The sequence below is a fragment of the Catharus ustulatus genome, chromosome 10 (assembly GCF_009819885.2).
Source record: "Catharus ustulatus isolate bCatUst1 chromosome 10, bCatUst1.pri.v2, whole genome shotgun sequence".
Classification (NCBI taxonomy): domain Eukaryota; kingdom Metazoa; phylum Chordata; class Aves; order Passeriformes; family Turdidae; genus Catharus; species Catharus ustulatus.
In genome coordinates, this window is record NC_046230.1 from 21,628,838 (window position 1) to 21,685,213 (window position 56,376).

The window sequence follows — 56,376 nt, forward strand, 5'->3', positions numbered from 1 at the left end:
GTTAATGCAGGAGCTCACAGCCTTGGCTTTCTTGAGCTTCAGTGGGTATTAAGATTCTGCAATTCTCTTTCCTCTTTCAAAGTCTGCAGGGAAAAAACAAGAATTCGCACAAGATGAACTTGGTTCTCATTTCAGATCATAATCATGTAGCTCCTCTCAGATGTCACACTTGGATGATTCCAGCGTATGCGTGAATAAACCGAGAAGAATGTTTATTTTTACTCCTCTCAATATGGAGAATATTCAATTAAAGTGGTGAACCTTTTCTCTGAAGCTGGCCATTCTTGAGTAAAGGAAAATCAGAGGGAGTAGTGGCAGAGCAGCTCCATACAACAGCCTTCTTCCAAAGGTCACTCTTGCTATGCTAACTACTCAAACTGAGTCATTTCCTACTCCAAGAGAGCAAATGCTGGAATTTTTACATCCTGTGGGCTGTCAGCTGCACAAAACTTCATCTCAGAACTCACCAAGACTATGAGGACAGGCAGAGCTCACATGTTCAGGCACATGGAGAACGTGAGGCACAGTAGGTCTCAGTGAAAGCGCCTGTTGAAAGCAACTGCCCCATTTCTCTGGATATCTCCACATTTTTTAAATCTCCCAATATATTTTTTTTAAAGATAAAACCATTATGAACTACACAGAGTTATAGGTAAGCATCAGAAACTATTTATTGAAGCCTTGCAGTAAAATGTCCTAATTTCACAATTTCACATGGGTTTCTTTTGCTTGTAAAGGTTTTCTAACCAACCCTCCAGTGGTTCATTTATGATGACCTGGGATAGTTTGTTTTTCAGACACTGCCACATTCCTGTAGTTGTAGAACTGTGTTGCTCTGAGTTACTATTACCAGCAATGCTAGGAAATATTTTAGATGGAAGCAAAGAGAAAAGGACCTTTCTGACACCCTTTGGAACACCAAATTTTACATTTATTATGGATATTGACCGCAATAACGCCGAGTCCTTTTTATTACCTTCCACTAATAATATATTCTCTATTTTGCTTAAGGTGAACAATGATATTCAGACAGGAAGAATTACTAACAAGGAAAAGATAAAGCTCTAAATTATAAAAATGACTTGATAGTTTCTCTCTGTAATACATTTTAAGTCCAGAAGGGACCATTAAGATCACCTATATGCCAAGGATTTTTACACTGTGCTTTTTGATATATGGGATCTCAAGTATCATCCCATTTCTTTTGACCCTTGCTCTTGAGCACTATCTCTGATGGATTTTTACAAACTGCATATTGAAATATTCACATGCTTAGGGGCCTGCTCACAAACTGAAAGAGATTAGAGAAGCATAATTTCTTTTCAGAAGAGCAATCTTTTTTTTATTTTTAGAATAAAAGTTTTGTTCTGTTTCTGTAACAGGTGAAACCAGCATAAAGAAAAGTTTATCAGGTTGTCATATCTTTGATTTTAAAAGATTGGTGGCAATTTTAAGGAGTTCTAATTCTATATCTGGGATAAAACTGAATATTTCTGGGCATTCAGCAAGAGTTCTAGCAGTTATGCCATGTACAGGCTCTCCATTACTCCACCCAGTGCCATTCAGCAGCAGACAGACACGATCAGGAGAAGAATTGCCAAACTCAACAGCTGATCTCCACAGATCACTATCACAAATTAAGACATACCACAAATTAGGAGAGTACTGATCTTGTCAAGAATCAGATTAAATTCTGGATATGTTGAATAGAAAAGGTAAATAAAGAGAAAGGAAATCAATCCATTCCTGGATTTGTTCAACGGTCTGGGTGACCTGGGGAGTCCCTGTGGCAGTGAATGAATTGTCCCCTCCTGCAGATAAAGGATTAGAACTCTCTTTGTTCTGTGTGGTCGTTTAAGGAGGGCTGAGGTGACCCACAGGGAATGAGAGTGGCAGGAACCAAGGAGTCCTTGTGCTGCTGTCGTGGTTTAACTCAGCCCCACGCAGCCGCTCGCTCGCTCTCCCGGGTGGGAGGGAGAGAATCAGGAGAGCAAAAGTGAGAAAACTTGTGGGCTGAGATGAAGACAGTTTAATAAGGGAAGGAAAAGCCATGCACACAAGCAAAGCCAAACAAGGAATTCATTCCCCACTTCCCAGGTGTCCAGCCATCCCTGGGAAAGCTGTAACAGTGACTTTCCATCACACAACAGTGACTTGGGAAGACAAAAACCATCACTCTGAACATTCCCAGTTCCTTCTTCTTCCTCAGTTTTATGCTGGGTCTGGAATATCCCTTGGGTCATTGGGGTCAGCTGTCCTGCCTCTGTCCTTTCCCAAGTCTTTGTGCATCCCCTTCCCCTGGCTGAGGTGAGGAGCAGAAAAAGCCTTGGCTCTGTGTAAACCCTGCTCAGCCATAACCAAAACATCTCTGAGTTATCCACACTGCTCCCAGCACAAATCCAAAGCACAGCCACACATCAGCTACTCTAAAAAGAATTAACCCTACCCGACCAAAACCAGCACAGCTGCCTTGAAAAGCTTCCCCCCAAAGCCTCATTTATTAGTGTAGCAGTAACTTTACTTTTGAAATACATTTATCAACTGCTATTGTGAAATGTGCCCAAAGAGCTTTTATTTTTCAAAGGGACCATATCAGCTTTTACACATCAACAAACAAGCAGAGAAAAAGCTTTTTTTTGTTAAAACGTGGAATGTCACTTTTTGTGGGGGTAATAGCTGGAGGTGCATAAAACCAAATTCTGCCATTTAATTAGTAATCAGCAGTGATCTGTTAGTCAGTTACTGTAATTCATGAACTGTTAAGTCAAAGCAAAAATGGCAAGTAATTAGACTGTATCCATTAGACCTTCCCTAGCACACACTCATACAGCCAGGGTTTCAATTGGAGGCAGAAGTGGAAGTGTGAAACTCCTTAATATATTCCACTTTTTAATTAGCAATCAGTGCTGATTTGTCAGCCATACCAACTCTAATGCATGAACCATTGAAACACAGAAAAAAGGCACACTTTCAAAACCATTTATGCTCATATTTACATTCTTTCCAGGCTGGAACACTGGAAACAGCACTGAAAAGACATCAGAGAGCAGCAGAAAGTGTGTAGGAGCTCACAGTCCAACACAACCACTGCATCTTTGATGGTTTGAGTGAAGACACAAATTAAGTATTTACAAGAGGCAGTTGGCATGTCTAGATACTGACAAATAAACATTAATAAGCATTACCTTTGTTAACTGTACACAACTCAAAATCTCCAAGAGCTCAGGAAGTTTATATTCCACTCAACTTCATTTGAAAGAAACTATTAATAAACTGAGAGCAAACTTAGCAGGTTGCTGTGTTTTGGATGGAGAAGGAAGTGAGGGAAGTGTAAAAAGTCCTCCTTTGCCTGATCTTCAGAGCTGCCAGAGTAACCTGGCAGGAGCAGTAGAACAAAACCTGCTTCTGGGCTTTGGTAGGTGCAAGATTTTACTTCCTCCAAGCCAGGATGGGCTCTACAGCACTCCTGAAGCTGAGCAAAACTGGGCACTGCAGCATCAGGCCAAGAGCCCCTTCCTTCCTCAGCCCTTACAGAAATTGAGGAGCTGGGGGAAGAGCGGGAATGAGGTGTAGAGGTTCTCCTCTTTTTACCCATGTTAGCATAAATACCAGAACTTTAATTCCTTAAATTCACTCAAAGTACATGCACTAGGCCTCCCTACAGGGTGTAAAAATAAAAGGCTGCTTCATACATCTTTGTAAGAACCTTTTGTATATTAAAACACACAAGCACATATATTTTTATATATAATAACTTACCTCAGAACTAGAGGGTAGCTCCTACAATAGTCAGGCTCCGTGCTTGAAGTCAGTGTCAGTGTATGGATCAGCTGATAAAGGCACCAACACAGTTTAAACTAATTACAGTTTGCAGGTAGGGTGGTAATTGCACTTCTAACTGCCTAAATTAAGTATACAAAGGCCTTGTTGCATTTGTATAGAGGCTGACAGGATACTTTGTGCCAGCTGTAAATTCTGCCCTCAGTAGTGGTAATGTTCTTTACAAAAAAATTGCTGTTGTTTGCCTAACATCTGACAGAGTGACATCTATTTGACTACATGTTGAATTAGTTTGTTTTCATGGTGTTCCCGTTTCCATTGCAGCTCTCCTTAGTGGTGGGAGCAGGCGGGTTTCTGGCTCTGCCCTTGAAACCGGTCCCAAAGCAAAGAACGTGGCACCAGTTTGCCTTCCCCCTTCCGATGTCAGCTGCAGGAGCACTCAGCCAGCGTTTCCAGCTTTCAACAGCTTTTGTGTTTTTAAAGTACATCCTAGCTGCCCCTCTTTGTCTGATGGCTGCCTTTCAGGGGCTGTAAACATCCATCTCGCACAGGAGGTTGCAGCTCCTGCGTTTGAAACAGCAACTATTTCTCTGCAAAGCACAGGTCAAGCTGTCCTGTTGAATCTACCACGAATTTGCAAACAGGTGCTCTCAGCAACTGTGAGATCTCCACCTTTTCCCTTTGAACAAAAACCTATAAAAGATGAAGGATGTTAGGCATTAATGCTTTAATAGTTTGTGAGCGGACATTTAGGAGTTCTAGGCATGTGAATGGCTCCAACCTCTATTCCAGACCTTCTCCACTCTCTTCTTGAATAACTCAGTGGGGCTCTCCTAATTTTTTTAAGCAAGCAAACAAGTTTTGCTTCCTTAAACACCACCCCACCAAACTCCCACCCTAAAGAAAACCTTTTCCTCTGACAGCTCTCCTTCAACTACCGATTTAGAGCAATGGTTAAGAGGATTCTTACAGCACTGCAAGCAGCTCATTAAACTGTTTTTGTACAGCCCACAAGAAAAGGCTATGTTTTAAACAAAGACCATCTTTTGACCTCTTCAGAATTCCAGTTTTTCTGAATGAAAAAAATTCTGTATGCTGACCATGTGCTGGCTGACTCTGTAGCACAGAGATATTAGAATGTCCTTTTAAGTCAGTTTTTTTTTCCTTAAGAGTTGCAGAACAGATCTTACAGATTCAGAAATCTCAACATAAAGACTTAGGAAATTATACTGAATTCTACTAAACTATCCAAATTGAAGTTTAAAATATTATTCAGGAGATGTGAATTGTCTGAATCTGACTGAAGCTAGGTGTTGCACAAAACCAGGTTACTCAGTAAGTCACATCCCATGAGGTGAAATGGTAAAAGTAATCTTGTTTCAAATTCTCATTTGGGGAAGTAGTCTCACCTCAGATTTCAAGGAACACCAGCCAAAATACCCTCCAAAATTCTGTACTTATTCCAATGCTACAAGTACATGTAATACTGGAAATGGAAAAGGTAGGGCAAACTGCTCATTTGTAAAAATTCCTTTTTTTGGCTTGTTTCTGTAACTCTGGATCACATTTTAACTCAGAAAACTCATTTCCACCTCCCAGCCTGTTCTGCCATCTTACTCAAGCCTTTGCTGCTGTGTGTGAGCTGTAAAACACTCCCCCCCTTCCCTTTCCACTCTGTCAAGAGAAATTCTGAGCAGACCCTTCTCAATCCTAACATTTGCTAACAGTACACCTATTTTTTTTCATAAAAGTAGAAGCAGCTCTTGCTGAAATATGACATTACACAATGTAGGAGTGGATAAAGTCACAGCAGAAGCTGGGACAGCCTTCCTCCTCTTCCAAGAGTTACCAAGACTGGCAGAACTGGCTCCTCTGTTTTAATGTGCAACAACTGAAGAGCAGGAGGACTCAGCACTGTAACTGAGGCTGAGAGTGCTGTAAAAGTTTGCACAGAAGTTACCAGGTTGAAGATGCCCTTCCAATAATAATAAAAAAAACCCAAAGAACAAAATCAACAAACAAACCAAGAACTGGTGTTGGATTTTCTGTATTTATTTAATAGTTCATTTTCTAGAGTCACTTCATGATAGAAGCGTCAGTGCATAATCATCTCAGAATGGACAAGGACAAAAAAACCAAAAAGGAACAAATTGTGGACTGGACACATAGATCCAGGGGAAAGTCATTAATATATTAAGAAAAAACAAAAATATTCAGGCCTATCAAGTGGTATACTTTATTAGGAATAACTACATAGATAATCAAAGTACAGTTGTAGGCTGGAGCCCAACAATGCTTTTTTTTTTCCCATATAAAAAAGTAAACTTTCATAAAAGCTTGTTTAGTAAAAGCCAGAAGCAGTGTTATTTTAAACAGTTTATTTACATTGCTCAGATTGGCAAAAAAATAAAGATGTAAAAAACAGTCAGTCTGACACATTCAAAAGCAGCACTAGTTACGTATAGATACAAGACAAAACACAGGTGGTTACAAAGAAACCAGAAGTTGTGAACTCCTGCTAATACCAACAGTTGAACTGTTAATGAAATGCAGAAATTCACAAATTTAGATAGTTTGTGAGAGTGCATTGCAGGGTACAAACTGTTCAGAGATGACAGAAGTGAACACAGAGTTTTAGAGAAAGACATAAATACATGAGAAAGCATAAAAGCCTTAGGAGTAGTACACTGAAATTTTACACACCAAAATTGGACCCTGAAGTGACAGTGTCCTGTCTATATTGGTGCATTATTACACCAATAATCCCATGTATTAAATAATGATTTGTTAACCAAGTATGGGGAATGTGTGGGGGTTTGGTTTTTTAACAACCCTACTAAACAGGAGTGTAAATTCTTTTTCTTCAGACTTTCACTTCAAAGCAAGACAAAGAATTCAATTGATCATTTCTGGTGGTCAAAGCTCCTCATACCACTGTGTTACAGTGAGGCTGCAGATCATAATCACAAAACTCAATTCTCTTTAATTATAAACATCTACATTTATAAAATATCTGGAACAAGCAGCTGTACAACAGGTTAACTGTCATACTTGAAAAGGTCAGGTACTTCATAATGTATGTCCATTTAAGAAATCCACAATTCAAACATTAGAGTGCTCTGCCAGTAGATGAAGTTAGGCAAGCATAGGAGTCATCCAAACTAGCAGTAAATTATGTGATCATCATCTTCATTGCAAGATCTGACAAACCAGTTTAGTGCCTGGAGGGGACAATTTCCATAGAAGAAAATGTTTCAGTTATGCTGGTAAGGAAATAAAGCTGTGCAAGGGAACACTGTGTTTAAATGAAGGCCAAGTCACTTATTCCACTGATTGGCCGGTCTGCTTCAACACAACTAAACCCCCCTTGTGATTAACTAGTGTTATCTAGCATTTTGCTAATCATTGCTAAGTGCTAATGACTAAGGTACCATTAATGTCACAGGTCACTGCCCAGCCACCGGCTTTGTCAGTCACTCCCACAGAGCAGAGTCCTTCCCACCTGCCTCAGATTAAGTGGGTTGTTGATCGGCTCAAAGTGTGACTCCTCCTTTCAAAGATCGAGGGAAGGCTGACCAAGGAAGGAGAAGGAACACCCTGGTGGACAAAAAAAAAAAAAAAAAGTTACTGATCATTTCTGAGCCGATCTTGATAGCACAGCAGTCATTTCTCAACCTTGACATATTGACATATCCTACAGGGAATGTGAGAGTGCAGAAGATCTCAAAGATTGGCAGCTTTGGAAGTTAATGATTCAGCATTTCTAGAGTTTGAACAGGAAACTTAACACATTTTTAAAATCACAGAAGATTTTTTTTCCTTGTTACTAGCCTTGAGATTTGGAATGTAAGAAAATGTTTTTGAAGAGTAGCTTTTAACAAGTATTAGTATACATCTTGCATCACTTTTTGCAGTAATAATCTCCCTCCAAAATGAAGGCAAGATACACTGTGATAATCTCCTAGAGCAACAGAGCTCCCCCTCCAATCCTACAACTTTCTGTATTATCACCAGCTCTGAGCCCCAAATGAGATGCTGAACACATGTCTCCTTGGCTGCAGGAGGCAACAGACATCCCCATGATTTGTCAGAGCTTGCTTTAGCTGTGCCTGGATGGGCACACACTAGGCAAGAAGCTGACTTTTCTGATGCTTGGAGAATAAGCTGCTTCTGAGACTTAATTACAGTGAAACCAACACATCAATATGTAGCACTAAAAGTAAACCTCTTTGGATTAGCTGAGATTTTATATTCTTTTCACATCAGACCTCAAGATACTTTCACAAGCAATCCTCTGTTGCTCTTAACAGCCAGTCAAGCTTCTCAGCACATCAACAGGTCACGGTAGTTAGGCAGCGTGTGCACCTGCATACTTCAGGAATCTTCTGAATAGGGATATTTTGGGCAGGTAAGGATATACACACTTCACTATGAACAAGCCCTATGCCTGTTTATGGCATGTCCTCCATTTGCAGTCATTGGCAATATCTGAACATTTAACCCTAAATTCCTCTTTATAGAGCAGCTCTTATTAGACTCAAGTATTTTATACTAGATTTTTTTTTTTATTATTTACAGATAGATAATAAAAAACTAAAACCACAGGTAAAATGAGCTGCTCAAGACTTCCTTGCAACCAAGTTATCAAAGTCCTCAGAACTCTAGCCAGTGAGCTACATGGCCAACTGAATTGAAACAGTGAGGAATTAAACTGCATCTCAATTAAGAAAAAAAACTCAAAAAAATTACATTTAAAAGTTTGTGAAAAAATCAGTTTGCACCCAGAACCAGAAATAGAGCCCCATGTGAGTGCTACTCCAACCCTGTGCATTAGAGGATGTTAAAGAACCCAACACCATCTGAAGCCCTTTGTGCATTAGAGCTGTACCATGCTCTCTTAGCTCAGAGAACTCAGGATTTCTTGCTCACTTCAGTCAGGATCTGATGCACAGAATTTCCCAGCACCACACTGGTTATCATCTCCAGCATCAGCACAAGTGGCAGCAATGACAGGGAAAGCACATGGTCTGCCCAAGGCATGACCATTTAAGCTCTCCAAGTTGGAAGAGGCTTTTGCTTCTAGAGCATTTGAAAGATGAGTATTTGGAGAGCCAGGACACTGCACAGAACCAGGCCTGGAGTTTTGAGAGCTCCAATCAACAGAACTGGAGCGATGGACATTAACAGCACATTTGGCAGATCCACTTAGGCTGCACGCGGAAGAGGAACGAACAATCTACAATTGGGAAGGATTTAAGAGTTAGCTCCAACAAGAAAAAAAATCCCCAAGCATTCAAGCTTTATTGCTATTTTTACTCTTTTTTTTTTTTTTCTGCACCAAAAAATTCCTACATAAGCATAGGCCAGGATTTAATTTAAATAAAACATTATGTCTGAAAAACATAAAAGCTTTGACTCTTAATGGACTCAGACAGGTTCCCTGCAGTTTTAGTTTCCTATCAACAACTGCACTGATATTCCAACTTAAGGGGCTGGAATCCAAACCTCTTTTCCCCCTCAACATTATCACTGAGCCAAAAAGGCTTTATGCAAGTTTAGTGGTGTGTGACATTGGTTAAAAAACAAACCACAACAAGATCTGCTGCCAAGCTGCAGCTTATTACCACAGAGGTGCAAGAGCTCTGGGGAGAATCTGAAACAGGAACATGGTTTTGCAAGTTTCTAAGATTTTGTGGAAAACAAGTATTTTTGTCTGGAGTAGATATGCACAGAAATTACATGACTTGCAAGTTCATGAGAAATGAGATACAGTGCTGCATGAAAACAAAGACAATTAGAATGCAAAAACAATTGTTGCCATAATAATAATGGAAGGAAGAAAATCTCTCCACAGAAAACTAGGCTATAGCCTCATTGATAGATTTTTTTTTTATTATTTCCTCTAAAGCAAGGGAGTCTGCTGTGATCCTTCCTCCCTTACTGCTTCATATTTTCTCATGTGGGAGAGCAGGGCTATATCTTTATGTTGTACAATTTAATGGCCACTCAAACATACTGAATTACCTCAATATTTAAGTACTGACACATCAGTCAGCAGTACAAAGATGAACTGCATTCCCTTTTCTTGGCCTTCTGTCCCACATCCTACAGACTAGAAAGTAGGAATTTACTCATCAAATTTACTCAAACACTATAATAAAAAGCAAAGATGATGAAAAGATTCCTCCAAATCTAGCCTGCTTTACTAGACTGTATTAGGAAATTGAGTTTGGCCTAATGTAGCAGAAGAAAGCTGTAACAGGCAGCCAGGCATAGCAGGAGAGCTGCAATATGTAGAACAATATTTTATTTTATCAAGTTTTCTTAAATATTTACAAGGAGGTAATTTCCTTGTTGTTTTAAAAACTTGCAGGTTGCAGCATCTATGTTTTTCTACCCTTCCTTCCCAGTTTGTTTCACAGGATGTCTGTAATCTCACTACTTTGAAACATTCACCATACAATTCAGAGTTATACACCACATTTCTATTAGTGTTCAAAATCAAAAGCATGAACCAGTACAAGAATTGTGTTGAAATTTTCTCATTGTCTCAGAAGAGGAAACCTATTCCTGGGGTTTTTCAACTGTCATGTACAAGGCAACTAGTGCATCAAAATTTTTCTGCATTTCCAGCAAGTAAGGCTTCTCATTAAACAGCTCTTGAAAATAATACCCCTAAGAATGCAGTTAATCATTTTTCCCCACTGTGGGTGCTGGAATTGCTGAAGTGAGAGCAGCAGCAGACACGAGAGGAGTGTGCTGTGTCAGAAGGTGCCTCCCCCGGCCTGCCCTGCAGGTCACTCACCGCTAGGGACGAGGTGCTGGGCAGGCGGCTGCCGATGTAACTCTCGTTGGCAGAGCTGGGGCTCCGCCCTTCGGTGGCGCTCTGAGACATCAGAGCCCTGCGGAGAGCTCGCTTGGGTGTTTTGGAGAAAGAGAAGGCTCTTGTGACCTGAGGAGTTTGACAAGAGGTTAAACACTGACAAAAACCAGGCTGTAATAACTACTGTGATGCAGGCTACCGTTCTGAACATCTCTAGGATGTGTATCAAGGGTTGGTGGCTGGAGCACAACCAGCCAAACATCCACACCTAAAGTGATTTGACTTTTAAAGGCTCCCCATCATCCTTGCTCTTCTCATTCTGACCAAATATGAGGGCATCACAGGAGGGAGAGAGATTCAGGGAGAATTCAAAGCAAGGTATGGTCACCAAGGCTTCCCCACATCTCTCAGTCCTCCCTCCTCCTTTAGGTTGCTCTCAATTTTGCATTATATTTAAAAGACTCAAAGTATTAAACAGCATAAATTCCACAACAGACTCTAAAATGACTACATAATAGTTATGGCTGTAATACTTAAGACTATATATACAGATATTCCAAAGCCTTAAACATCCCTCACCTTCTTTCTTTAAGGAGATTATATTTAAGAGTTTTAGTTCAGATTATGTTTCTCCTGTCACTACTGTAAATACTACAAACCATCTGAAAGAGGAATCCCAGCACAATTCTCTGAACAAAAAGCACTACCTTTATACTATCTTACCTTTTTTGATGTTTTCTTTATTGCCCTGGATGCTCTGCTTAAAGTACTGTCCATATCTTTAGTATTTACTTCAACTGAATCAGGATCAGCAACATAAATGAGATTTTCCTGTAGACAGAAATAGCCTTAATAATGGTCAAATATCAGCACTTGCCAAAATATAGTTTTCTAGTCCATTAGAATATATTTAAGGGCTTAGTTGCCATATTCTTCCATATTTAACTCTTCATACAGTCCAGCAGCTATTTATTTTCAAACTATTTTATTAGATCTACAGCTGGTGCAATCAGTTTGTGAAACTACTTCATCAGTAGTTTTACATTCAGTTTGTCTGATTCAGTTTCAAGTCCAGGGCTGACCAAATTAAAGGCAGTAGTTGTGAGGCATCCATAGGGAGTTTAAGATAAACATTGCTTTATTCCACTGACACATCCAGCAGATTTCTGAAGTGAAATCTTGAGAACTCCAGCTGTCAGACATTAAGACTAAAGACTTTCAACTTAAGTGCAATACATGCTGCAGAATAGCCACGAGTTTGGGGGATCTTTTCATGCCTCATATTCTTAAATTCCATCACGTGCAAAGCAATCTCTGGCTACCTACTTACAAAACCTGGGGGGGCAGAAGGGGCACACATGGGAGTGGGAAACTGCTGGGATGATTTTTTTTTTTCTCTTTGTTGTCTGCATTTTATGAAAAGACATTTTACACTAAAAAAAAAAAATCTCAGAAGGACCCCAGTCAGGAGCTTTATGGCCATTCCCAGGGCCTAAGGAAGAGCAGCCAAAGCCTTTGCTGCCACCAGGTGGCAAAGTCAATGTTACCTCATTCACATAATGCTCTAGAAATCTAAAACCAGGCAAAAGTGCTTAAATTGAAGCTCAATTTGACATTTAAATCAGCAAGAAAGAAGTATTATATAGTTGGTACAAAGTAATAGGCACAGAAATTACAACTAATGGGATTCAGCAAAGTAGGTTACAATTTGTCAGAGTATGATTCTGAATATCTTGGGGCAAGAGGGAATGATACATTTATTACACAAAGGTTTAATTTCTATTAAAAAATCCACATTATATGTGACACAAAATACTGAAGATAGGCAACACACAGACCAAAGTAAATGAACACTTCCACATCAGCACTTTTCCTACTCAGTACCCAAAAGGGAAACCACAAAACCCAAGTCTCATTCCTAAGTCCTTAGATCACAAGATACACCAAGTGAAACTAAGGTGCTGTTTTCATTACTTAATTACCTTTCCTGTAACTAACATGCCTTTAAAAATCACAACCAAATACTGTACCGTAAGAATACACTGCAGAACATGAAGCATTCCTATTTCATACCAAGTGGCTTCAGCTATCTGTACCACACGTATTTTCAGCAAATTGAGATGACTGCTATGCACTTTTACATAATTAAAACATTAGCTGAAAGCCTCTTGCTGTAATTGGAGAGGATCTACTCCTCAAATTAGTGCTTTTCTGACTATAGAAAGCCCACATGCTGAATTTCTAGAAATGTGACAAGGCCACTGCCTCATTTCACTGTTTTTCTTCTTTCCTTGTTTTAAGGTTTAGATTTCTATCTATGGGAGGAAGATGCTTCATGGTACAGATAAGGTATAAAGCAAAGAACTCAACCTAACACAGAGTCAATCCAACACAAATGATCAACAACACTGAGATCGTAAATTCAAAGATAGCTGTGAAAGAAGCAAGCTGAAAACAATTCTTGTTAAAACTACAGTGCAGAGTTGAATCATACCCTTTCAGCATCAAAAATTACAAATAATTTTTGATTTTTAAGCACTATTTAGCTTCTGCACAGACTACCTTCCAGGCTGTTTCCTTTTCCATCTTTTAACCACTCACTTAGACATGTTAGTACAAATGTTTTCTGCTCTACTGTATCCCAAGCATGTCCACTATTAACTTCTTTAGCTTCAGGTGCTTAAAGCCAAAAAGAGGGACATGTTTCAACCAGCAGCATGGTTCCAGAGTACTTACGGCATCTGCTTTACAAATGGTGTTGGCCACGTGCCGACACAACGTCTTCAGCCACTCCTCCTTGCGGGGGTCTTCAGTTGTCATCTGGAAACTGAGCAGCTTGTTGTTGAGTTCTGTAGGTGGCCTCACAACTAAGGCAAAAGCTTTCTGGCAATCTACAGTTTATTTAAAAAAAAGCAAGGAGTTAATAAAAAGAATTTTTTTTTTCATATAATTTAGGTGGAAAACTTCAGAAGGGTCTGACAGAACCCTCTGTGTGCCAGGAGCTGGAGCTACAGACAATATGATTTGGGGCAATGATTTTGTCTTTACTGACAACAGCTGTTGTATCACTTGCAAGAGCAGAGCTCTGTCCACAGCCATCATCAAGAGGCTACAATCAGCTGTTCAGGCAATAGCTGATTATTCACCAAGTAATCTGCAGAGCAGTCAGCCTCACCTATCCTCTTTGCCATTTCTCTTAGTTGGGTTTCTATGTTCAGGTGCTTCAGAGAGCATAAAGCAGATCACATGATGTGCAAATCATCACTTACAGTGAAACACCAAATCTTGCCAGGATAGAAATCTAGAAACTGGTGTGACTAGATTCTTTGTAAGTCCCTATCAAGGCTGGAGCAGAATGGCAAAGCAGACAGAAAATTAAGTCATCTTTTAAGATGCCAAGCACATCTCCTCCTGAGCATTATCATCACCAGTTAGAAGAAAATTTGGTTTCACACCAACAGCACTTCTCTCTGGCCAGTCTGAATCTCTGGGCTGAAGTCTGAGGTTTGGTTTTTATTTTGTACATCCAGAGCTGTCAAGTGTTTAACTCTGTTTATTTCACACTGCCAATTGGTTGGCTTATGCTAATGCCATCTAGTAGTTCTGCCAAATTCAGCATCCTGCAGTATTCTTGAAAAGCCAAAAGGCATCAGTACAAGGAATTCTCAAGCTCATACAGAGTTTCAAACATAAGCTGTTACTAAGATCACACATCTAATATACCATACAATAAACACACCTTAACATTTTATCCCATAACAGCAGAGCTTCCCCTTCACACTCTGAAACAGTTTAATTAACTACCACAGCACTTCAAAACACACAGACCTTCTGTCTCCCTGATGTCCAAGACTTTCTTGATCTGGGAGAGAGGCATGAGAACAACATGCTTGAGAGATGCAGGAGGCCTGGTGTGGCCATGGGGACTCTTGAAACCTCCAATAACTTTATGCCTTTTCCTTGCAATCTGCAATTAAATAGAATAGAAAGGGTCAGTTGGAAGATCTCTTGCCATTGTTTTCTTTGCTTTCTCTATTTTTCACCTTCTACTATCCAGGAAGGCACAGAAAATCTTGCTGCTCTACCACATAAATCTTACAGGAATTAACTTATCTCACTATTCACTGCCTACAGCCCAAGTGGCTCAGCACTATTTGTTACTTGGCATCAAAACAGTCAGCTGAAAAATACAATAAATTTTTTAAAAATACCTAGAGAGGAAGTAATTTTGCATTACAGACCGCAATTCTACCCTGCATAACAAACAAGGGTCCTTTGAAATCTACCACAAGGTAGTCTAGATTTAAACAGAAAAGACAACATCTATATGCATGAACCAACTGAAGGTGTGGTGTGTTATGTCCTAGAAATATCACTTGCTGTTGCTTATGCATGCAGCCATTGAGCAGGCTTTGCATAAAAACATGTAAGGTACTTGTGTGTTAAAGTAAAGCATCTTGTTGTTTGTCTCTTGTCCTTTTTTATTACAAGTGGGTTTATCTTCCTTTCCTTCCGTTACAAGAACTGATGAAACTGAGTTGACTCCCAGAGAGAGTTCATCACTAGTCACAAGAACAGGCTTTTGTCCCTAAGTGCTGCTTAGGACAGCACTGATTTTGAATTATTTTAGAGGTAGTCTTCTAAGAAGACAATGCTCTTCACTGCTGCAGACAGCAACAAGTACTTTATGAAAATGTCCCTTATGAATTCAGTTTTCCCACATTAGTCTCCAAAACCCAGTTAGATTATTCTTCCCCTCTAGCTCTTCCTAATATATTTTTAGTTTAAGGCATTTATTATGATTTTGGTTTTTTGGTAGACTAAAACCAGACAGATCTACCAAGGCCTACTATTCATTCCCAATATACACAACTAAACTTTCAAAGGACAAACAACTTGATGAGTCAAGGACTCTAGCACTTTTTTATCCATTTAACTTGATGAGTCAAGGACTCTAGCACTTTTTTATCCATTTGTGCTACTGAAAGTGGTATCCAGATAAACATTTTTTAACATATTAAGCAGCTTTTATGTTTTTACTCTGGCTGCAAGACATTAAAGGCTACATTAACACCTCCCACCTATGCAGACATGACTTACTAATAACTGTGTTGGCTTATACAGTAGTTAATGGAAAGGAAACATCAGCATGTGTTGACCTATCAGCAATCTGTGACTTGGAATTCTGCCTCAAAAGTTCTTAAATTTTACTTATTTATATCCATGTGTAGTGTCAAGAGATGTACTGGTATAGTCATCTTACCTCTAGGCAATCATTGAACAGAAAGAGTGTGACCTGCTCTCCCCTGTCACAGAGGTCATCCCCCAGTGCTACAGTTTCCAGACGCTGAACCAAGCTGCGGTGGGAGGACAGGAGATTGGCCTAAATGACACAGGGAAAAAGCTCATTAAGCATTTAGTTCAAGGGCTGGATTACTGCTTGCTTACAGCTTAACACTGGCAATCTCTTTAAACCAGCACCATTGCATTGTATCCTCACACACTTTTGCAAAGGGAACAAAGTACTGCAGTCATTTAACAGACCTGCAGCTTTAGAGGAATTACTTACTGGACATCCATCCACTTCATAGACAACATCAAAGAACTGCCTTTGGGCCTCTGTTTTTCTTTTGTCTTCATTAATGTGTCTAAGGAAAGCATATTATATTAATCTTCAATACCCAGCAACCATAAATGCATGCACTAGAATTTAAGACATACAAAAAATAATAAAGCTAAACATTCAGGGATAGAATTTATACAGCAGCACTTGCCACATGTGCCTGAAAAAATAGCCAAATGCCACATGAAATCACATAGGAAACTTCAGCTCTAGAACACTATTCTGGTCATGTTACCAGCACTTGACACACCAGCCAGTTAAAGCAAAATTCCCCTCCCCTGCCTGGCAAGATTTTGAACCAGTGACTGACACAACTCAGTTCTTTGCAGCCTGCATTTTGTCTCCCCCAAATCAAGACTTCAGCTCACCAAGCAGCAGATGCAAGAATAATTACAATTTAAAATTTGTTAAAACCGGACAAACATTTTTCTAATTAATGCAGGAGTTCTTGTTGCTGGAGACATACGCTACACTTCAAAAGAGGTGAGACTTACAATCTAAACAACTTCAGCTTTCAGCTAATTAACTCACGGAACAGTGCCAAGAAGAGCTAATACACAACCAGAAGAAAAACCAATCTCTCACCAAAAGTCTGTCCTTTCAGTAGATATATGGATAGAAGATTTAAAGACAAAACCCATCTCTTCCATTCCAGAAGGAAGAGACAGAAATAAGAGTTGGAACAGAACAGAGGACAGGGGACAGTCCCTGCTGAGGCAGGGAGTCAGCAGAGGTTCAGCTACAAGTGCTGGGGAACATCACAGACTCCTTCAGAGCTCTGGCACAGAACACTAAAGTGACAACAGCAGCCAAAAGGAGGCTGAAGAACACCTACAGTTATGTTTACTTACTGTTCCTTGTGGCAACATAACACTGACAATTGAGGAGGAGCAGAGGGATCTAAATGCAGTATGTTTAACAGTATGTTCCACAGAATCAACATGACTTACGTCATCACCTCCTTTAATGATTCAATAGCTCTCTCTAGAGTTATTTTATCTGGGTTCTCTTCTGCTGTATGTTTCTTAATATCTACAATAAAACAAATTAAAGAAATAAAAAATCCACACATATTACAAGTGCCTGAAAAGAAATTTGAAAAATGCAAATTTAACTGAGTTAAGATAAGCTGACTGAAGAAATCAGATCTGCCCTGGAGTCCAAGTAGCACTGATTAAGTGGGGAACTGGGCTGAACAGAAGCTGTCCAGACATCTCATTAAGGAAAAAACCCACATACAATACAGAAACCAAACCCTTAAACTATTAAAAAAATTAAATTGAAGTGCAGAGACAAGCACAGAAGCATTTTTCTACCTGAAACAAAGGGTAACGTGGATTTTTTTTTTAAAAACAAAATCATTATTACAGCAAGCAGTTGAGACCAGGTGGAACACATGAAACAGTGAGCCTTGTCAATATGAATTGCTCTCTAGTTTGTGTTACTTTCATTTGAATCTCAATTATATTCTTGTTTGAAGAGACAGAATTGTCAGTGCAAACTGTTTCTCTATCTGTCTCCTGCATACAAATGTATGAACAAATGAAATTTAGTCAGAATTTATGCTTTCTTCAGTAGTGGGTCTCACTGACTGCCAGCAATCATGGTAAACTCACATAATCCAGCTTGTTTTACATGAGAAAAGCTGTTCCTAATGATGACAAAAAGTAGATATCTTGTGGTTTTAACACTTTCACAGACAAACTAATAACAATTACTAGGTTACCATTTAGTAGTAGGGCAACACTGGGCAGCCTTTGAACAGGACGGATAAGGAGCTCAGCAAGGCTTTGGCGACCACATTCAGGTTTAGCTTGATTTATCTGGGGAAAAGGAAATAATGTTTACTTGGTTCTTTTTGTACACACATACACAAGAAAAGCACAAGATCAGAAAAAAATTGCCTTCCTTGAAATTAGCTATACAAGTGTGAGAATTGTTTACCACAGTCATTAACAGAGCATGTTAAAAAACGCATTATATTCAAAACTACAGTGATTTACATTCTCAGAATGTAAAGTTTTAAAGGGTCCATCAACCCTCCAGCTCTTGTTCCAGCTGCTAATGTGGAGTGGGACTGGGGATGGCCTGTTCTCTTATTTGTTCCCCATCTTTTAGATATCAATACTTGGATACAGCTCCTAGTCCCTCAGAAAACATGAGCTGAAACTGTCAGTGTGATTACTTGATTATTTAGATACAGGAGTTAAAAGTTACACTGCACTATTAACAGTACACACATATCTAAAAGGATCGAGTCTTAAGCCTCATCTTCAGATAACTTTCTTTGAAGATCATCTTCCTGTTAGATCTCCACTGTTGGGCTCCTATTCATTAGTCACAAGAAGGCTGAGAAATTCTACCTCCCTGGAGCTTCACAGCTGCCCAAGAAAGTTAAAAGCTGTTTCAGAAATACAAGTCTCACAAACACAGGGAGGGGACCAGTCAAAGCAGCAGCTCCAGTTATCTCTACAGAAAGGAAAAGACATAGATTTGGGAAGAACTTTTTCCAGCAACAAATGCATATAATCAAATCACCTTGAAAGCTGTTTAACAGAGGAGGAACTCAGACCTTTTCTGGAAGAGTTTTGAGGAGCTTGAGGGATTGAAGTTCAAATCCTTCCTATTTCTGTCTCACCAAGCCATGCTGGCATTTCTTCAGGCTTTCAAAATTTCACATTCTTCCATCTACTGCATTCAGTAGAACACGGTAACAGTCCCCATGTTCTATTAAAATTTAATTCTGCAGACACTTACCTTTAGGAAAGCATGAAACCTTGGTTTCTGCTTTTCACATCTTGTAATCGTCTCCTTGCTCATTTCAAAGAAATTCACAAACGGAGGGTATGTTTTCAACAAGTCTTTTGACTGAAAGAAACAACTGTTAGGGCTCTGCTTTACATATTCTGTATCACTGTACATATGTTCCTATGCCCTGAGCCATACAAAGCTGCTCAAAGGCACATTGCAATAAAGAATAATAAAAAATGTGTTGTAAACCCATACGTGTTCTCAGAACAAGTTAAGACATTTTTGCATGCCAGATGCCTCAGATTGATGCTGCTGATTAAATGCAGGCTGCTCTCAACAGCATCAAGCAAACACGTGACAATCTTAGGAGCTGCTGAACAAGTCAAGTGAGAGGCAGGTTCCCACCTAGCAAGAGGCTTTTGGTGAGAATTTTGGAAGTTTCAGACAGGTATTTTCACTAGTTACTGCAAATCAGCCATCAAAAGCAATACCTTAGACTGATAACTTTAGAATGACAAGCACTATTTGTCTCAAAATTATCAGATCAGCAAAATCACAAGATACCTAACAGCCTATTTATGTTAAAATACTTTTGCAGTCCCAGACTTAGCTTTCCTGTTCTACACAGGACTCTTTATTCATTTATATGTTTCAAGTCTTGAAGAAAGAACACAAGATGTTTTTGTGAAAAGTTCTTTTCCTAGTTCTTTACTATTGATCAGAGGCAGCAGATGGCTAAGGGCCCAGGAAGTGGCTTTGAATGCTGAGTAAAAAGCATGTCTGTAGTGTTGCAAATGACAGTTCTCAGACTGTAGCTATTTGTATTTTAATCCTTCATACCTGTGAACAGACATAGACACTAAAACTTGACATGGGTTGTATCACCTAACTCAACTGAAAAGTCTAAGTAAAAGACAATGATACAAGTTGGAGTTCTCTTTCAGCAGTGCTTTGCTTGTGTTTGCTAGCTCCTAGAAGTGGATTGTTTGTAAGGCAAGATAATATGTGTAAGCATAAAGAAAATCAGGAACTTACATATTTGAGAATGATATCACCAATACTTTTGCTTTCAGTCCAATTTATCATAAGATCTTCCAGGTCTTCCTAGAATACATGCAAGGAGGGGGGGAGAAAACAAGCTGAGCATAAAGCCGTTAAATGGGATCAGTATTTTGCCAAACACATCATTAGGTCTGTTTTTGTGCTGACAAATCAGGCAACCCTAAAAGCTATACAATTTCACATTCAAGCCCTCCACTCTACTGAGGGCTGAAAACAAGAGACCTCTGGTTTACTGAATACAAAGACAGAGTTGTAAATCAATGCAAGTAGAGCCTGGTAGCATGTCAGGACTAGCCAACTCTGCAGCAAGATGACACTGCTGCATCCAACACAATACACAACACATCCCAAAGGAATATTGAAAAGGGATACACAGAACACAGCTGAACCAATTCTAATTAGGCCTGCAAAACTTATCTAGGACTTAAGTCTAAGATAGGATTGAAATAGAACTAGGATAGATTCCACTTACTTGCTACACCAGGGTGTGAAGGAAAGTGAGACCAAGCTTGTTAAGCCTATATGAGCTTGATAAGGATCAAACTCAATCACCATCAGATAATACGAGAGACAGGAGGGCACAGCTGAAGGTTCAAGGATTCACCTTAGGTGAAAAGGATTTATCACTAATACTGGTTTGTTGCTGCCACTGCTCATATCTTTTATGACACCAAAGAGGAAAGAAAACACAACAACTACATCAAAGCAACTCTCACTGCACTGTCTGCTGCAGGTGACTCCAGTTTGACACACGGACACACAGCTCAACTTTCATCCCTGTCTCAGTGGGCACACATCAATAGCTGGTGTGATTAACCACACTGGAACCCACTGGTTGGAAAAAACCAACAAAAACTACAAACAAATCACCAAGTAGCAGGGCATCTGCAAGTGTCTCTATTTTAAAAGCCTACAGTGAAATGCTGCCAGGATTAGACAGATGTCCCTATTTGAAAGGGTAGGTATCAGCACCAGGAAGAGTTTATACCTATCCAGCTCAGTAGATGCAACTGAAAACATGCAGAAAACATTCAAAGTCTCTATGAAAGCTTCCCCTGCAGGGGAGAAAGTGCAGCTTGCCTTGATTTTAGTGTGCACATCAAGAATATCTGGAATGCTGCCGAATATGGTCTTGATCTCTTCCTGTGCAAGGATTGGTCCCCCAAGTTGTCCTTCCTTCTCCAATGGAACTTGAAATAACTGATGAATTAAGAGAAAAAAAGTTAACACCCTCCCAACTGCCAACATTGTGTTAGAAACAATTATGAAAGCAACAGTGTTTTGCTTCTAGATCATAATTTCCTGCAGTCACAATCTTGAGATGTCTCCATTCAGCAAGAGTGGGTTTTGGAGAGTGGTTTGAAGACACAAACACTTAGTTTGATACAACTCTACAGCATAATCCCCTCTAATCTCTTTCTACTCACACACATCTTGGCTCATTCTTTAAGTAGATAATCAGCTGCAGTAGAAATAAAATTTCCAGAAATTAAGCTCTGCCTGTAAGTTGTTTGCTATTCTGCTCATCTTGGAATAATTTCAAAACAAAAAGGATTTTTCCCTCTGCCTTCTCTCTCTATTCACTAATATCTAAAATATTAGTCAGAAGATCCTATTTTCCTGACACTTCCAATTTAATTTCCATATATATTGCAATACTGCAGATCCCAGATTAGAAACTGTATTTTCCAATCTGAAACTGGGTATTTTTATATGCCAGTAAAATTACGTGAGACTGTTAATACTGTCATCTTCCTATGAAGCTTTGATGCAGAAGCCTGCAGATCACAGCTTGAAAATACTAATTGATGTAAACATTGGATATCTTCTTACAATTGACCTGGACTGGCTTTAAAATCATCTTACCTGAATAATTGTTGTCAGAATATCAACATAGTTACTTTCTGTCTGATACAATTCCTTTGCAACCTGCCATCTTGCAGACTGCTTGAGAGGAAGAGGAGTTGAGTTTTTGGAAGGTCTTGCACAGGATTTTGGTGTTTCTGATGAAGAAATATTCCCAAAAGAAAATAAAGCATTATTACACCCACAAACAAAACAACAAAACAACCCAAGCAAGCCCTAAAAAATAAAAACAAAACCAAAAAAACCACAACCACCAGACACAGCAAAAAACCCAAAAAAAACCCCAACCAACCAACCACCACAACCAAAAAAAACAAACTTCAGAATTTTTAACTGAAGTTTGGTGTTATTTTTCAAAGCCTGTATTACCAGGGCTCTTTCAAGAAAATAGTTCTTCATTACAGTCTTATAGAACAGCAACACATTATTCCTCAAAATTAGACTGAAACTAAGCAGCCATTTATGGGCAGGTTAATGCCTTGACCCTATTATTAGTACCTTATATAGCAGGAAACAAGCATTAGGTGCTGAACATTATTTATTTATAACCTAGTACAGAAGTGCTTTTCTACTTTCACTTGGCCACATAAACAATTCTCTCTCAGCTGCCCACCACCTTTGCATTAGGTGTGCAGTTCAAAACCACCGACTAAAATCAGCCCTTGCACACAACACTTACATTTCACCCTGTATGGGAACAGGAAAGGTCAGGAAAGTAATTTCTCTTAAAGCTAAAGACAAGGTGGACCTGGAGCAGTTCATGAGTTTTAAATACTTGTCATGTGTTGGATCTCAGACCTACACTGACTTTTTTGGTATCAAAGCTCATTACTGCCATAGTTAACAATGAAGTATCTTATTTGTTGTTTCAAAAATAGCACCTATGAGACCGACTGCTGCTTTTGGATTAGAAGAAAATTCCCTACCACAGGTAACAAGAGGACTAGCATCATCTAAAAGCTGATCTTCCCTGAATTCCTTCTAAATTCTCACTTACAGGTTGTGCCTCATTGGGAGCTCTTATGTGATTTGAGTTTTCCTTTTTTAAAGCAGTAGCTAGAGCAGAAGCTCCAGATACCTCCTCTATACGATGGAAACAGACTTTTTAAAAACACTTGGGGGTATCAGCTTTTGTCTAACCCAAAATTTTGCAGTTCCTCTCTTCACAAGAGCCCTGTGCAGAGATATTTCAAACTCTGTCCACTCACCCAAAACCAATTGAAGATTTATATTCTTGTGAAGTTTTAGACATGACTGTTTGCTGGCACAAACAGTGTTGCCTCAACAGAACATTTCAAAGACCTAGGAGTAGGCTCTGCAGGAACTTTCCCTTTACCCCCTAGAAAAGAATCTTTGTTCTCTTTCCTCCAAGTATCCTGTGGAGAGTATTTTAGATGATTTACTGTTGACTATGCTGCTAATTTGCTACAGACTTCCAACAGAGTATTTGAAACATTTTGGAGTAACACTCAACTGTACTTCCTATTTATCACCTCTGTATCTATTCTTTCAGATACAAAAATGCTTACTGTGATGACAAGAAGTAGCTTGGCCTGTGTCTGAACTCTTCACTCCAATTTTTTCCTCCACACTTTGAAACGGTATAAGCCTGGAATTACTTTGCAAATCTGTAGCAGAAGCTGTAAGATTTCCCTACCACCACCATTTCCACTTGCATGCGAGAGCTGTTAAACACTAAGCGCGGCTGAATGAAAGGCTTTAGCTCTACCTCCATTGGCAGTGCTTGACTCTGGAGTGTTGGAAATATCCAGCAAGGAGCCAATAGAGAGGGAATGTTCAGCTGAGGGGCGTTTCCGAGGAGGGAATGGGGACATGTCTGTTTCCCTGGTCAGCTGGGCCAGAGTCTCTTTCAAGCGGCGCCGTTTGCGGTTGCTGTTGGGAGTGTTCAGGGAAAGCAGCGACACCGACTTCTTGAAGTCAGGACTCTCTGACTGCAGACAAAGAAAACTTCATTCAGTGGGTTTGTCCTGTGTCCAGTTCAACTCAGTGCAGAGATTGGTTACTTACAGACAATTAACACACAACACAGAAGGAAATTTCTTAGAGAAGCTGAGGCAAAATGGGTGACACGTTTCTTCCCTTTTTAGAATACAAACCACAGGAGCATTTTGTTTGACTAAGAGTAAAACCTTTGGGAGGCAGAAAAACATTTCTATTCCAAATTAGTATTCCATGTTTAAATGCTGCTTTAAGCTAGCTGATGTCTGACCCCACACCACCAAAATATGCTGAGCATCGTGTGAGTGTTCAACATACCTTCTCAAATAAATACATGGACTCTCCAGCTCTGGCATCCATTTGAATGCTTCCCCAAAACCACTAAAGGAAAAAACAAAACACACATTACAGAGCTTCACCCAAAGTTAAAAATATTCAAAACAATCTATAACAGTTCTACACAGCAGCATTCTCTAAAACATTTTCAGCACTAACCTCTTGCTTTACAACATAAAGCTTTTTTAAAGGTTCAAATGGAAGATCTTTCACTGTACTTTCTTCCACCACCAAGTGTGTACACCTTTCATCACCAACTGGTAAATAATGTCCTCCTAGAGTAAAAAAAGGCAAATTAGCAAGAGGAAGGAATATTCTTGTTAGAAATAAGTATCTCACTTGGCAGTTCTGTGGCACACCTATCATTATAAACTCCACCCCATTCTTCCCACAGGTGTTCATAAACAACCACCTTGCATTTCTGTCATTTCTTCCATGTTAGCTTTCTCATCATCAGAGAATCCCAGGAAACTTAACATGCAATCCTGAAAGGGAGGAACCTTGAACTGGTTCCTGAAGTCATCATCAGCTGCACAGAAATCACTGAAAGAAAGAAGACGCACAAAAAGGTCACTTAATAAGTGACTTATTTCAGTATTTAAGCAGGAGCTCACAACATTTCAGGTGAACAGGAGTCAAGGTAAAGGACAAAAGAAAATAAAAACCTACATTTCATTCCTTTTCTCCCATGCCTTATAAATCCAGTCAGCTTTCACGATAGGAATACCAAGACTTACAGCAATCTACAAAACAGGAAAAGTATAAGTTGTACCAAATATTTCCATTTAAATCTTTCCCACACCAAGAAAAATTTGTAACCTTCCTTTTACTTTTCAAGACAAATACTGCAAAAAGTGAATATATTCCTTCAAGAGCCATATCCAACTGCAGCTCCCCAGAGTTAGAATGTATGAATTCAGTGACTAGGAGATCAGATCAATAGCTATTTTGACACTGCCTCAAAAGTGCACCATTTTGTTAGTCTGATATCCTTCATCACTCATAAGAACACAAAATCAAATCTTTGTTCCAGTAGAATATGGGATCTTTTTTCTCCTTTGATACTTTGTATTACTAAAAACATCCCATCCTGCTTTTATCAAAGAGAAAGTGACTATTTGAAAGGTAGCTGCCATGGCAGCTTGAGAGATTGTACAGTTTTCCTACATTTTCTCCTCTGAGCTGGCAGAAAGGAGTGTTTGACAGAAAGCAGGATTTCTCTTTTAAATGCACGATTATAAGAACAAACATGGGGAAAAAAAGCAACATCCTACCAATAATTCAAACAAAGGGAGAGTCAAGGGACACAAACATTGCTACATCATATTAAATAGTGCAAAAACCTATAATCTGTTACTTACTTCTAAATTGAACATAAATGTCCCAAATTATTCCCTTCTAGAATCAGAAAAAAGTACACTCATGTCTATTAATGCAAAAAGTAATATTTGAATCCTCACACATTACAAGTTAAAAATAATTTTTAAAATATATGCACCAATTAAGGACTGAAATTTTTTTGCAAGTTACCTCAAAGTTTATTGCTTGGACAGCCAAAAGCAGGCATTTGTGCATCACTGTCTTAACTACTGGTAGAATCAATATTCAACCATTTTGAATCTTGCTCTTTACTATACTTGTCTATTTCCAATTTATGTTATTTAGATTTCCCACAGAGACAAAAACATGACAAAGTTGAACACCAGATATTGATGAATTTACAATTATAAGTTGTTTCTGTTAGGAAAAAACAGCAGCTTCTGAGCTAAAGTGTAATGAATAATCTACAAGAGCCAAATTCCAAAGGTTTCTATGAAACACCAACTCAAGCTTACATACTCTGAATTTGTCTCCATGTGTTGAGTTTGCCACCAGATGAGTAACTTTTGAGCTGAAGTCCCTTCGAGTAATTCCACCCATATGATGAACCAAGGTCACAAGCTTAATCTGAAAAATGAAGATGAAATGTTCTCAGTATCTTTTGAAGAGCAAGTTCAGCACAAAAGTGATTTACAAAGCAAGTTACAGATTACATTAAATGTCTAGAAATAGAAATACTCTGATCTGTTCTTAAAACAACTTGTTCACTTCAACAGAAGATATAGCTTATACATCAAAAGGACTATTAAGATTTATTTTTATTTCAACATTTAATACAGCCTTGCTAAGTAGTCTGAAGACTATCCAAGCCACCAGTACTCTGATGATCATCATACATAATGCCTTCACCTTTTCATATATGTTAGATTTCGTGTTTTCCTTGCTGATTTAGTCAATTCTACATCAAACCTAACTAACCCCAACACGAGGCAAAGGCTTTTGGTTTGGGTTTGGTTTTTTTCAGATGGAAATGTGGAGCCATATTGTTGATTCCCAGGTGTCCAGTATGGAAATTAGATGGCAAGTGCCTACTGAAATGGAAAAGCAAAGTGCTAGAGTATCAAATAAAGAGTAAAGTCCTGATAGCACAATATCATGACAAGATAACATGCCTGCAGATGCTCTGGACAGAGCTACAAAGATTTACTTGGCCATTCTGTACTCAGAAGTGTCCTCTTTTTTTGTAAACATCATCTTATCTGAAGTCTTAACTTACAAATCTTTAAGCCCTATTGAATTAGGGCGTTTTAATGTCACTCGACAAAAAAGTGACCAAAAATGACACAGATAAAATGACTTGAACAAAATTTTGTTCCCATCCTCAAATATCACTGCCTCTGGACTTGCAAAAATACAAAACAACAAGCAATTCATTCTCCCCATACATCTTGAGATGTGGTTAAACCCTATGGGTGATGGACTAGAAGAATATCTTGAAAATATACTTTAAATGGTTTTACCAATCCAAAGAAGAATAAATTACTTACTAATTCATCTTTCTTTCTGAATCCTGTAAAGCACAGTACCAAGTTCAACATACTTGCACAGTACAGTGGACGGCAGGAGAAAGGTAAAGGCTGAAAACAAGAAGAAAGCTCTGAGTCAACAGCACAGTGCTCCCATTAAAGTTTTCACATTACCTTGAATACATTACTGTTAGTTCTAGTATTAAAAATGCATCAGACACTGGTCCAGGTCTGTGTATTCAGTTATACCTTAGCTCCAGGCTTGCTGATAAAGTAACAGGTAGCACTCCATCTTTTTATTTCTTCCCCAATCCACCTGCTCTACATTACAACTTTTGGAAATATAAAGTGATTACTGGAGAATCATTTGTATGCTGCCTTTCCTAATGGCACAATCCCAACTGGTGATCACCAACTCCCATAAATACAGCAGCAATTGTAGCCTTCTGTCTGCCTGGGCTTTCTCACTATGTGCAATATTCTAACACAGCATTAGAAACTTGCTTTTCTTAAAATCCTCTTGCTAGGAATGTTTATAACTGATTGGAAGAGCAAGAAAGATTTTACTGTGAATTCTTAGAACTCACTGCAGCAGAGAGTTATTCATCTGATTTCAGCAGGAAGTACACACCTCTCCTTTCTGTGCACAGTGCAGCACCACTGGCGGCCCGATGATGCGGCAATCTGCCTTGCAGAGGTTGCTGAAGATGGGAGCTTGGAAATCTGACACAACGAAGATTGTCTCAAATTCTGGGGAATCAGAATCTCCAAGCTCTTCTATCGTGTCTGTCTTTACATAGGGCATTTTAATTCCCTTGATGCACAGGGGTGAAAGGGAAAGCATTACTCAGGCAGTATATTTGCACAAGTGTAAAATTCAACTGCTGTTTATTTTAAACCATTAGAAAAATGTGTGATTCATATTTCAGAGACAGAGTTAGGATTTGTGAAAGCTGAATGCAATAAACTGTTCTCTAGCATAAGAAGAGCCATGAACTGCTGCATGTTTTAAGACTGAATGTCAAAGTAATTTCTGTTTTTGAAGAATCAATTCTGGTTGCTTTAGCAGTTTACATATCAGTTCACACTGATAATGCAGCACTGGAAGTAGCTAGATAGAAAAAACACCCTAAGCTCAAAAGATAAATGAAATTTCAGACTGTCAGAACAGCTTTGGGTACACTGGGAAGCTACTAAAAAGCAGCATCCAGTTTGCAACAGCAAGCTACACTCTGCAGAACATCTACAGAAAGAAAATAGATTTTGATCATTGTTTGATATTTAAAAGGGATTAAAATATTTGGTCCATTCCAATTCCAAACATTAATTCCAAATTTTATCTCTTATGTTTTTCACATCAAGAAATGGAAGAGCATTTCTTGATTTCAGCTTAAGTGCAGTTTTCAGTTGAAAGAAGCCCATTGACAATTACAAAGTCAGTTCATAGCACAAACTTATGTGTGACTGAATACAAGCATGCAGTTGGATTTCCCCACAAATATTTTGATCCCTTGTTAGTAAAACACCACTAAGTAAGAGCAAGTATTACATCATATTTTTAAAAGTGCTGATTTTGATGAGCTGTGACACCACCAGAACCATTAGAATATATTATGACCATTAAACCAAATTAATTCAAATTAAAGTGGGTGCACATTTCAGTCCCAGTGAAGTGTAACATGCTGCATGCAATTACATGTGCTGAATTGCATGACATACCATATGAATAATACTTTTTATTAGTTTTTCTTCTGATTTATCAGGACTACTTTCCTTTATCTTTATAACAGGTACTTCCATTATCTTAATGGTCTGTGGAAGAGGAAAACTTTAGTACAGAAGCAAATTGGTTGCCAGAAGTCTGAAGGCATAACATGTCCTTCTGGTGACTGCTTTATCTCAGGCACACATACCTCCAAGGCTTTCAGAAGCTCCTCACGTTTCCCTGCTTCCTGAACCAAAACCACTCTTGTTTCTATTTGAGGCATTTCTTCTGCTTAGAGAAAAGCAAGGATTATATTTGTATTTTAGCAGAAAAACCCATGTTATGTCTAAATCAAGCAATAATGTATAGAAGAATACAGGCAGACAGCAGCCTTTCAAGATTCCTTATCAGGAACAATCCTGAAATGCTACTTCAAGAAGAGTGTTCTTTAATCAAGGCATACCAAATTGACTTAGAGCCCAAAATTTCTAGTATGAGGTGAAACATGAAACTGCAATCCATGACCAGTCAAAGCAAGAATGTAAATCAGGGGGAAGAGGGGGAAGACAACAAGCAAATAAAAACCCAAAAAATTATAGGCTTAATGCTTCCAGCAGAAATAGATACCAAGATTTGCTAGAAAAGAGACAGTTGGTATCTCTTCTAGTTTCAGTGTTCTTGGTTGACAAGGTTCATTACATTCTTGGTAACTGTTACCAAAAACATCAGAACTGAAATTAGATGCCTTGTTCTTTTTTTCCCTGTATTAATAAGCCCTCAGAATATTAGGGGGAAGAACAAGTGTTGCCTCCGCTTCATTTGCATCAACAGATCACCAGCAGATTTTGGCTACCACCTTGGAAGAAAACATTGGTTGTTGTTCTTTAATTTTGAGCTCTTTTAATCTCTCCACCTCATACCTATTAATCTGTCCGCCTGTACACAACAGAGCAGCTGCAGTTTCCAAACACTGGTGTCAAACTGTCACCTGGAGTGATTTATCCCACAGAAGAGGCATCAAATGGAACTCACAGCTTTCTGTGCAAGAGCCAGACTGTAACTCCAAATTTTGTTAATGAAAGGATTCCAGATCAACACTCTTTTCCCTACCCTACATATAACTTAGGAGTTCAAAGTACCTTAGGTTTTTCAAAATTTCTAAATACCAACAAAGTAATCAGTCATTACAAAAACCAATATTCTTAAAAACTTCCCCCATTACCTTCAACATCCAGAACAGTAGCACGGAATACATTTTCTTTGGAGGTTTCTATAATTTTTGAATCAAGAACAGAAGAATCAGCCAAGAGGCTCCTCCCAGTTTCAGACACCAGGGTACTGTTGTCAGCCATGATTATGCCTTGATTCTTTCTTCAACAGCTGGAAGGTAGAGAGGCCAAACTCAGTTACAGGTGTAAAAAGCTCATTCAGAAGAGTCCCATGACCAAGTCAGAAGTGACTTCAGAAAACAAAACATTGAGGCTCTTACTGAACTCTGATAGAGCAGCTCTGAAAGAGCATCAAAAGTAACATAACTGATAGAAAGAACTGACAACAAAGCTGTTACAGAAATGCTTCTCTAATTCACCTGCACAGAGAGCTGCAGAGAGGGAATTTCAGCTCTGAGCACAGGCAAGTACAAACTCAAGTGCTCATTTAAAAAACCTTAATCACAAAGCACCAAACTAAAAGCACTTGTTTCTTTCAGTGACAAACTATTACAAGCTATTTGAGACTAAAATTAGCATTGTTTATTTGAAACATTAGCAGAAGAATTAGGGTAAGCATAATATCTTGCTAAAATCTGATTTTCCAGGTGAACTGGCTAGAGATCCTGTGGTTAGAAATGAGCACCCAGAGAGTAGAGTCAGGACTATTTAGTCTTAGAAAAATTAAAAAAGCTTGAGAGTCTCTGCAAAGTAGATATGCATATATTTGTCTAGCTGTATGGTCTGGTGTATTGTCCTGCATTAACTATTACACAGTAGAAATACCCTTTTATTATCAGATAGGGAGAGGCCTTCTCTCTTCTCAAACAGGATGGATCTGGGCTCTCCCTGCCCATCAGACCTGTCACCTACTGGAAGGGCAGAATCCTCTCATCTTCTGGCACCTACCAACCCAAATCCTGCACCACAAAGACACCTGCCCAACAGGCAGCACATTTTTTGTCACACATGAGGCAAGCAGTGTGCAGGTCCTGTGATTCATCACACACCCAGATTTCAGTGTTTGCACAGTGATAGCAGAAGTTACCTGGAGCAGCAACTGCAGCTGAAGTGCTGTGGGATAATAGCCCTTTGTAGCACTTTAACTGAAATGTTCTTGTGACTGTAAATGCCCTTTTAAAACAGCAGCTACTCAAATACTGCACTAGAGCATTGTCTGAAAGAAGCCTCTTGTAGTAAAACCCCTAGAGAACAGCACATACCATTTTAAAAATTGTGTAATGACCATCCTATTACACAGCAAAGTAAGTCAGAAGACAAAAAGTAATGGGCACTTTGGCATACTAACAATACAGAAAAGGCTTTATCTTCCAGAGCTCACATCTGGGACTCGTGTACCTTCATAACACACAAATTCCTAATACAGTGATGAGCAATAATCAACACTATATGTCTATCAGTATTCTAGACACACTCAGTTACCAGACTTGCCACCTCAGTTTCAATTTCCAGGTGACACACAGCTGTGCACATTCACAGAACTGAATTTCCTAGACCTAAGTCCCAGTCACCCACCTCATTTTTCTCAGAGCAAGAGGAGAGAGTAACCTCAATCATACAGAATCTTTGGGGAATCACCCTGCTAGAATATTACAATGTCACCACCAGGAACTGTTATATAGTTACCAATTGTTTTGGCAGTAAGGGTAGAGGGAAGCATAATCTTGGCACAATCAAACCACATTGTTAATAATGATTACCACAAGGACAATTACATGTAAATTCAGAAGAAAACAAGTGCTCCAGTTAAAGGCACAACTAAACTTACATCCTCGAGATTATTTCTTAGAAGTCTGAGACATCAGTATGGTTATTACACCAAATAACATGAATATGAACGTAGAAAGAACTTGATATTTTAAGAAGCCCAGACTTTGGTCTAGGTATTGACTACCTTTATGGATTTTCCAATTTGTTTATTTATTTACTTTTGAGGTACCATCCTGGGTGCAATTAAAAAATTCCTTATTTTAATAATGACATAATAATAACAATATTTTCTCTACGCTTACAGACTGATAGTGCCAGGATACAGAGGACAACAAATAGCACATAGAGACATGAACACAACAGTTTTCCCTCACATTAAGAGCAAAAGTCAGAACTCCATCACTACAGGTTTGAGGCAGAGTTAATAATACTCCCACAGCACCACACTCAGAAATGACCTCCCAATAATTTGCGGAAAGCCTGAAGGACACAAAACACCCACAAACCAAAAGATGGTTGTTAAAGCAAGGAAAGGACAGAAAACACCGCCCACATTTCTCACGTCCCACCCGAGGAACCACCCAGGAAGGTTCCCGAGCCCTCAGCAGGAGGTGGCCGGGCACAGGACAGGACAGGACAGGACCAGTGACCGCCGCCGCCTCAGAGCCAGCAGGTGCCGGCGGGCCCGGGGCTCCGCCCTGCCCAAGCAGCATGGCCGGCGGCCTGAGGAGCCCTCAGCAGCGCTGGGGCCCGGAGATCCCACAGCTGCCCGACACAACAACCCCGCTCCGAGCCTCCCGCACCCCCCGATCCCGGTGCCCCCTCACCGCCGGTGCCACCCGCCGCCATCAGCGGCCGCCGCCAATTCAAAAAGCGAGCCGCCGCACTCACACCGCCGCCCATTGGCTGCCGGCCCCACCGCCCCTCTGTAAACCTCCCCCTCATTCGCCACGGCCGCGAGATGCCCCGCCCCCTTTCTCGTCATTTTCGGCTAGTCCTGTGCTCATATCCCACTTTGATTGGTCAGTACACCTGCCACTCACACGGAGCGAGCTCCCATTGGTCCTGAGCAGACGCACAGCGCTTGTTGCGGCGCGACGCGCAGGTTGCTGAGTGGGCGGGGGAGGCGATCTCTGCGCTGATTGGCTGCCGGGAGGGACACTCTGCGCTGATTGGCTACTGCGGAGTTTGAACGCTCCCAACGGCCGCGCTGAGAGACCCGGATGGAGCGGGCGGGGCCGGGAGTGGCGCTCCCCTCATCGCGCCCTCATCGCGCCCTTATCGCCCTCCACACCAGCCCAGGGCACCACCAGGAGAGAATCACTGTGGTCACCGCAAAAACATTAAAGCTGCTAATAATTAAAAAAATTATATCGGTGTGCATCTCTTATATTGAGTTTCAGAATGATCAGTTCGTAGGAAACAGGAGCTGCCGGGAAAATACGAGTTGTCAAGATGAAAATCAACCAGATGACTGCACGGCACCAGCCCCGAAACAAATTAATTATGTCAAATGCTTAAACCGTCATTTTATTTTTCATTTTCCCCAATATTAAATCTTACTGGTACAGAAGGGAATTCTGTCATAGGGACTCAGCATCCCGGAACCTGATTTAGCACAACGTTTCACTGCAAATGTAAACTGCCAATATAAAAACATTGAGAGATATATTTCCTATCCCTAGAATGTTTTGTTATCTGCCAAATTTAATTCTTAGATCTTCCAATTTTTATTTTTTTTTTTAAAGTTCAGGCTTTTTCGTGACTTGACCCAGCACCTGTAAAAGTTCATTGACTTTTTATGATACGGAAGAAAAACAAAATAGGAAAAAGAAAAGATAAGAAAAATGATAACAGGTATTGTGTAAGTGGATATAGATTTGCTGATGAGGTACGCTGAAATTAGGACTGTTTTTCTGAGGAAAAAATTTCAGAATAACAGCCTGGAAAACAAGCAGATCATTTCAATGTTGACATTTGTGTCAAATTATTACACTATTACACAAGCCCTACAATTACTGTATTTCACATTGACTAGTTCCAATAATAACTTACAGTCAAAATACACCCTTACCTGAGGTCCTTTTGTCACCTTTAAATACCCCCTTGGGCCATCATTTTGCAATTCCAGCCAGGCCAACTCTCACTGGCTTTTCCATTACTCTCTCTCCTTTCTCTGCATTCTTTTAAAAAGTCCTTTTCAGCCCTTCCAGTCCTTTTCAGCCACGTTTCCCCCACACCTGGAACCAGGGGCCAGGTTTCTCCTAGGTTTGCAGCAAGTTCTGCAGTACAGGAGTCAATATAAATTGTTTCTGGAAAAGGTATTGGTGATTACACATTAATTATCACTTAACGCCAAGACCTTAAAAAAAAAAAAAAAAAAAAAAAAGTCTGCATAAAATGTTGTGCCTGCAAAGACAGGACACCCATATTTGTTTGGACAAGGGATTAAGAGATTATAAAATGCATCACTTGTTGGTTAAAGGTTTAAAAATATATATCATCAATACCCAGATGTGCAGTACATAAACAGAGGGTCCCTGTGCGTTTGGGAGTGACTTTCATTGGCCATTTTTAAAATATACTTGAAAATCTAGAATTACAAACTGATAAAGCAATTTGGTTATTCTGGTGAACCTGGAGTCCCAGGAACAGAATATAGACACGTTTTAGGTAGTAATGACTTAAAAAACCATGGATAAGTTGTTGGGTTTTTTAAACCAGTGCATTTATCCTCACTAAAAATTAGTTCAGGACTGATGACAAAATAATTACTGTTCTTCATATGTCTGAGATTTAAACATCAAAGTCCTTTTCTTATACAAGGCTCTGAACTAGAAACACCCATTATTTTGTGTTCTGTAAAATGTAACATGCAGCTGAAACCTGGTTCCTTCCAGTTAAGTAGCCCAGGAGTATAACTTTTTTTTTTGTAGCTAAATAGTTTCCTCAAGCAGTGCCACCCGCAAGAAGAAAGTTCCAGGAGATTAAATCGTTAAATAAATCCCTGACAGGACGCCTCCGTAAGAGCAGGGATCTTATAGCTGTGGCGAAAAGACAAGGAGGCCACACTGGGAAAGCTGATGGAACCCCAGGAGACCCAAGGAGACCTTGGTGTGGGAAGTTGGGGTCCAGCACCTCTTCCTTGGCTTCAGGGTGTGAGCTTACATAGCTGAACTGCCGATGTAAGATGTTTTGTAAAAATCCTGGGGTTTCATTAATATTTTGTTAAAAGGATCTTTCTCAAACCACAGTGGTTTGTTGTTGGTTTGTTGTTTTGGGTTGTTTTTCTTTTAAATAAACTGACTTCTTTTTAAGCACCTGGAAAACAATGGATTCCTGAAAGAGCCATTGTTTCAGTTTAGCCAGAGCAGCAGTTTTCAAAAAGTGAGGAAGGGGAGAGATTAAGCGCCAGATGTTTGTGGGGAGTCAGTGGGAGGTGAGAAACCTCAGAAAAATCCCATCCAACCTTTTTTAATCTCTGCTTTGAGGAGATAAGTAGCTGAGAGAGGAATGGGGCTCAGTTTTGCCAGAGGTTTGGGAACAATGAGTTTTGTTGGAAGAGCTGGGTACCAATTATTACACTCAGGATGCTGGGTGTGGGTTTTAGGGGCAGGAGCTTGGGAAAGCAAAGGAACAGGGATGTGCAAAGCAAGGGAGGCAGGGGAGCAGGGCACAAGGTGAAAGAGAAGGTGTGAGCACAAAATAAAGGCACAACTTTGTATAAAAATCTGGGGACCTCAAGGACTTACCCTGTGCTGCTTTCTTTGTAAAGCTTGTTTCTTCCCCTCTGTAGTCGACCCAGATGGATTGTGAAAACTACAGAAAATCCATCTTCTATTGTTATTTAAAAAGGTTAAAGATGCTTGAAGGTCTGACTTCCTCACACGTTCCAGAAACTTTCTTCTGCAACCTTTAGAATCAGAGAGGTGGTGCTTCAGTTCCAGGAAAACTAGACTAGAAGTTGACCTTTTACTTCTTAGAAATATATTTTTCTTATATTACGTTTTCATGTCAATTTTTAAAGGAAACTTGTGCTTTCCAGGACTCTATTTATATTTCTATGTGACTTTTTAGTATTATGAATTCATTTTTAATTATTGCCATTGTTAAGTTTGGTGATCATTCTTTTTTTTTTTTCTTCACCAGATTCATAATGTACGTAAATCTGGCTATTTAAATAAATATTTTAATTTGCTGACGATAGGACTGTGACTAAGTAGTGACTCGTGTAAAGGCTGAACTTGTTAGTGTTTGGGATGAAAAAATCCATTTTAAAATTTTTCCTGTCTTAAGTACAAGAAATATTCTGGTGTTAAACCAAAATTTGTTACTGACCCATGGTAAAAAAAAATGAAAACCCAAAAAAACTCCCAGTCCAAAACAAAATTACAAAATAAACATACCTTAAAACAAATAATCTTTCTGGAATCATTTTGTGATGTGTTAAATGAGAAACAGTATGGTTTCTTCAGGTAAAATAAGGGTGTCCCTGAGTTGCTGGAAACACCTTGAATCTGAGATGCTCTCAAACCGCCTTGAATTGATCCATGTTACAGCATTCATGTCAGCTCCTCAGCCTCTGGGCCCAGTGGAGAAGGGCAAACCCTACCTGAACACTGATATTCCTGTTCTCTGCTGGCAGAGAGCTGCCACCGCGCACATCTGCTGCTGCTACAACCCCTGAACATGAAAATCAAGGCCAGGTCTGACAGGACTTGGAGCAGCTCGGTCTGGTGGAAGGTGTCCCTGTCCATGGCAGGGGGTTGGGTATGAGATGGGCTTTAAGGCCCCTTGCAACCCAAACCATTCTGCGATTCCATGAAACCGGTGGGGTTTGCTTGTGGGTTGGACTGGATGCTGCCAGATCAGCTCGCACACAACCACTCAGCCCGAGGTGGGCAACGGGTTTGGGTGTGGGTACAGGGGGCAGGTGTGGGTACGGGGTGCCAAGAGTGGGTACAAAGAGTCAGCAGTGGGTACAGGGTGCCAAGAGTGGGTACAGGGTGTCAGCAGTGTGTACAGGGTGTCAGCAGTGTGTACAGGGTGTCAGCAGCGGGTACGGGGTGTCAGCAGCGGGTACGGGGTACCAGCACTGTGTACAGAGGTCAGGTGTGGGTACAGGAAGCCAGCAGTGGGTATGAGGAGCCCGCAGGCAGCAGTGCAGATGTGGATGCCTTTGTTGGCTGAGCGGGCGATGGAGGCGCTCCGTCACGCCGCTCCCCGTGTGTCCGCACAGCCCCTTCCCCCGGGAGCCCCGGCCCGGCCCGGGCAGCCTCGGGCCGCGGCGATGCTCCGGGGCAGCGGTCGCGGGGCGGGGCGGCGCCGGGCGGGCTGTGGGCTCGCCTCGGGCCGGGCACACGGCCGGCGGCCCGGGAGGAAGCGCCGGGACTTCCTCCGGGGGAGGGCGGCCCGGGGGCGGTGCGCGCCCCGCGGGGAGCGCGGCGAGGCGGCCGCACACGGCGCGGCGAGGCGATGCGGGCCGCCTGGGTGCTGCTGCCGGCGCTGGCCGCCCTGTCCGCCTACTACGTGTACCTGCCGCTGCCCGGCGCCGTGTCCGACCCCTGGAAGCTGATGCTGCTGGATGCCACCTTCCGGGCGGTGCAGCAGACGGTAAGGCGGCCCCGGCTCCGGTACCGGGGGCGGTCGGGAGCGCGGTGATGGTGCCGGCCCCGCACAGCCCTCCCGGCCCGGCCCCACGGAGCTGCCGTGTGGCTGCAGCCGGGCGGGGAGTGCCCGGCACCCGGCTCGGTGACACCGCCTGTGCCGCGGGCCGGAGCTGCGGCCGGTCCCGCATGCAGGAGGAGAAGTGGGCTGGTGTCCTTCTGTAAGGCGCTGGCTCCGCGGTGGCAGCGGAGGGGACAGCCCCGGGTGTCGCCCTGTCCGTCCGTCTGTCCGTCCGCTCGGCACCGCCCGCTGCCCGCGCTGCCCGGGGCTCCCGGCACAGCCTGACCGCGTAGGGCTCGGTCTGGTGCCCGACTTGCCGGCTCGTGGTCAGGAAAAATAAATTAGTGGGTTTTAATCTGATCTGTTAGGTATGCCTTACGGAAAGAAAGCATAGGAATATCTTTCAAATATTAAACTTGATTGGGAGGGTTATTACTAAATAAAACTCTTTGAATGCTTGCTTGTTGTCACAATGATTTGTCCCTTATTTTCTGCCAGTGTTTTTATGCTGACATGAAACAGAACAGGGATGGCAAAATTTCTGATAATGGCTTTAGCTGTGAAGTTTGTTTTCTTCTAATATTATCTGATCTTTCACAAGGACTGATCAGTCATGGACAGGACTGATGTAAGGCACTACGTATGTGAAAACAGAAAGTTGTTTTGATTTTGATTTTAGTTTACTGAATTGTTTTGAAATGTGCAGAAGCTTGTATTTTGTGCAGATGATGATCCCTTGAAAAAGGGATTAAAGATGACAGTGGGCTCATAAATGGACTAGGTGGGAATGTACCTGCTACATTCTTAATGCAGTAACAGTGGATAGTGGGAAGCAAGAGGACAGCGGACCACACAATGTTCAAACTTGTATATTTTGCCTGAATAGCTTCTCTGTCACCTTTGGAGACAGAAGCTGGGACTAAATGGATCACTCATCTGATCCCCTGGGACGTCTTATGGTGCAATTGTATAGCTGAATCAAAGAGTGCCTCTAGGATGAAATGATAAAATCTGTTTGCTGTACAAATTAAACCTAGTCACTTGTATATCCTCCTGTATAGTAGGAAAATTATGCAATGCAATGTCTTAAATTCTGCAGTAAAATCTATGGCTTGACATTCACTTGCTCCTTGTTTTTAACTCAAGTGACTGAGCTGCAGGTGCTCTGCTTGCCCAAATTCATTGGTAAGTAGGGACAGAAGGGCCATGCTGCCTGCAAAACACAGTTTGTCCAGGAACACCTGGATCAAGGCCAGAACCTCTGGCTGAAGGAGACCTAACTTTAGAAAATGGTATAACTGTGACTATGTATATGTATATTGCTGCTGCCTCAGCTACACATTCAGTTTATGTGATGTAGATGCATTCTGGTGCCTCTAGTTTGGAGGCTGAGGATTATCTCTTCTGAGATACTCTAGAGGTCATAATCCCAGGAGGAGCTGGCAGGACAAAGCCTGGGTGGTGCCAGCTGGAGCAGGCTGGCAGCAGGGCTGAGGTGCCCACATCTGCCCCACTCTCTGGGGCAAGGAAGACTGTTAGGGAAAAGTAGTCATTTCTTAATTGTTTGCATCTCTGGCCTTAGAAATAAAAACTTTAATAGTGAGAAAAACTACAAAGCAAGTAATAGGTCCTGTGACAACACTTGCAAACCAAAGGGAGAAGTGAGTTTTACACAGAAGCACGAAGGAGGTGAGTTGTTAGAGGTGCCCCAGTCACGCAGCAGGTGAGCCTTGGGGCATTGGTTTCTGGAGAGAAAGAGAAGGTGCTTTCCAAGTGTTCAGAAATCTCTCTAGCACTGAGGCAGCACAGTCAGGAATAAATGAATGTCATTAGGAAGGAACTCTTGTAAACCCCAGGTAGGATTGTAAAAGTTAAGTTTGTGTGTTTACTTTGTTAGGCAGCTTTCATGTGTTTATATATAATAAAGTGTACGTCCTTTTCCAGAGCTCAGCTTCCTCTTTCTTTGTCTATCAGCTGTTTCAAGGCCAAATGGTTTAACATTTCTCTCAGTGTGACTGTTGAACTTTCACCCACTTAAGAATGAATTTCAGCTTGCTGTTTATTACTTTGCCTTATAGATCTGATAACTGACAGAAACACCTTTCTAATTTTAAAATCTCTGAAATGTACTTTTTTCTCCACAAACTTCACATGCTTCAAATAAATTAATTGTGATTTGCTTATTTTGAAATGGATTTGTCAAGACTCTGATGACTATGTGTGACCATTTCTTGTTAGGGATAATGTGTTTGTTTGCTCAGTGCATTAATAATCACTATTAACAAAACACAATAGGACTGTCACTGGCTTCCAGCGTCCTAATGATAAGGTTTTTACATTTGCAGGTAGAGTTTTGTCCTAGTCAGCTATAAATTTCTTTACAAGCTTGGGACTGAGTCAGTGTCCTGGCTCAATGTGAGACTCCAACAAATGTTCAAGTATAATCAGGTGATTTTAAAAGTGCATAATGCTTATAGGGCAGTTTCTTTAAGTAGATTTCAAAACATACTACAGAAGGGAACTGATACTGCTAACCTAGTCTTAAACTGGGGGGAACAGAGGTAGGAAGAGCTGGAGTGCTTATCTGAGGCCACAAAAATTCCAGTGAAGGAGCTGAAAACTGAGATGACTTTTCAGAGCCTTGTTCCTGTGCTCTCTCTAATGCCCTGTGCTGCTCTGGAAAGAAAACAGAGCAGCTGAGACTTTAATTATATCAATGAATTGATGTGAAAATACTTACCTAAGAAAAGGAAATTTGTCTGTCACCTGCCTCAAAATGGGACATGGTAACATTTTAACATAAAACTGTGATATAATACAATTTGAGATTAGAAATTAAAAACTTATATATATACATATATATACAGGTACATCAGAACTCAGCTTCACTGAAATTTGGGAAGCCACATAAAGTTAATTTCAGGATTGAGCCATAGATTTAGCCACAGTCATTTTTTCAGTTGTTGTCTGTTCTGAAGTGTCTAGAGCAACACTTCATAATTCTGCTGTAACAGCAGTATTGATAACAGGCATTTTTCACTTCTTCCTCTAGCCACTCTCCCTTAGAGGAGGAAAGAGCAGCACATGTTTATTCAAGTCCTTTGAAATAAGTTATTTCTGAACACCGCTGTCAAGACTTGCTATTCTGGTGCATGGCAAGGGAAGAGGGATTTTTTTGGAACTGGGACAGCTGTTAGCAAAGGTTTGGAAGGATAAACGGGTTGGCATAGAGGCCATCAGATGCATGTGGAAGAAGGCAGGCAGCTGTACAGGGCAGAGGACTTCTCATCAGCCAAGTGTTCCCTCTGTGCTTCTTCTGCAGTCACTTTTGGAATAAAATCAGCTGTGGGATATCAACATTCAGGGGTAAAAAAAGCAGTGATAGTTCTTTCCAATATTTTAATACTTCACCTATTTCAGAATGTGCGACTTCTGGACAGATGTAAGTCATAGTTGTAGGCAGTGAAGTAAGTTGTTGATGGTTTTGGATGCAAGACCAGGCTTAGAATTGATTTGCAGTAAAATAGGTTTTTAGTTATGGCAGGTAGGTCTCACAGCACTGGCACCTGAGCAGAAACTGATCCACACTGTAAGTCCTTTTTGCAGGAACAGATAACTTAGGTTGCTATCAAAGCAGATCATCATGGTTGAATAGATACATGCACAAAAAGTTACATTAAAATACAATCTAGATTTTGCTTCTAATTAATAAACTGAAAAAACAATTTTCCTGGTTTCTTTTTATTTCTGAAAGAATTTCATAAAACTAAGAGCACTTGTCTTTGAAAACTGTCTTTGTCTAATAGTATTAAAAAGTCATTTTTTTGGGCAACGAGACACTTGCATTGAGAAATCTTTTTGTAAAATCACCCTTCAACAGGGTAAATTGCCCGAAATGCACACAAAACAATATGTTCCACACACAGCTAAATGGGGAAATAATCCTGTTTATTTTTCACTAATCTGTTACTGACTGCAGACATTGTCTTGGCGTTTTGGCCTCTAATCTTTATAGAAGTGTCCTTTTCCAAGCAATGCCAGAACTGACTGTAGTGTCTGTGTCTGTTAAGGTAGGAAGTTGAGTTTTAGGCAGTTGAGTTTTAGGCAGTTCAGCCTTGCAGTTCCAGCATCATTACTCGGTTGAGTCATGAGTGAGATCTGGCTCCGTCCCAAGTAGTGCTGGATGTAAAAAGAGCCTGAGCTGTTTGCCAGTTCCTGATTCCCCCCCAAAGCCTGGAAGGTCATTGCAGGACCTTGGCTGTGCCCAGTTGGGGAGCACTGCAGGGAGCAGCTGGTGGCTCTGAGGGTGTTGCATTTGTGCGCTGCAAGCGCGACCTGTCGCAATAACTCTGACCTGTCGTAATAATTCTGACCTGTCGTAATAATTCTTAAAGGCTAAAGGGCAGAGCCAGGCTTAGCCAAGGAAATCATCTGAGGACAGAGACTCCCCATGGGTTGAGTAGTGTTAGAGTTTACTGGACATGAGCAACAAAACCTTTTGGTTTACTTTTTTGCAATACAGAACACATGACAAGTATGGAATTCAAGTCCTTGAGGGATGTGAGTTTCTTCATCAAATTATCAGCTGAGGAGCCAATAGAAGAATCCATATAATTAGGGACAAGTATTGGTGGTTAAAGGTGAAGTAGTGGTGCCTCACTGGTGCAGTACTTTTTGTTCATTCTGCCCTGACTCCTTTCTTCATTTACTGAAAAATTTCTCCTACATCAGTTAAATCTTTCAGTATCTGGCACCCCATATCAAAGAATTTACCAGAAGGAAGGTGTCACTCTTGGAACAGTTCAGTCCCTAGGGAGTGCCTGCATAGTCCTTACCTTAAAATCTCAGGCATGGAAATGACCTGATGAAAGAGGAGATTTTGCTGTAGTGGGAAAACTTGCAGCTGTGACCCAGAGCGAGCAATGTGCTGTGCCTGTGGCTGGCACAGCAGTTCTGGCCAGTTGCCCACAGGCTTTTCATCTTTATACTATCTCCTCTTTCTTTCCTGTAGTCTCTTTACTTCCCCCTTTTCCTTATGCTTTCTCTTCCTCTTGCTAGCTTTTAGTATTACAGCACTGTCTGCTCTCTGTTTTCACCAGAGAACATCCCCTCCTCTTCTCTTCTCTTCTCTTCTCTTCTCTTCTCTTCTCTTCTCTTCTCTTCTCTTCTCTTCTCTTCTCTTCTCTTCTCTTCTCTTCTCTTCTCTTCTCTTCTCTTCTCTTCTCTTCTCTTCTCTTCTCTTCTCTTCTCTTCTCTTCTCTTCTCTTCTCTTCTCTTCTCTTCTCTTCTCTTCTCTCATCCACACACACCCACACAAATCACCCCCAAATATATTTAAGTGTTATATTTGATAACCTTGCAGCAGCCCTGCAGGTTGTAGCTGGAAGGGTGGCAAAAATCACAGCTACCAGCAAAGATCAAATCCATTATTGCTCACATGAGGTGAGCAGTTCCAGTTTTATACTGGATTTAAGGCAATCCAGCTGCTGCCACGAGGGCTGGTCCCATCCCTTCTCCTGCCTTGGGGTAGCAGTAAGGGGGTGACATTGCTGAAGTTTGGGTTTTCTCTGGCTCTGCTGAGTTTGTATTGAGCTGGTGCAGAAGGATCATGCTCTGAGGCTTCCAGCAGCACCACAATAAAAGTGCCAGGGAAGAACAGGCATCAGGATGGGCAGTTCTTTGAGTGCAAAGCACTCCTAGGGGAGAGTTGGCCAACCACATCTTCTCCCAGGAGTATTAGTACACACTGCTAAGATATGATAGATATTTTTTTAATATTTACAGAGAGAGGAAAATCGGAAATTTACTTAAGTGAACTTTGGACAAGAGTGGCTCTTTGCCAGCAAAAAGTGCAATCCTGATGCCTTGCAAATAACAAGCCAATAGGCTGATTAGACAGCTTGACTAACAACGAATCTAGCTGATAAATGCTTGGCAAAAAACCTGCCCAAGTCTGGTAAATAATTAGGAGTGTTGCATTTGTGCCCTGATGCAGAAAGCATCTCTTTCTAGTTTATGGATTCTTGGAAAGAGTGGCCTGTTCTAGGAGAAACAGGCATGAAAGAGCACGGGCTGCAGATTGCCAGGGTGATCTGTGGTCTGAAGAACAGGGCAAAACACTTCTTGGTAAACACCACTAACTAGCCTTGGAAACAAAACATCCCTGATTCCAGGGAACATGTGGTAATCTTGTCTACAAAGAATGCAAACTAAACTGGGAGAAAACAAAAATTAAATGTTTGTTGCAGCACAGTCGGGCTAAATGAAATCTGTAAGAAGGTTTTTTTTAGCAGTATTTCTAAAACTGCTTCCCAGTGGTTGCCTCTCCTGGGAGCCTCCTTAGGGCACAGACAGGATCAGACCTTTATGTGGTTACATCAGTGGCTGCCCACCAATTTGTGTGCCAAATTATTAATAGATGTGTTATTGCTCTTCAGATTTCAAGCCAGTCCTGGGGTTTCCTGTGGGAATTTTAAGTAATGGTGGGAGAAAAACACAGGCTGAAACTCAGAGATACAAACAGCCTTGTGAATTCAGCATTTCTTCCTGCTGGGTGGATATTTTGTGTTTCTTCTCTGAGAAAAGACTTGCAGTATGAAGAAATTATATCCCATGTAAGAAGCAGCAAACATTTTAAAACTTGAATTCCTACCAAACCATCTCAGCAGGGTGATGTTGCCACAAGTTAAAGCAAGAAAAGAAAGTAGTTTTTTTAAATTCTTGTTTTGGAAGTGGGTTCCTCTCCTAGGTCACATAACAGCCCATTGTATTTGGTGTAAAAATTTGGGTTTTTTTTTTTAATATCAAACTTGTCTTTTTTTCTACAGCAGTCTGCAGTGGGAGCTGTGCAGGGCTTTTCTGTACAGAACCTGGATGAAATATTTCAATTTTTTAAAAATTCAAACTAATTAGAGCAGAGAACAAAATTACATGTAAGAGATTGTGGCTGTAAGAGCTTCTTTGGAAGAGAGGATGCTCAGTGCTTCAAAGCTTGCTTTTTTTTCTGGGGGTGTGTGTGCAGATTTTGTACAGATTAAACTGGAGACTCTCTGTTCTTCAGCAGGTGAGTGTGGTCAGACCAGTGCCTGGGTGTCTCTGCTGGCTCTGTGTCAGCATCTTTGTAGCAGGATGTACTGCACTAGTGGGACTGCCAGAATTCACACTGCAAAGTGGGCATGTGTGGAAAAGCCCTGTACAACAGGACACCTCTTGTTCCAAGGACTTGGTACCTGGACATAAAATAAAAGTTCCCAGCTGACAGTTTTCTTAGTGGTAGTGTTCTCAGAGGTATATGTTAAATATATCTGTTAATTTTTACCTCCCAGCTCCATTGCCTTGACTGAGGAAAGTTGTACAAAAGGCTTTGCTGGTTATCCAGTTTCTGAGCTTAAAGGTGAAAGACCTCCACTGCTTTTTCTTTTAAAAGGTCAGTCTGGGCACTGTGGTCCTTTGGCTGCCCTTTAGCCACCCCTGGTGCACCATCCAGGGCATGGGAACAGGTATGCACTGCAAATAGTGAGCAGGTCATGTGTGGGGAGCAGGTCGTGACCATTTCAAGTGGAGGAGTGCCTTGAATCCCAGCAGTGTTTGCTAAGAGAAACAGGTTTCCAATTGAGTCAGGGCAAAATGTTAAAAATAAACATGAAAATAAAACTCCTGGATAGCTAAAGGGGATAAAATCTGTTTCCTTCTACCATAAGGGGATAAACAGATCAGATCATTCTTCAGTTTCATGGTGCTTTAATCACATGAAAAAGTAACACACTTGAGGCTCTGGGGTTGGAAAAAAGTGTCATTAACCTGTTGTTCTTGACTAGTGTTTCAGATCCTTCCCAATTCAGCAGGTAAACACAGGACAAGCCAAAAAACACCATTATATTCCTTTAAGACTTCCTGTTTCCAAACTTCTTTGCAGTCCTTGGGAACTTTTCTTAATTTGGAAGTAGAAAGACTTAATGCTTTGCAGTGGAACAAGAGAAATAATCAGCATTTTTGATACTTTTGCACCAACAAACATTGCCTGTGCAGTATTGCCCTCTGCTGGCACCATTCTGAGGAGCTTCATAGGTCCCCTAGTGGAACATGAAGTTTGTCCCCTTCTGAGGCATCTTTTAGAGGATCCAAGTGCTCCTTCATGATTGTGATCCACAAAGTGCTCATGGTTTAATTTTATTTTTCCACAGGAAATCTTTTATGGGCTGTGTTTTGTTTTCATACAGCTTTAAAAATACTAGAGGTCCTTGATAAAATTTCATTTTCCAGTGAATATTGAAAGAATCATGCAGGACCTGCCCTTTGAAGGCAGTTGTATCAATGTGGTCACATATGATATGCTCTAAAGTAACAGAAATTTCTTTTCTTCTTCTTTTCCCCCCACCAGTGTCACCTGATTCACTATCTGAGACTCAGCCATCACTTGATAGTTCTGAATTATTTGATTTGCACCTTCGACAAGCTGAAGTCTGTCTCCTCTGAAGACATTAAAATCACAGATGCAGTTTTTGACGGCGTGGAAGTGCGAGTGTTTGAACCTCCTGCGAAGGGAGATGAAAGCCTCAAGCGCAGCGTTGTTTACATCCACGGAGGAGGCTGGGCCTTGGCTAGTGCAAGTAGGTGTCTGCCAGTAATTAGATGGGATTCCAGTCTGCTGTTCTCCTAGCAGGAAAAGCCAAAAACTCCTTTTCCTGCCAGGAATGGCAGTTTTGCTAATGTACCTGAATTCTGCAGTGATTGTCTCCACTCTGGTGGATCAAGTCTAACGGGAGAGTGAGAAAAATATCATGAACACACAGCAGAAGTTCATATCTTATCTGCATGTGAGCTGTACAAGGACCTAAAGGTTGATTTTGTCACATCCTGAGAGGAAAAAATTGCTTTTTGATTAAATTTTTGTGATGCCTAGGTGGGCTGCTTTGGCCAGTCCCCCACTTTTTGAGGTAATGTGCAAAAGTCAGTCCTTAGTGATCAGGTTCCAGTGGCTACATATAAAGAAATTACGTGGGTTTGCCCCATTTTTAGAGAGTAATTAGCAGAAGATTGAGCTGATCTACACTGCATGCAACAGCCTTGCTAATGTTTGATTTTTAAATAACACCTGCCTGGGAATACACACTGCTGAGCACACACACGAGGAGTGTGAGGGAAACAAGTTGAGTTTGGTTCCTCTTCTGGTTGCTTCTTAGGGACAGCCACCACCACTAGCATAATTACCTTGGAATTTAATGCTGTTTACTCCATTAACTTGGAAACCACAAACATGATCAGAGGAAGTGAGGTACAGCGATAGGCAGTGATAAGGTAACCACTGATTCCGTCCACATCGTGCAGGAGGAAAACAGCCTTGGGAGAGAAAGGGCTTGTGGTTGTTGTGGCTGCTCTGAGATCCAGATCTGAGAAGAGCCTTCTCTCTTTGTCCTTTCACATGTCCCATGTCATCCTGAAGCCCATGCAGCCCTGATGCATTCTGCAGCTTCCTCTACAGAAAAAGAATATCAGTGGATTTTTACAAAATAATACAAAACACAGACTGTATTGATTGCATTTAGACTCTGGATGTACAAGTCATTTACATCATGACTTGAGTGAGATTTAGGTTCCTAAATAACTTCAAAATGTGGCTTTCACATGCCTTGGGAAATTCCAGTCTCTGTGTCCTGTAGCAGTTAAACACTTTACTGCTCTTCCTACAGAGGAAATGTGCTTTGAGATTTTTTTTTTAGACCTGCCCAAAGGATATTTGTTAACCTCCTGCCTGCATCATTTGTTCTGTAATAGTTTGCATATGACTCTGGTGCAAAAGTTTATATTAAATTGCTGCACTGTGTCAGGATGATTATAGCTTGGCTTTGCCAGATATATCCCTGAGTCCAAGATGCAGAAGTTAATGACACAATTGCTACACCTAAATATTAACGTCTAAGACTGGATACTTTAAAAAACATTTAGTGTCCTAGTATATTTTATAGTACTGGGAACTAACAATTGAGTAACTAGAAAGGAATAAAATTAAAGATCATCAGTTCTGTGATAAATAGGATAGCTGTGATTAATCCTCCCTTAAATGAGTAGCTCTGTTGACATTAATAGGGCAACTCATTTGAATCAAAGCAATGCATGCTGTAATAAAATGAAGCACAGGCAGTGACTCATACAGCAGTAACTCTCTCTGGGTGTTAATGCCCCCAAACCACTGGGTGCCTTCGATTTTGGCCAAGTGAGAAAATTGTGATAGGTGGGTGAAATGACATGTCTGAAGTCACCAAGAAACAGAGGAGGAAGGAGGCATTAGACTGCAGGATTCTGAAGGCACAAATTACATTCCTTCTGCTGCAGTATGGATTGCAGAATGTATCTGTGTGAGGGCTGTATGTTTTCTGAGAAGCCTTAGGAACAGCTTTGGGAACTATTGACTCACATGTCCCTAACAACATGTCCTTCCCTTCCAGGAACAAGCCTTTACAACAATCTCTGCAGAATCATGGCTGAATCTCTGAATGCTGTTGTTGTCTCTATTGAGTGAGTAATCTAAAACTGATCAAGTAGTTTTAAGGTATTATAAATACGTAACAGTCAACTTCTTCTTCACTAGTGGCTTCTCTGTGAGACTTTAACTTGGACAGTAACTTTCTATACCAGTCTGATACCTATATCCTTTTAAAATTACAACAAATTGGAATGGTATCAAAAATTCATGTGGGTTTCTAATTATTTTAGAATACACTGTGGGGTCTGGCAGTTTCCTGCTGCTCTTGCAATCTCCTACTGTTCCAGTCCTCTTTTAAGCCTTGTGCTTCCCTTTAGAGCAGAAGACTGCCAGACAACAGAGAAGCAGGGCTGCTTTTTCAACATGTTGAACAATTCCAAGGCAAACAAACCACTTGATTAGCCAAACACATTACCTAGACGACTCCAACCTGATTGGTACTGTTCCCATCTTTATTGTCAACTTCAGTATTTTCTTTTGCAAACCAAAACCACTTGATAAAATTACTCAATTTTCCCACCTGCAGTTCATTACATACCAAGCTTTAGGATCTAATTGAAACTTAACTATATAGTTATGTTACTAATTTAATGCTTATTATAGTATACTTTAAAGGGTTGGGGGGTTTGGTTTATTTTTTTACTGTCTTGGTTTTTTATTATTAGAAACAAGGAAAACTACAAAAGCAGCTTGGTTGTTCCAGACAAGCCACAATCACAATATTGAAAAGTTCCTTATTATTCCTTTTCTGATTTATGCTGATATCACTGTGCCTATTGCTCTGAGTTACTATTACCTCTTCTCCTTAATCATTATGTCCTTCAATCAAGGTGTTCATATTCAATTAGTCAAGTCTAATTAGAGTCCTTGTTGGTTTAATTTCACATCTCACTTGCACAATCCATGCACAGTTTACTTTTAGGCAGTTTTGCAAGGAGCTCCCAAAGGACACTCTCAGATTCCTGTATGTACAAGATACAGATTGCTTTCTGACAGCAGGTCACAATTGGAGTTTGAAAGTTTTAATCTTAGGTTTAAATTTTTTCTCCATACAGAAACTTCTTTAGCTTACAGTCTAAAGATGTTTTGAGTCAGAGAGTGGAATTTTGGTTCTCTAGGCTCTACTGAGAAGGTGTAAAATCTGTAGTTTGAAAAGCTTAAAACTTTGCTTTGTACTATAAGGCCCAGTAACAATTCCTGGATGTCAGATTATTCAGTAAATACAAACAGATTTCTCCTGCATTGTTACCTAGAAGCTGAGAATGCCTCATGTCTGGGATTCAGCTGCTGGCTCTTCCTGGCAGACTGTTCTCTTTGTGCCTCCATCCCCCACCTGCCCAATGGGTGCATTTCTGCTCCTCTCCTTGATAAAGGAAAGGTGTTGAATCTGTAGCATTTGAGAAAAATTGCATTGCTAGTTTCTTGGCTATTGTTCATTTCATGGACAGAGGAATAGCAAGATGTATTCTCTCCTGCCATCAGTATAAATTTGGGAAGCAGAAGGGTTTAGATGTTTGGCTGAGCCAAACAGGAGCATGTTGGGCGTGTATGATTTACTCACCCTTGTACTTGTTAAGGTGGGAATTTGGATCAAAACCAGGAACCATTTCCAAGGGTGTTTTAGCTATTGATTTTTATAATGCATGATGAAATCCTCCATTGGGAAATTCTAGGAAAGTGCTGCACACTTTTATACTATCTTGGTATTATTCATGTCCAGTAGGTATATTTTAACTTTTCCAAATGAGAACATTAATTATAAGATTAAGTCTTACATAGGTATTACACACCTCCTACTTTTTCTGTACTTTTTATCCTAATGAAATACTTATTTCCAGTAAAGGTTATCTGATATCACCTGTAAATCCTAAAGGAGAGGTACAATAACATCAGTACAATAAAGCAGAATAAGAATTGTTTCTTATCCCTTTTCTTTTGCAGATACAGGCTGGTGCCTGAGGTGTGCTTCCCTGAGCAGTACCACGATGCTCTTCGTGCAACAAAGCATTTCCTGCAGCCTGATGTCTTAGCTGAGTACTCAGTGGACCCCAGTAGGATTGCAATCTCTGGGGACAGTGCAGGAGGGAATTTGGCAGCTGCTGTGTGCCAGCAGGTAACACCCATGGAGTGTTCTGGATTGCACTACAGCAGTCCAGCCCAGAGAGGCTGGCAGGTTCTTTGTGCTGCACCATCACAAGGTGATGTGCCACCCCTAGAAGCAGAATGGTAGAAAGCCAGAATCTGCTCATTTTTCTTGTGTAAAGTGACTGAGTCACTATATGAATCACACAGGTTGTGATGTGTTGTTACAGTCACAAGTTATGGACCACAGTTTAAGAGCAAGTAACTAAATGAATTTTTTTACCTGTTTTGCTGGTGAAGTCCTTGTTTTTCCAAGTAGGCATAATTTCTTAATGTGGTTGCCTATTTTTAGATAATTGTCTGAAAATATGCTTTTTTTTCTTTCAAATTCAAATGAAGCACAAAATATACAGTAAATGGAGCTTAATTCTTCTGTTAAATTGTCCTCCTGTAGCATTTTGCACTTTTAAGGAAATTTGTGTATCTGCAGTTTAAATGTAGTCTGAATTTGATCTAGTAAAGAGTTTAAAGGAAACCCGAGGCAAGTACTATTTTTCATGGTTGAATGAAATATTATTATTACTAATTTACTCCTATTTCCATAACCATTAGTGATAAGAAAGCAGATATCATGTCCAGGCAACTAATTAGCATGACAACCTTGCAATATCAAATTAGGGTGGAAAAATTAATAAGAGACAATTACAATAAAAGCTTCAGTATTGAGAACTGATAAACATGATAGTACCATGCTTTGGAAAGAGCATTCCTAATTTGATTTCCTGATGCATAATTCTTTTTAAACAAAATAGACACGATAAGACACTGGGTATCTTGTGTAGAAGATGAAACAAAGAATTTGGTGACTCTTCCAGTAAGGCAGTCAAGGGGCACTAAATGTGTTGATAGACTCAAATCAAATGCAGCTTGAGTCAGATACAGAGAGGTGCTTCTGCACCAGGTGTGTTTTTGCTAGAAGAAATTGTGGATACCAGCAATCTGCATTGGCTGATAAAAACCCAGTTAATCAATTCATGGAAGAAAAATCCATTAAAGGCTCTTAGAAAGACTATCTCCTTTAATTCAGGAACTCCTTCTGTTGCCACTTGTTCAACTGGGCACTGTGTTAGGGAAATTCCACTTTTTTTTTTGTTCTTACTCCTTCAGTAAACTTACATCACTGATTTCTGTTGGGAACAGGTTGCTGGGTCAGCCTGAACAGCCGCCTTATGAGAGCAGAAAAAGATCAGGCTGCTGATCCTTCAGACAGAGCAGCCACACTACCTGTATAAGAGCAGAATTCACTCTAAAACTGCCAAATGAATGTTCTCTTTTCTGCAGTTCCACATTGATACATTTTTATCTTCATTCTGTCCCGTGTTTTCCACACAGCTTAGCAAAGAGGAGGATTTGGCTGTCAGACCCAAACTGCAGGCCTTGATTTATCCAGTCCTGCAGGCGTTTGACTTCAACACGCCCTCCTACCAGCAGAACATGAACATGCCCGTTCTTCCCCGCTACGTCATGATCAACTACTGGATCGACTACATCAACGGCAACTACGAGCTGGCGCACGAGCTGCTGGTCAACAACCACACCGCCCTCAACGTGGGCCGCGCGCTCTCCTTCCGCGCGCGCCTCAACTGGACGGCGCTGCTGCCTCCCTCCTTCAAGAAGAACTACAAGCCCGTGGTGCAGGCCACGGGCACGGAGGCCATCGTGGAGCGGCTGCCGGCGCTGCTGGACGTGCGGGCGGTGCCGCTGCTGGCGGACGACGCCACGCTGGCGCGGCAGCCGCGCACCTACGTGCTGACCTGCGAGAACGACGTGCTGCGCGACGACGGCGCCATGTACGCCACGCGCCTGGAGCGCGCCGGCGTGCCCGTCACCCTCGACCACTTCCACGACTGCTTCCACGGCTGCATGATCTTCACCGTGTGGCCCACGGATTTCTCGGCCGGCGTGCAGACCAGGAACAGCTACATCAAGTGGTTGGATGAGAATCTCTGAAGGGAGGGCTCCCCGCTGGATGCACGGTGGGTGTGCTGGCAGAAGAGCAAACAATCCAAAAGTGCACTTTTCTGAATTCTGACTTCACTGTTTGGCTGCAGCTGCTGGGGGTACAGACCACTGACTGCAGCGTTTTCTAGCTCCATTGGCCTTGCCCAGTAAAGCATTTTGAGAATTTTTTTTTTTCAAACCAATTTTTTTTCCACTTTCTCCCAGATGGTTATTGCCAAACATAAGCACGCGTTGAGCAGGGAGATCAGGATTCCTGCAGGATTCTTACCTGGCTGCAACCTTCAAGCTTTGACTGTTAATTAGGTACAAAGGCCTTGGCTTTCAAGTGATGCAAGATAAATCCTAACACATAAATCTACTTCTGAATATGTAAAAATGTGAGCTACAGCAGCACTGAGCATCTGATGTCACAGTGAGAACACTCACCTTGGGCAGCAGGGCCATGCATTTGGATGACAAGCACGGATTTAGGTGTTGGCTTTTTGCCATAGACAAACGGCTCATTTAAATTTTTAAAACTATTTTTCACAAAAGCTCTTCTAGACAATTAAAATGATGCTAGAGGAGTCTGTTAGCCAATCCTGTAATTCAGCTTTGGAATTTGGTCTTTACCGCCTTTTAATAAATATATTTTTAAAAGGTACAGGACTAAATATATTTTCAATAAAAAGTGTGATAGCATACACACAAATAGGTAAGATAAAATACTATGTGTAGCAGCAGAATCCAGGTTTCCTGTGTGAGTGACCTTCAAAGCTGACTACTTACTTGGCTAATGAATGTGACTTACCTGTGTTTAAAGCCTCAGTTGTAAAACCTCCTTGTAGAAAATACTGACCTTACTGCAAATAGTCTGCTGTGTGGTTTGCACTAATGTTTGTAATTAATAGTAGAAGTTTTTGTTCATTGACTTTTATTTTGTGTTTGTAGTTTTAATTGTATTTCCTGCTTCGTGAAAGGAAAGCAATGAGAAGTGGGCTCCAATCTATACAGAAGATTTAATTCTGAGCTTTGCAGCTGAGCTTTGTCTGTCTTGCAGCCCACTCTAGGTAAGGTGATCTCACTCCTGGGCAGCAAATCTGTGCAGTTTGAGCCAGTCTAAAGTTCAGGCAGGCAGGACAGGGGAATGGAACCACTTTGTGCCTGTCTGTTGTCCAGGCTGCTCACAGCTTATAGAAATGAAGGTGGTGTCAAAAGTAGGCACAGAGGAGAGAGTGGGAGATCAAATTCCTCCTCAGCTTTACCACAGACTTCCTGTGGGTCCCCAGCAGAACAACATCATCTCCTTACACCCCACTTCTGCAAGGGAGGGAGTGATTTCCTACCTCACAAAGAGCTGTGAAGCTGGACTCTCAGGCATGGGTGAAGCACAAGGATGTGAATGTGACTGCAGGCACTCAGCAGCTCCCATGGCTTTTGACTTTCCATCCTGCCCCAAGAGCTGCCTCAGAGCAGCCTGTCCCCATCAGGGATGGTGCTGGGCTCGGGTTCTGCTGAGAAGTTTGCTCCCCTCTGTCCTGGTTCCTGTCAGGAGCCCTAAGGTGAGGCTTCTTAGCCCCTGGAGATCATGACAAAGGCAGTTTCATTAAAGCATTCCTTACAGCAGGATTCTGAAAAGTTCTTTAAAAAGCTCCATCAGGTACTGGTAGATCAAACTGCCTTCTGACGTTTCAGATATATACAGAGCAGTCCCCTTTCAGTGGGATTTAAATTAAATAGGAGAATGGCTTTGCTGAATCACTGCTTCCTGGAAACACCAGGTTGTTAATGTGTGTGTATTAGGAAAAACCTTAATGAGACAAGGCCTGGATGTCAGCTCAGTCATGCAGGCCAAAACTCATTCCAGCATAGTTCACACAGAGATCACAAGGCAAAGCTTTTTTAACAGTGGCCCAGATTCTCCTTCCATTTAGCATTTACAAAGACTTGCTGGAATTAGAGCAACCAGATGACAATCTGAATCAGAGTAAATTTTGATCAAGAAACCCAATTAACACTGCAGAAGAATTCAAAGTTATTGTCTGGATTTAAGCCCCTTCTTCCTTTTCCCCATAAACACAACTTCATAGATTGTATGCTCTAAACAGACAGCAACCAAAGTTATGTCCATTCAAAAGAAAAGTTACTAATCTGCCCCAGGGTCCTTTCCCTTTACAGGGAGACAGCTACATTTACCTGACTTTAAACTATGACTAAAATAGTGAAAAAAAAAAATAAATCACTTTACTTACTTATAACAGCAGATTTCTTCCTGGATTTCCCACTTAAAGAGTAAACCCACGTCAAAAAAGATATAATTTATATCTGCTCACTGTAATGAGCATAATATGTAGCTATACTATGATTATACATCATAGTATAACTGTAGTACTGGAAGAAAATGGTTAATATTCCTATAAATCTTTAAGTTTTCCTGAGAGCTTTCTGCAAAGCTGTAGCTCAACATTTGTTTCTAGCTAAGTTATAAATATGTTACGAACCTAAAATATAATTGCTGCTGGTTTTTTAACTGAAATGAAAGGGAGAGCTGGAATATATATATATGTATATGTATATATATATATTCATGGAGTCGGTTGTAAATTTCCTTCATGCACTGAAGCACATTAAAGTCTTGGCACAAGAAATGGAAGTCAGTTTATAACTGGAGTGAACGTGTTTACGAAGCCGTCAGCAGCCCGCTGCGATAGCCGAGATCGCAGCCCCACGTGGATGTGATGTGCAGTATTAACTACTTCTGTCAAAGATCTGGATGCTTTCATCTTGCAGCCATGTGGTTTAATACCTGAGAGCTGCAGAGACACCTGAGGGATCCTACCACATGGGAAAAAACAGGTCTGAGTTGCAGCTCTAAAAAGACCTTTAGTGCACGAGACACTGATCAAATTAAGCGTAAACCTTGAAGTGAGTTTAGTCCTAACCCAGATTTCCTCCTGCTGTGCTTTGTCCTCATTTGCACACAGTCCCCCCACACTGGAAGTTCAGGGTTGTTTCCAGCTGTGTTGCTACCAGCTCCCAGGAACTGACTCAGGGTTTCAGAAAGCAGATGCCTGACAGCAAGGGATTAAGATTAATCCATTTCACAACACCTGGATTTGTTCCTGTGTTTTCCTGCATCTCCAAGTGTTTCCTCAGGCACATCTTGCACCTTCATCCCTTAGTTATTTCACAAAGCAGATTAGGGCACTTGGCAGGTTGTAGGATCAGAGCAAGTGTTTGGAGCAATAGTTCACCTGTGCACGGTAGAGTCTTTTCAGAGCAGGTGTTCAGTAAGTTTGTTTTCTTACCATGATTTCAGCTAGATACCTTCTGTAGTTAGATTTTCTTCTCCTTCTACAATTAGACTTTATCCCTCTTTTGCAAAAATACCTGGTTCCTGATGGCTATCCAAGCATTCAGCTTAAAAAAGTAAAAAAAAAAGCAAAATCAACTTGCATAACCTATAGTCATTCTTATCCTGCTTTCGTACACCTAAGAACTATATCAGTGAGTCCCCAGTATTTTGGCTAATATTTGCAGGAATAGATGGAGATTTTGTCTCCCTAGCTGAGGATCTCTTAAAGGATGGGTGTTCAGCATTTCTGGAAGCCCAGATCTCTTTCAAGAGGTTTCATGATGCATAAAAATCTCAAATAAGCTGAATTTCCTAACCTTCATCCAAGTAATTCCAGAACTGCATTCCCAGTCAAAGCAGAATGGCCATTGTGAGTTTTAAGGCCTACAAACAAAATAGAAATACTTCATCTTTAAAACACTATTTTGTAGTATTTGGGCCTCTATATTTTTTAATCTCTTACCAAACTTCACTAGAAACTTTTAAAAATAAAAATATTGGAAGCAGGTAAACTTGAGGTAAACCTTTTAAGCTGCTGTGATCTGTAACAATGATATTGTTCAAAAAAAATCTAAAACCAGCTGGTTTAATGTTCTCATATTTATGATGTTCAAAAGCCCAACATACTTGATGTGAATGCATTCATTACTTTATGTATGACTGGTTTTTGCTTTTTGTCCCAGAGCAGGGGAAAGATGTGTAAGATCTCATTAAAGTGTACTTTAAGAACAAATAAATAAAGTGAAATATATCTGTGCTTTATTTTATTTTTCCCAGGACCACTGATTTTGTATTTCTGAGCATTTCCAATCTGATTTTTGATTGTTTTCACAGCAGGAGACTGTGAGGGTCTCCATGGGCTGTGAGGGTCCCCTCCTTGTGCTTCATTTCTGGTTAATGGTGAGCACATCTGCTGGTGCTGAAGCGTGGCCAAACCTGCACTGGTGCTGTTCCTCTTCTTCAAAACAAACTCAAATTCTCCATTCTGATGTATAAACACATTTTTGTGTGTCTGTGGGTTATGTGTATGTTTGAAATTTGGTTTAGCCAGCAAAAGTCTGGGTTCCTTTTCATTCCTATTATTTAATTGCCTTCCTT

General features: G+C 40.8%; 2 protein-coding genes across 7 annotated transcripts; one reads left to right on the forward strand and one right to left on the reverse strand.

Moving 5' to 3' along the window:
* Positions 1-5,811: 5,811 nt before the first annotated feature.
* ECT2 (epithelial cell transforming 2) lies at positions 5,812-35,639 on the reverse strand. 6 transcript variants are annotated; one of them, XM_033069149.2, is made up of 26 exons: positions 35,443-35,637; positions 33,765-34,002; positions 29,974-30,131; positions 28,960-29,042; positions 28,766-28,858; positions 27,678-27,860; positions 27,068-27,157; positions 26,040-26,147; positions 24,870-24,943; positions 24,613-24,743; positions 24,360-24,475; positions 24,183-24,245; positions 23,635-23,857; positions 21,906-22,042; positions 21,120-21,239; positions 20,013-20,081; positions 18,984-19,094; positions 17,953-18,049; positions 17,177-17,258; positions 16,173-16,251; positions 15,867-15,986; positions 14,432-14,570; positions 13,340-13,494; positions 11,327-11,434; positions 10,586-10,732; positions 5,812-7,377 (listed from the first exon to the last, which is right to left on the reverse strand). In XM_033069149.2, the coding sequence occupies exons 3-26, from the start codon at positions 30,101-30,103 to the stop codon at positions 7,288-7,290; spliced, it is 2,748 nt and encodes a 915-aa protein (XP_032925040.1). In that variant the 5' UTR covers positions 30,104-30,131; positions 33,765-34,002; positions 35,443-35,637; the 3' UTR covers positions 5,812-7,287. The 6 variants fall into 6 exon arrangements, with proteins under 6 accessions (XP_032925040.1, XP_032925041.1, XP_032925039.1 ...); XM_033069154.2 differs by lacking the exon at positions 5,812-7,377 and adding an exon at positions 8,529-9,016 and having other exon boundaries at positions 28,960-29,039; positions 35,443-35,639; XM_033069150.1 differs by lacking the exons at positions 33,765-34,002; positions 35,443-35,637 and adding an exon at positions 32,518-32,622 and having other exon boundaries at positions 28,960-29,039.
* Positions 35,640-37,146: 1,507 nt separating this feature from the next.
* Positions 37,147-56,029, forward strand: NCEH1 (neutral cholesterol ester hydrolase 1). Its single transcript, XM_033068546.1, has 5 exons — positions 37,147-37,303; positions 45,738-45,966; positions 47,803-47,872; positions 49,782-49,953; positions 51,315-56,029. Exons 1-5 carry the CDS (start codon positions 37,166-37,168, stop codon positions 51,930-51,932), a joined length of 1,227 nt encoding a protein of 408 aa, XP_032924437.1. The 5' UTR covers positions 37,147-37,165; the 3' UTR covers positions 51,933-56,029.
* The last annotated feature ends 347 nt before the right edge of the window (positions 56,030-56,376 follow it).

Excerpts from the sequence above, each read along its gene's own strand:
- ECT2 (XM_033069154.2), bottom strand. The coding sequence starts at position 30,103 with ATGGCTGACAACAGTACCCTGGTGTCTGAAACTGGGAGGAGCCTCTTG. Across the intron at positions 28,859-28,959 it reads AGCTTCTGAAAGCCTTGGAG|ACCATTAAGATAATGGAAGT; the intron begins GTATGTGTGCCT and ends CCTCTTCCACAG. Across the intron at positions 24,744-24,869 it reads TGGGAGAAAAGGAATGAAAT|TGATTTCTGTGCAGCTGATG; the intron begins GTAGGTTTTTAT and ends TCTTTCTTTCAG.
- NCEH1 (XM_033068546.1), top strand. The coding sequence starts at position 37,166 with ATGCGGGCCGCCTGGGTGCTGCTGCCGGCGCTGGCCGCCCTGTCCGCC. Across the intron at positions 45,967-47,802 it reads CTGGGCCTTGGCTAGTGCAA|GAACAAGCCTTTACAACAAT; the intron begins GTAGGTGTCTGC and ends CTTCCCTTCCAG. Across the intron at positions 47,873-49,781 it reads GCTGTTGTTGTCTCTATTGA|ATACAGGCTGGTGCCTGAGG; the intron begins GTGAGTAATCTA and ends TTTCTTTTGCAG.